Here is a 72089-nt window from a genome sequence, read left to right as displayed (position 1 = left end):
TGAGCCCCCCCGAAAAGCTCACCCTGCCCCCTCCTTCTGTGTGGCTTTTTTTTTTCTTTTTCTTCCTTTTATTTCTGCCTCCCACCTAACCCCATACAATACCCCGACTTCCCACCAGCCCCCACCACCGTAATGTAAATAGGGAACCATCGATCCATTACCATCCCAGGTCTGCCCCATTCCTACTCACTGGCTCCCGTGGCACTGCCTTTTTTTCTCTATTTTTTTTCTTTCTTTTCTTCCTCTTTCCCACATATCCCCATAAGCCATATGCCCTCCCTTCCCATTGTGCCCTGGGCCCACCCTGCCCCCACCGGTTGATTACTGTGGTGCCACTCCTCCCTCTTTTTTCTTTCTCACTCCTATCTAGCCCTGTATACCATCTCCCCCTGTTCAGCTGCTGAATGGTAGGAACATTTAGCTCCTCATCCAACACCCTGGCCATCTGGCGAGAGGCTGTGAATGCTCCCATACCACTGGACAAGCATCAGGAGGCAGACATCCCTGCTCCCTCAGCCTGCCTTCAGCCACCTCACCAAATCAGTGTACAGCAAAACAGACTTGCCCTGCCAGCTAATGCCCTGCCCATCCAGACAAAGTGGTGAGAGCTATCACGCCCACAGGGAAGCAAGCAGCAAAACACACCTGGTCCACCCACCCTGACATATCAAAACGAAATAAAAAAGCAGGATGAAACAAATGAACATACAGCCAATAAAGAAAATAATACTCTAATGTCTTGGAGACAGCAGATAATATCAAAACATACAAAAAAGCAGGACAAGATGGCTCCAGCAAGTGACCAAAATAAAAAGTCAGGTAACCTCCCAGTAGGGAAAAAGGCAGTGAAACTACTTGATGTGGAATTCAAAAGACTAATATTTAGGGCTCTCTAAGGGATTAGGAAAGAGATCAAGGAAAACACAGATAAAATGAAGGCAAAAAATAGACAAAATCATAGAAAACACAGCAAAACCAACGAAAATAGCCAAAATCAAGGAAAACACAGACAAAGCAATAGAAGAATTTAGGAAAATACTAGTACAAGAACAAAATGTCAAAATGAATAAACAATTAGAAATTGTACAAAAACAGCAACCAGAAATCTAAAAGACAACAAAATTTCAGAAATAGACAACTCAACAGAAGGTTTTAGGAGCAAATTTGAAACAATGAAGACAGAATCAGCAAGATTGAAGACAAATCCATGGTTGCTACTTTGTTTGAAGAAAAATCAGAGAAAAGAATGAAGAAAACCTAAGAATTATGTGTTACACAATCAAGAGCAAAAATTTGCCCATGATCAGAGTTTCAGAAAGGGGGAGAAAATGGAAAACACAGAGAAGAATGTTGAAGATTTGCTAGCAGAAAATTTCCCAAGTATCACGAAAGATGAAAAGCTGACTATCCAAGAAACTCAATGAACACTGTATAGGATAGACCCCAAAAGAAAGCCACCAAGACATATGATAATCACACTTGACAAAACCAAAAACAAAGGAAGGATCCTGAAAGCAGCTCTAGAAAAATGAAAAGTCACTTACAAAATGGAAACAATAACACTAAAGTCTGATTATTTGGCAGAAACTAAAGTTTTTTTTTTTATACAGGCAAGAAGGCAATGAGATGACATATTTTTTAAAAACCTGAAAGAAAAAAAAAAAAAAAACTGCCAACCAAGAATAACATATCCAGCAAAACTCTCTCTCAAATATTATGGTGAAATTAGGACATTTCCAGATAAACAGAAAGTAAGGGAATTTGTAAAAACCAAACCAAACTTATAAGACATATTAAAGGGAGTCCTTCAGCTAGAGAACTAACAACATCAAACAACAACCTGAGTCTAGGACACAGGACAGCATCACATAAAGAATTCTTAAAAATAAAGCAAAGCTATAAAAAATAAAAAAAAATTTTTTAAAAGACTTAGAACAGGGAAACAGAGACATCAATCTGTAAATGATGACAACATTAAAACAATAAAAGGGAGGAATAAACAGTGTAGCTATACAGCTTTTAAATGGAGAGGCAGTCAGGGTGATATCAAGTAATAACTTAGGAAGGGTAAATTTCAAGGTAACCACAATGAAAGTTAACAAACCTACTCATCAAAATAAAAAAGAAGAAAAATATAAAGACACAATAAACACAAAGTCTATAATAACAAAAGGAAAGAAAATCCACAAACAAAAGGAGCTCAGTCCAGGAAAGTAAGAGGAACAAAGAAAATATCAGCATCACACAAAAAAAAGCACTACACTATGATAGCAATAGACTCATAAAAAAAAAAATGACTCATACCTATCGATAATCACACTGAACGTAAATGGCTTAAATGCACCTATAAGTTCACAGAGTGGCAGAATGGATTAAAAAAAAAATGATCTATCAGTATGCCGTCTACAAGAGACATACCTTAGACACAATGATATAAATATATTAAAAATCAAAAGATGGAAAAAATATGTCAAGCAAACAATAACCAAAAAAGAGCAGGAATGGCAATACTAATATCAGAGAAAATAGGTTTTAAGGCAAAATCAACCATAAAAGACAAGGAAGGACATTATATAATGATTAAAGGGACAATCCACCCAGAAGACATAACCTTAATAAATATCTACACAGCAAATGACAGGGCTCCAAAATACATAAACACTAACAACACTGAAAAGAGAAATAGACAGTTCTACAATAAATAGGAGGTGACTTCAACACACCACTCTTGGTAAAGCACAGAATATCTAGAAAGAAACTTAACAAAGATACAAAAGATCTAAAGACCAAAATCAACAAACTTGATCTCATAGACATATATAGACTACTCCACCCAACAGCAGCAGCAAAGTATACATTCTTTTCCAATATACATGGAATATTCTCCAGAATAGGCTACATTTTAGGCCACAAAGCAACCCTCAATAAAATCCAAAATGTTGGAGTAATACAAAGCAATCTCCCTGATCGCAAGGCCGTGAAAGTAGAAATCAATAACAGGAAGAGCAAGGGAAAAAAAGAAAAAAAAAAAAAAATCAAATACATGGAAACTGAATAACACCCTTTTAGCTCACTTGTGAAGTTATTCCTGAGGTTCATCCTTCAGCCAAAGATTAGACAGGCCCATAAAACAAAACAAGTCTAAGGGAGCACACCAGCCCAGGGGCAAGGACTAGAAAGCAGGAGGAGACAGGAAGCTGGTAATAGGGAACCCAAGTTCAGGAAGGCAGAGTGTTGATGTGTCATAGGGTTGGTAAGCAGTATCACAAAACAGTAGGTGTACAAGAGAGAAAAAAATTGTATTACAACAAATTTGAGAACCTAGAAGAAATGGACAAATTTCTAGAAACAAATTACCTATCTAAACTAACACAAACAGATAGAAAATATGAACAGAACCATAACAAGAGAAGAGATTGAAGAGGTAATAAGAAAAAAAAAAAAAACTCCCAACAATAAGAAGCCCTGGCCCAGATGGCTTCACTGAAGAATTCCATTAAACATTCAGAGAAGAGCTCACACCAGTACTGCTCTATTTCACAGCATAGAAAAGGAAGGAATACCAGCAAATTCATTCTATGAAGCCAGACGAACCAAAGCCAGGTAAAGACATCACAAAAAAAGGAAATTACAGACCAATATCTCTCATGAATATAGGTACAAAAATTCTCAATAAAATTCTAGCCAATAGAATTCAGCATGACATAAAAAAAAAAAAAAAAATACACCACAGCCAAGTGGGATTCATATTAGGTACACCAGGATGGTTCAACTTTAGAAAATCAATCAACGTAATCCATCACATAAACAAAACAAAAGAAAAGAATCAGATGATCATCTCAATTGATGCAGAAAAGGCATTTGATAAAGTCCAACACCAATTTCTGATAAAAACTCCCAGTAAAATAGGAATAGAATGGAAATTCCTCAACATGATAAAGGAGATTTATACAAAACCAATAGCCGACATCATTCTCACCCGAAAGAGGCTGAAAGTATTTCCCCTGAGAATAGGAATAAGACAAGGATGCCTTTTTTCACCACTTCTATCTAACATTGTGCTGGAAGATCTAGCTAGAGCAATAAGGCAAGAAAAAGAAATAAGAGGCATCCAAATTGGAAAAGAAGTAAAACTATACCTATTCACAGATGATATAATACTATATGTAGAGAGCCCTAAAGATCTCACAACTACTGGAACTAATAGAAAGATTCATAGAGTAGCAGGATGCAAGAACACAAAAATAAGTTGGATTCCTATACACCAACAAAGAGAACTTCAAAAAAGAAAGCAGGAAAACAATACCATTTATAATACTCCCTAAAGAGATAAAATACTTAGGAATAAATCTAACCAAGGACATAAAAGACCTATACAAAGAAAACTACAAAATACTACTGCAAGAAACCAAAAGAGACCTATATAAGTGGAAAAACATACCGTGCTTATGGATAGGAAGATTCAACATTGTGAAAATGTCAATTCTACCCAAAGCGATCTACAGACATAATACAATTTCGATCCAGATACCAACAGTATTATTTAATGATATGGAAAAACTAATTACCAACTTTATATGGAAAGGAAAGAGGCCCTGGATAAGCAAAGCATTATTAAAAAAAAGAACAAAGTAGGGGGCCTCACATTTCCTGATTGCAGAACTTACTATACAGCCATGGTAGTCAAAACAGCTTGGTACTGGTACAATGACAGACACATAAACCGATAGAACTGAATCGAGAACCCAGATGTAAATCTATCCACCTGTGGTCAGCTCATCTTTGAAAAAGGACCAAAGTCCAATAAATGGGGAAAAGACAGTCTTTTTAACCAATGGTGCTGGCAAAACTGGATGTCCACCTGCAAAAAGATGAAACTGGACCATATTACACACCGTACACAAAAACTAACTCAAAATGATCAAAGATGTAAATATAAAACCTAAAAAGATAAAGATAATGGAAGAAAAATTAGGGACAATGCTGGGGCCCGAGTACACGGCATAAATGGAATACAAACTATAAGTAACAATGCACAAACACCAGAAGATAAACTAGATAACTTGGAGCTCCTGAAATTTAAACACTTCTGCTCATCAAAAGACTTCATCCAAAGACTGGGGAAAAATTTTGGCTACAACATGTCCAACAGAGGTCTAATCTCCAAAATATATACAATAGTTCAACACTTCAACAAATAACCCAATTAAAAAATGGGCAAAGGATATGAACAGACATTTCACCAAAGAAGACATTCAGCCAGCTAGCAAACACAGAAGGAAACACTCCAGATCACCAAGCCATTAGAGAAATGCAAATCAAAACTAAAATGACATACCATCTCACCCCAACATTACTGGCACTAATCAAAAAAACAGAAAATAATAAATGTTGGAGAAGTCGTGGGGAGATTGGAACTCTTGTGCGCTGCTGGTGAGAATGTAAAATGGTACAACCACTATGAAAAATGATATGGAGCCTCCTTCAAAAGCTAGAAATAGGAATACCATATGATCAAGCAATCCCACTAAGAATATACAATACGGAAATAAGAGCCATCACATGAATAGACATACGCACACCTACATTCATTGCAGCATTGTTCACAACAGCGAAAAGATGGAAACAACCTAAGTGCCCACCAACAGATGAATGGACGAACAAATTATGGTACACGCACACAATGGAATACTATGAAACAATAAAGAACAAGGAAGAATCTGTGAAACATCTCACAACATAGATGGATCTGAAGGGCATTATGCTAAGTGAAATAAGTCAATCACAAACGGACAAATATTGTATGAGACCACTATTATAAAAACCCAAGAAAAAGTTCACCCATAGAAAAAGACAATCTTTGACAGTTACGAGGAGGTGAGGGGTGGTGGGGGGAAGTCACTAACTAGACAGTAGGTAAGCATTAACTTGGTGAAGGAAATGACAACATATAATACACGGGAATCGGCACAACTTGACCAAGGCAATGTCATAGAAGCTTCTGGAGACATCCAAATACCTTAAGGGAACAAGTTACTGTGGCTGAGGGCTGGGGACCATGGTCTTGGGGGACATTTAGATCAATTGGCATAACATAGTTCATAGAGAGGATGTTCTACATCTGACTTTGGTGAGTAGCGTCTGGGGTCTTAAAAGCCTGTGAGCGACCATCTAATATACATCTATTGGTCCTATCCCATCCACAGCAAAGGAGGATGTAGAAAACCAAAGGAGAAGATTACTCCAAAAGACTAATGGGCCACATGAACCACAGCCTCCACCAGCCTCAGCCCTGAGGAACTAGATGGTGCCTGGCTGCTACCACCTTCTGCTCTGACAGGGATCACAATAGAGCATCCTGGACAGGGCAGGTGAAAATGTAGAACAAAATTCAATTTCACAGAAAAAGAACAGACTTACTGTCCTGACAGAGACTGGAGGAACCCCTAAGACTATTATCCCCAGACACCTTGCTAACTTGGAACTGAAGCCACTCCCAAATTCCACCTTTCAGCCAAAAATTAGACAGGCCTACAAAACAATATCACAAGCAAGGAATGTGCTTATTAGTTCAATCAAGTATACGAGCCAAATGGGCAAAGCCTTTCCAAAAGCAAAGACAAGAAGGCAGGAAGGGACAGGAAAACTGGGCAAGTGGACAGGTAGAACCCAGGGTGGAAAGGGGGAGTATGCTGACCCATTGCAGGGATTGCAACCAATGTCACAAAACAATACATATATAGATTTTTGAATGAGAAACTAATTTGTACCATAAACTTGCACCTAACACAATAAAAAAAAGTGCAAAATTTATACTCTGAAAATGACAAATTATTGTTGAAAGAAATTAAAGAAGATCTAAGTGGATCACCACCTGTTTGTCAGTTTGTCATACTGTGGTGCCTTGCATTTTGCTAGGGTGCTGGAAGCTATGCCACCAGCATTTCAAATACCAGCAGCATCACCCATGGTAGACAGGTTTCAGTGGAGCTTACAGGTTAAGAGTCTAGGAAGAAAGGTCTGGTGATCCGTGTCTGAAAATTAGCCAGCAAAAACTCTGGATCACAACTGAATATTGGCTAATATACTGCCGGAAGATGAGCATTAGGTTGGAAGTCACTCGAAATACACAATGGCTGCAACAATGTATTCAAACATACCAATAGTTTGCTGTGCATGGAGTTGTCATGAGTCAGAACTGAGTCAACAGCAATTAACAACAACAGATAATGGAGAGGCATCCCATGTTCAGGGATTGGAAGACTTAATATTGTTAAGATGATGATACCAAACTGATCTACAGATTGAACACAGTTTCTATCAGAATCCCAACTGGCTTTGTGGAAATTTATAAGCTAATTCTAAAATTCATATTGAATAGCAAGGCACTTAGAATACCCAAACGGTCTTGAAAAAGGAGAACAAAGTTGGAGGATTCACACTTGCCAATTTCAAAAATTACTACAAAGCAAAGGTAATCAAGTTAGAGTGGTGCTGACACAAGGATATGCATATAGTTCAGTGGAATAGAGTTGAGGGTCCAGAAATAGAACCTTTTGTCTACAGTCAGCAGATTTTTAACAAATGTGCCAAGACCACTCAGTGGGGAAAGAATCGTCTTTTTAACAAATGGTACTGGGACAACTGGATGTCTATATGGAAAAGGATGAAGTTGGACCCTCATTTCAAACCTTATACAAATATTAACTAAAAATGGATCAAAGACCATTTTTTGTTATTTATTTCTGATGTTAAAATGTAAGAATTAAAATTACTCTTAGTCTCAGACAGAGCTGGAGAAAAATGTAGAACAAAATTCTAACTCAAAAGGAAAGACCAGACTTGCAGGTCTTATAGAGCTTGGAGAAACCCCGAGAGTATGGCCCCTGGACACCCTTTCAGCTACTGAGATTACTCCTGAGGTTCACCCTTCAGCCAAAGATTAGACAAGCCCGTAAAACAAAATGAGGCTAAAGGAGCATACCAGCCCTGGGGCAAGGACTAAAAGGCAGGAGGGGACAGGAAAGCTGGCTATAGGGAACTGAAGGTTGAGAAGGACGAGTGTTAACATGTCCTGGGGTTGTTAAGCAACGTCATAAAACAATATGTGTACTAACTGTTTAATGAGAAGTCAGTTTGTTCTGTAAACCTTCATCTAAAGTACAAGAAGAAAAAAAGAAGAAAAATTACTCTTAGAAGAAAACACAGGGGTAAATCTTCATGACCTCGGATTTGCCAAAAAACAAAAGAATAGAAAAAATGAGGTGCATTCATTAAAAAAGGGGGGGCATCAAAGGACGTTTATCAAAAAAGTGAAAAGACAGCACACATAATGGGAGAAAATACTTGCAATTCATATATCTGGTAAGAGTTTAGTATCCAGAAAATATAAAGAACTCTCAAAATTCAATAATAAAAAGACAAATAATCTTTTTAAAAAACGAAAAATGGGCAAAGGATATGAATAGACATTTCTGAAAGGAAGATATGTAAATAGTAAATTAGCTCATGAAAAGATGTTCAACATCATTAGTCAACATGGAAATGCAAATCAAAACCACAATAAGATACCACTTCTCACCCATTATCCATTGCTGTTGAGTCAATTCCAACTCACAGTGACCCTACAGGACAGAGTAGAACTGCCCCATAAAGTTTCCAAGAAGCAGCTGGTAGATTCGAACTGCTGACCTTTTGATTGGCAGTCTGAGCTCTTAACCATTGCACCACCAGAGCTCCTCACACCCATTAGGATGGCTATAATTAAAACAAAAGTCATAACAAGTGTTGGTGCGGGTGTGGAGAAACTGCAACCCTCATCCATTGCTGGAAGGAATATAAAATGGCTCACCCACTGTAGAAAACATTTTGGTGGTTCATCAGTAAGTTAAACAAAAAACTACCATGTTGTTGTTAAGTGACATCGAGTTGGTTCTGACTCATAGTGGCACTATATACAACAGAATGAAACACTGCCCAGTTCTGTGTCATCATCACAATCATTGCTATGTTTGAGCCCATTGTTGCAGCCACCGTGTAAATCCATCTCCTTGAGTGTCTTTCTCCTTTTCCCTGACGGTCTACTTTACCAAGCGTAATGTCCTTCTCTGGGGACTGGTCCCTCCTGATAACATGTCCAAACTATGTGACATGAAGTTTCGCCAGCCTTGCTTCTAAGGAGCATTTGGGCTGTACTTCTTCCAAAACAGATTTGGTCATTCTTCCGGCAGTCCATGGTATATTCAATCTTCTTGGCCAACACCATAATTCAAAGGCATCAATTCTTCTTTGTCTTCCTTATTCATTGTCCAGCTTTCACATACATATGAGGCAATTGAAAATACTATGGTTTGGGTCAGGCACACGTTAGTCCTTAAGTTAATATCGTTGCTTTTTAACACTTTAAAGAGGTCTTTTGCAGCAGATTTGTCCAATGCAATATGTCATTTGATTTCTTGACTGCTACTTCCATCGGTGTTGGCTGTGGATCCAAGTAAAATGAAATCCTTGACAACTTCAATATTTTCTCCGTTTGTTGTGATGTTGCTTGTTGGTCCACTTGTGAGAATTTTTGTTTTCTTTATATTGAGGTGCAATCCATACTGAAGGTTGTGGTCATTGATCTTTATTAGAAAATGCTTCTAGTCCTCTTCACTTTCAGCAAGCAAGGTTGTATCATCTGCATATCACAGAGCGTTCATGAGTCTTCCTCCAATCCTGACACTGTGTTCTTCTTCACATAATCCAGCTTCTTGGATTATTTGCTCAGCATACTGATTGAATAAGTATGATGTAAGAATATAACACGGATACATACTTTTCTGATTTTAAATCACTTTGTATCTCCTTGTACTGTTCCAATGACTGCCTCTTGGTCTATGTACAGGTTCTGCATGAACACAATTAAGTGTTGTAGAATTCCCATTCTTTGCAATGTTATCTGTAATTTGTGATGAGCCACACAGTTGAATGCCTTTGTGTACTCAATAAAACACAGGTAAACATCCCTCCGATAGTCTCTGCTTTCAGCCAAGATCCACCTGACATCAGCAATGATATCCCAGCTTTCCCCGAAGGGATTGTCTTAGTTACCTAACACTGCTATAACAGGAATAGCACAAGTAGGTGGCTTTAACAAAGAGAATTTATTCTCTCACAGTTTAGGAAGCTAAAAGTTCGAATTCAGGGCACCAGCTCCGGGGGAAGACTTTCTCTCTCTGTTGGCTCTGGGGGAAAGTCCTTATCATCAAACTTTCCTTTGTCTAGGAGCTTCTCAGTTCAGGGACCCTGGGTCCAAAGGACATACTCTTCTACAAGCTCTGCTTTCTTGGTAGTTGGAGGTCCCCCTGTCTCTTTTGCTCACTTCTCTCTTTTATATTTCAAAAGAGGTTGACTTAAAACACAACCTAATCTTGTAGATTGAGCACTGTCTCATTAAAATAACTGCCTCTAATCCTACTTTATTAACATCATAGAGGTAGGATCTACAACATATAGGAAAACGAGATTGGACAGCAAACTGGTAGACAATCACACAATACTGGGAATCAAAGCCTAGCAAGTTAACATACATTTTTGTGGTACACTATTCAATTTGGGACTACAGCCTTTTACAAGAGTGGCTATTTATTGGGGAAAAGGAAATAATCAGACTTTTCTGGGATTACTGGACACTGGCTCTGAACTGACAATAATTCCAGGAGACCCAAAACATCACTGTGGCCCACCATTCAAAGTGTGGGAGCATATGCAGGTCAGGTTATTAATGGAGTCTTGGCTCATGTCTGTCTCACGGTGCTTCCAGTGGGTCCCTGAACCCATCATGTAGTGATTTTCCCAGTTTCAGAATGCATAACTGGAATAGGCACACTGAGTAACTGGCAGATCCCTCACATTTGATCCCTGACTTATGAAATAAGGGCTATTATGGTAGAAAAGGCCACATGGAAGCCATTAGAATTGCCTCTGCCTATGAAAATAGTAAACCAAAAGCAATACCATACTCTTGTAGAAATTGCAGACATTATTGACACCATCAAAGACTTGAAGGATGCAGGGGTGGTGATTCCTACTATATTCTCATTCAACTTACCTGTCTGGCCTGTGCAAAAAACAGATGGACCTTGGAGAATGACAGTGGATTATCATAAACTTAACCAGGTGGTGACTCCAATTTCAACTGATGTTCCAGACGTGGCTTCATTGCTTGAGCAAGTTAATTCATCTCCTGGTACCTGGTATGGAGTTACTGGTCTGGCATGTGCCTTTTTCTTGATTCCGGTTTAGAAGAATCACCAGAATCAGTTTGACTTCAGCTGCCAAGGCCAACGATCACCTTCACTGTCCTACCTCAGAGGTTTATCAACTTTCCAGGCCTATGTCATAATTTAGTCTGCAGGGATCTCGATCACCTTTCCCTTCCACAAGATGTCACACTGGTCCATTACATTGATGACATTATGCAGATTGGACCTAGTAAGGAAGAAATATCAATGACTCTAGACTTATTAAGTAAAAATTTTATTAATAACACATTTGCATGCTAGAGGGTGGGAAACTAACCCAACAAAAATTCAGGTGGTTTCCACTTCAGTGAAATTTCTAGGGGTCCAGTGGTGTGGAGTATGTCAAGATAGTCTTTCTAAAGTGAAGGATAAGTTATTGCATCTGACCCCTCCCACAACTAAACAGGAGGCACAATGCCTGGTGAGCCTCTTTGGATTTTGGAGGCAATATATCCCTCATTTGGGTGTGCTACTCCAGCCTATTTATCGAGTGACTCAAAATACTGCTAGCCTTGAGTGGGACCCAGAAGAAGAGAAGGCTGTGCAACAGGTTCAGGTTGCCATGCAACCTGCTCTGCCACTTGGGTTATATGATCTGGCTGATTCAATGATACTTGAAGTGTCAGTAGCAGAGGGAGATGCTGTTTGGAGACTTTGGCAAGCCGCTATCGGTGAATCGTAGGGCAGACCCTTAGGATTTTGAAGCAAAGCCCTGCCATCCTCTGAAGATAACCACTTTCCTTTTGAGAAGCAGCTTTTGGCTTGTTACTTGGCCTTAGTAGAGACTGAACATCTAACCATGGGCCACTAAGTCACCGTGCAGCCTGAGCTGCCTATCATAAACTGGGTGTTGTCTGACCCACAGAGTCATAAAGTCAGACGTGCACAACAGTTCTCCATCATTAAATGGAAGTGGTATATATAAGATCAGTCTTGAGCAGGACTTTTAGGCACAAGTAAGTTGCATGAGGAAGTGGCTCAAATGTTCATGGTCTCCACTCTTGTCACAGTAACTTCCCCCACCTAGACTGCATCTATGGCTTCATGAGGAGTTCCTTATGATCAGTTGACTGAGGAAGAGAAAACTCATGCCTAGTTTACACATGGTTCTGCATGATATGTAGGCACCACTGGAAAGTGGACAGCAGCAACACTGCAACCCCTTCCTGGGATCTCCCTGAAGGATGGTGGTGAAGGGAAATCCTCCCAATGGGCAGAACTTCAAGCAGTGTTCCGGTTGTTCACTTTGCTTGGAAGGAGAAATGGCCAGATGTGCAGCTGTATACTGACTGCTGGGCTGTGGACAATGGTTTGGCTGGATGGTCAGGGATTTTGAAGGAACATGATTGGAAAATTGGTGACAAGGAGGTATGGGGAAGAGGTATGTGGATAGACCTCTCTGAATGGGCCAAAGAAGTGAAAATATTTGTGACTCATGTGAATGCTCACCAAAGGGTGACCTCAGCAGAGGAGGACTTTAACAACAATCAAGTGTATAGGACGATGAGTATTTCCGCAGTATTGGTTTTCTGTCAATTCCTGAATACCAAAGAATTGCCATATGACCTATCAATTCTACTCCTAGTGGGTATATCCACAAAAGAACTGATTACGCTTGTCTTAATTATCCAGTGCTGCCATAAAAGAAATAACAGAAATTTACGTATTTTCTCACAGTTTAGGAAGCTGAAGTTTGAATTCAGAGTGCTGGCTCTAGGGGAAGGTTTTCTGTCTCTGTCGGCTCTGGAGGAAGGTCCTTGTCTCTCCAGTTTCTGCTTCCTGGCTTCTTGGAGATCTCCATGTGTCTCGGTATGTACTATTACGGATTGAATTGTGTCCCCCCGAAATGTGTGTCAACTTCTATCTTGGCTACGGTTCCCAGTATTGTGTGATTACCCACCATTTTGTCATCTGATGTGATTTTCCTATGTGTTGTAAATTCTACCTCTATGATGTTATCGAGGCAGAATTAGAGGCAGTTACGTTAATGAGGCAGGGCTCAATCTACAAGATTAGGTTGAATCTCGAATCAATTTCTTTTGAGATATAAAAGAGAGAAGTGAACAGAGAGACAGGGGAACCTCATACCACCAAGAAACAAGAGCCAGGAGAATAGCATATCCTTTGGACCCAGGATCCCTGTGCTGAGAAGCTCCTCAACTGGGGAAGATTGATGACAAGGACCTTCCCAGAGAGCTGACACAGAGAGAAGGCTTTCTCCTGGAGCTGGCACCCTGAGTTTGAACTTCTAGCCTCCTAGGCTGTGAGAGAATAAATTTCTCTTTGTTAAAGCCATCCACTTGTGTTATTTCTGTTATAGCAGCACTAGATGACTAAGACATCTATCTTACCCCATCTCCGTTTCTTTCCCTTGTTTTATCTCTTTTATATCTCAGAAGAGATTGGCTCAAGATACATGCTATACTAATCCTGCCTAATTAACATAAAAAAGACAACCCATTCTCAAATGAGATTATAACCAGAGGCATAGAGGTTAGAATTTACAATGCATATTTTGCGGGGACACAATTCAATCCATAACATTTCACCTTTTGGCCCCCAAAATTCATTGCCGTGCTACATGTAAAATACATTCACCCCATCACAGCATTCCAAAAGCCTGAAATAAATTCCAGGTACCAAATTTCATCTTTTGAATCATCTAAATCAAATATGGGTGAGGCTTTAGGCATAGTCCATCCTGTGGCAAAATTTCTCTTCATCTGTGAACTTGCAAAATCTAGACCAAAAGTTACCTGTTTCCAAAGTACAATGGTGGAACAGGCACAAATTAGACATTTCCATTATAAACAGGGGAAATTGGAGGGAAAGAAGGGATAATGGCACCCAGCAAGCCCAGAACCCAGCAGAACAATTTACATTGGCTCTCAAGGATTGAGAATAAACCTCTGTCCTTTGGAACCATATGAGCAATGGCCCTGCCTTCCAGAATATGGGTGTTGGCCATACCCTCTGGGTTCTGGGTGGAGGATGCTTGGCTCTGGGCTTCAGCTCTGCCTTCCAGGCCCTCTGGATGGCAACTCTGCTCCCTCAGTTTTGGGTGGCCTTGTTCTCGCAGTCCATCTGAGTGGCATCCCCACCCCCTCAACACTGGCAGGCCCTGTTCTTTCAACCTTTGGGCATGGCATCTCTGCTCCCTTAGCTTTGGGTGGTGGCCCCATCCCCTTGGCACACCTTAATGTCAGCCCCACACTCCAGAACTGAGCTGATGAAGATCTGACTCTTTGAAACGTAGGAGGCTGCGGCCCCACCCTTTGAGAGCCAGGATATCATGGCCCTACCCTTTGAAATCAAGAAGACCCTGCTTCTCGAGCTCCTTCCAACAGTTTTGCTGATCTCTGAGCTGCTCCAGGGATGGTCCTTTTCTTTTCTTGGAGGACAACAGATGTAACTCCTTTGGCCTGTTTCCTGCCTGTAGAATTCCAAGAGGCAGACAGCATTCTTTTCTTTCATCCTTTCTCTGTCCACTTCAGTCTAAGCTGATGGGTTTTCTGCTGGTAGTTGGTTAGATCCATCGGTCACAGGCTTAATTTCTTTAACAAAAGACTGTGCAGCCATGTCCTTGGTGAACATTCTAGGACACATGTCCTTAGTTTGTACAACAGAATTTTTCAAATCTTTAAGTTGTTTTCATTTTGCACAGTTCGTTTTTAAGTTCATCTCTTTCCTCTTGCATTTCACTATAAGCAGCAAGGAGAAACTATGTAGCCCCTTTAAGATCTTGCTTAGAAATTTCATCAGCCACATGTCCAGGTTCATCATTTACAAGTTTTAACTTCTACCACACATTTGAACACAATTCAGAAACGTTCTTTGCCACGGCATAAAGAGCATCACCCCTCCTCCATTGTCAGTCATATGATCATCATTTCCTTTTAAAGCCACACCAGAAGCACATTTAATGTTTACATTTCTAGCAACATTCTGTTACTGGCACCATATGTATTCTCTTTGACAATAGAGACTTTCTCTATAGCTCTCCTTGCTTCCTTCTGAGCCCTTGTCAGAATTGCCTTTGATGTCCATGATTCTACCAACAGTCTCTTCAAGGCAATCTAAGCTTTTACTAGTAGACACCTTTAAACTCTTCCAGCCTATACCCATTACCCGATTCCAAAACCACGTTCACATTGCAGGTATTTGTTAGAGCAGCACTCCAACTTCTCAGTACCAAATTCTGTCTTAGTTATCTAGTGCTGCTGTAACAGAAATACTACAGGTGGATGGCTTTAACAAACAGAGATTTATTTTCTCACAGTTTAGGAAGCTAGAAGTTCAAATTCAGAGCACTGGCTCTATGGGAAGCCTTTCTCTGTCTGCTGAATTTGGAATAAGATCCTTGTCTCTTCAGCTTCTGTTTTCTGGTTCCTTGAAGATCTCCATGTGTTTTGGCATCTAACTTAACACCATTTCTGCCTGCTTGCTTAATTTCTTTTATATCTCAAAAGTGATTGACTCAAGATACACACTACACTAATCCTGTCTTATTAGCATAACAACGACAACCTTTTCCTAAGTGAAATTATAATCACAAGCATAGAGGTTAGGATTTACAACACATATTTCAGGGGAAACACATTTAATCCGTAACAATAGGCACTCAAAAATATATGTGAACATTAAGTATTCACGGCAGCACTCTATATAATAGCCAAAAGATGGAAACAAGCCAATTTTCAAGTAAATAATATATTGATAAAAAAAAAAATGTGGTATATCCATGCAAAGGAATATTACTTGACTAAAAAAAGGAATGAAGTACTGATAGATGCTACGACATGGATGAATCTTAAAAACATTACGGTAAGGGTAAGAAGCCAGTTACAGAAGACCACATATTACACGATTCCATTCATATGTAATGCCCAGAGTAGGGAAATAATTGATAGAGACAGTGTCTTAGTCATCTAGTGGTGTTATAACAAAAATACCACAGTGGATGCCTTTAACAAAGAGAAATTTATTCTCTCACAGTCTAGTAGGCTACAAGTCCAAATCTGGGGCATTAGCTCCAGGGGAAGGCTTTCTTTCTCTGTTGACTCTGGAGGAAGGTCCTTATCATCAATCTTTCCCTGGTCAAGGAGCTTTTTAGCACAGGGACCCTGGGTCCAAAGTATGTGCTATTCTCCCGGCTCTTGCTTTGTGGCGGTATGAGGTCCCCTGTCTCTCTGCTTACTTCTCTTTTTTATATCTCAAAAGAGATTGATTTAAGATACAACCTAATCTCGTAGATTGAGTCCTACCTCATTAACATAACTGCCTCTAATCCTGCCTCATTAACATCATAAGGGTAGGATTTACAACACATAGGAAAATCACTTCAGATAACAAACAAAATGGTAGATAAACACACAATACTGGGAATCATGACCTAGCCAATTTGACACATGTTTTGGGGGGACACAATTCAATCCATGACAGAAGGAAAGTAGATTAGAGGATACGTAGGACAGAAGGAGATGGGGCAGGTTAGGGGTAGCTAAAAGCCTAAGTTGTTTAGGTATCTTCTCCTCTAATAAAGGACTGTCCTGAAAAGAAGAGGGCAGGGAAGGAAGAAGAGAGGATGGAAAGAAGGAAGGACTGAGGAGTGAGGCACAGTGATTAAGCTTGCAGGTGACTAACCTAGCCTTTGGAAATTGGTAGAACTTGCACAGTATCAACAACCCTCCCGCCACACACCTATCATTCCCTCCATGTTCCAGGACAGACTGAACTATGGTAGATTCCCTGATAACTCACATCTCTTAATTTCAGGTTTCTTCAAATATTGTCACTCAGCTTTAAATACCACCCCTTTCCTTTTACCTGGCCGCCATTATCCACCACGAGGTCCCTCTGAACCCCAGGTCTGAGTGGAGTGCCTGTCCCATATCCTTCTCCAGAATTCTACTCCTACCCCCATTATTATTTAACTCCCTATTTAATCACTTCTCTTCCCCAATAGGCTATGGGCTCCATAAGATAAGAGCTTTGATTGTTTTATAGTTGTATCCCCAGTGTATACCAAGTGCCCAACATATGATAGATATAAAGTATACTTTTTAATGAATGCACGAAAAACCAGCTGAAAATGGAATACATAGGACATGCAGCACTGCATATCCAAGAATAGGGGAGTGGTCTACTGACCCTTTTGTGGGAATTATACAAAAGGTGACTCTTGTTGAGGACAGAAGTTACTTTCAAACTAGGGCACACGTGTTGGTGAACAGAGCATGGTCTGAATTTCAGTCCTTACTGGTCCCTTCAGTCAGGTGTCTTCTGCAGCGAACAACATGCCCAACCATATGCAGCAGACCTGGGAGGATCTTTTATGCCAGTGGTTCTCAACTCTTTTCTGTATTTTGGAAAAACTGGGGGAGCTTTTTTAAAATACTCATGTCCAGGCCCCAATCTCAGAGCTTTGGATTTAATTGGTCTTGCAGTATTGGTTTGTTTTTAAAACTCCCCAGGTATTTCAATGTGCAGCCTGGATTAACAACTGCAGCCATAGACCTACTGTTGTGAAATCTTAAAGTAGGTTCTATTACAGTAGTGTGTTTTCATCACATAGGCATGCACTGACATGCTGACAGGGATTCATGTCACAGATGAAATGCTAACACCAATGCCAACCACTGGCACTTCTAGATTTACTGCCAGGAGACTTCTCCTTTAGCACACATCCTCAGATGTCCAGGCATGTCCCCCTACCTATCCCACATTGAGGAGGGAACTAAGGGCCAACTCAACCACTATCCTGGAACTGCAACTCAAGATGTGGGGGCAGGAGTCCCGAAGTAAAGTCCTTGCTCAGCACAAACCTGGTTGCGTGACCCTGGGAAAGTTACTTATCAATTCCCGGCTTCAGTTACTTGGCTATAAAATTAAACTAATGGTGTGGACCTGATTCAGAAATATGATGAAATTATATGAACAACAACAAAAAAGTGCTCCATAAATGTAGATGGTTGTGAAATTGTTAAATAATTTTATTGTATAAAACTCCATAAAAATCTAAATAAATAAAGCACCCTGACGATTCTCAGAAACCCTGGTGGCATGGTGGTTAAGAGCTACTACGGCTGCTAACCAAAATGTTGGCAGTTCGAATATACCAGTCGCTCCTTGGAAACTCCATGGGGCAGGTCTACCCTGTCCTATAGGGTCGCTTTGAGTCGGAATCCACTTGATGGCAATGGGTTTGGGTTTTTCTTGGTTTTGATGATTCTGAGATAGATGGTTAGGAAGCAGCTTTGATAGATCTGCTCCTGCAGTTCACAGAGTCTTTCCTGAGTTTTGTTTGTTCAAGTCTTGAGTTTCTGTGAGACAATAAATTTATTCTTTCAATAAATTACTCTTTTTCTCCCCCCTCTTAAACCAGCCATTGCTGGTTTCTATTACTTGTAAACAGAAAGGATTTTAAGTAATACAATAAACCCGTGTAGCATGTCCTAAACTGTATTCTGTGGAGTATTATGCTCTAAAATGTTAATATGTGTTTTGTACATCAACAATTTCTTAACATATTTTTATTTTAAATCCTAAAATAGGATTCATATTAAGAACTATATTAAACATGTATAAAGTTATTCTGATTATACTCAATAATCTGCCTTTATAAAAATATTCTATGCCCAAGAAAGTAGCCCCTGGGTGGTGCGAATGGTTAGGTGCTGGACTTCTAACTGAAAGGTTAACACTTTAAACCCACTCAGAGGTGCTGTGGAAGAAAGGCCTGGTGATTTGCTTCCAAAAGGTCACAGCCTTGAAAACTGTATGGAGTGCAATTCTACTCTGCTCACTTCGGGTCTTCATGAGTCAGAATCGACTTGATGGGAACTGATTTTGTCTTTTCGTATGCCCAAGAATGCCAACAAATTCTACGAGAAACTACCTGTAGTTTCACCTGGAGGGCTTGTTAAAACAGATGGCTGGGTCCCAACCCTGGTTTCAGCTGGTCTGCCCTGGGCCCTGAAAATCTGTATTTCTATCAAGTTCCTGGAATCCCTGGGTAATGCAACCATTAATAAACTCAGCTGCTAACCAAAAGGTGGAAGGTTCGAACCCACCCAGAGAGGCCCTGGAAGAATGGCCTGGTGATCTATGTCCAAACAATCAGCCACTGAAAACCCTGTGGAGCACAGTTCTACTCTGACACACATGGGGTTGCCATGAGTTGGAACTGACTCTATGGCAACTATTTTTTTTTTTTTTAATCATTGTTAAAGTTCTCAGGTGATGCTGATGCTGCTGGCTTGTAGACTTTGACAATCACTGCTGTAGTATTTTCCAAATTCGCCTAGTTCTAAGGACCACCTGGGGTGCTTCTGGGTGCTAGGTGAATCTTATGACTTGGGCTATTGGTCTGATGGTCACTGGTTCGCATGACATAAATGATGTTAGGATTTTAACATGTACTTTGATATTACTCAATATCTTGCTTTTATTGCAGCATGATAGAAAATGTAATCACAGGTATGTTGTAGCAAAAGACCATGAACTACCATTTTCACAAACTCAGTTATTCTTAAATTAAACCAAGCCTGTTGCCATACAGTCAATTTCGACTCATAGTGACCTAGAGGAGGACAGAGTAGAACTGCCCCATAGGGCTTCCAAGGAGGGGCTGGTGGATTCGAACTGCCGGTTAGCAGCTGTGGCACCTAACTACTACACCACCAGGGTTTCACTGTTTAATTAGGCTGGTCCAAAAATTATGCATTTAATCCTTTTAAGAACTCAAGCTTATAATTCTTCCTCTTCACTTTAACTATAGTTTCAACTTTTTGCTTGCTTTATTCAATCATCATTAGACTGATTTTTATTTAAAATAAAGTAGAAGACTAGATTTTACATCCCTATTGCGGAATTACCTCAGGAAGATCACTCCTAATAAGACAAGTGTCGATTATAAGAAGTCACAAAAACACTATTATCTACAAACTTAAGGAATTAAAAAAACATTATGATGAAATCTATAAAACATTTGTCTTTTCAACCATTTTTACATATACAATTCAGTGACATCTGTTACGCTCCACTAAACTTAGGGGATTTTGTATGTCTTTTTTTTGGAGGGGAGGCGGGTTACAAAAATGCAAAATGGAAGATATGCTACAACTTATCCCTAAACTAATTTTTAAGCTTTAAAAATTTTGTACTGTTGTAAAAAAAAAAAAAAAAGGATCATTTCTTGCCCTTCATCTTTGAGGTCATTCTGTCCCTGGTCACTTGAATCCTAGCACATACACCTCAAAAAACACCTCAGGAGCTATATAAACCTTCCATCAGCAGCACTGTAATTCAAAGTGTCTTGTTTCAGGGGAACACTTGTGTTTTGTAAACAGCCATTTATTGTCTTGAGTATATGGGCAGGGTGGATGTTTTCTCCAAGCTTTTATCACTCAATAGACCTAAAGAACTTTGTGATACAGGGTCTTGAAACAAATAGCTAGGAGCCCTGGTGGTGCAATGGTTAAGTACTAGGCTGCTAACCCAAAGGTTGGCGGTCTGAACCCACCATCAGTTCTGTGGGAGAAAAGACCTGGCAATCTGCTCCTGGGGAAAAAAAAAAAAAAAACAGCCTAGACGTACATAAAAAATAATTTGTATTCCCTGTTATTAACAGACTTGGATTAGGAGTCAGAAAACTTGGATACAAGGCTCAGCTTCAACATACTGAGTGACCGTAGGCAATACATTATTTCTAATTTCAGTTCTTTCAACCTGCAAAATTATAATAACATGGTCACCTAATAATTCATAAGATCATATGAAGAGTTCTCTAAATAATTTTATAATTGTAAAAATGGTGCCTTGAATTGCATCTTTTTAAGCAATCGTCTCTCTCTATCCTCCAGGCAGTTCCTGACCTCTATGCCTTGTATTCGGGTTTATCCTTCAAGCTTTCTTTAAACACCTCGGGATGGATTGGGCAGGGGCAAGGTTGTGTCACCACCGCCCCCCCCCCACATACGTACTGACAGTTGTTTACCAGTCCTTTAATTGTCTGTGAGCTCCCTGCTGCAGGGACCCTGTCCACTCATTTTAGCAGCCCAGCAGTGACTGTCCTCCTACAGTTCTCCAGATAGTCAGAGGCATCAAACACAGTTCACTGATGACAATTTATTATAATTTGTTGGCAGCACACAGACCAATATTAAAGCAGAACTGTGTCCACTAGACGTGGATGATGATTATGTAGCCATTCTCTGGGAAACAGTGTGCACTTAATCATCATGTTTTAGTTTCTTTATCTTCTGCTTGTGCCGCTCAATTTCGTTCTGCAGACGCTCTATCTCCTTCTTAGTATGAGTAATCTCTTCTTCATGGTATTTCTTCAAGGCTGCCAGTTGTTCTTTAGCCTGTGCTCTATAAAACACAGCGCCTCTGGGTTTAATCCCAATCCTTTACCCCCAAGAGATCTCTGAGCATAACCCAAAATAACTATGGCAAAAAAACATGAGTCCCTGGGAATCTGTCTGGTCATCCTCCTCTTCCCCCTCCCCACTAGCGGAAGAATACTCCGTCTTAAGGGAATGACCAAAATGATTCCACTTTCTTGGTGCTAATGCCTGAAATCCCACCATTAGAAAGCTATTTCTTTCAAATTCTTCTTTAGAGTAGAAAACTCCAGAGAGATGTAATGTAAGTCCCCAATACCTTATCAGTGAAACAGTCCCTTTCTGGAAAAAAAAGGAGAAGGGGGGGAGGGGAGGAGTGGGCAGGCAAAGGAATATGGTTAAAGGACAACTATCCATGTATACCAATTTCATTTAGGGCTCTCTTTGTCTTGAGAAATGCATGGCACATTGTAAAGGCCAAAAAGAAAGAAAAAAGAAGCCTAGGGGTCTCTTACATGGGCAGTCCTGGACAGTCCAATCTAGGTCTCAATGTTGGTTGGGTCACTTTTAGGCTTTAGTTTTCCTTAAGTGTAAAAATTAATATAGAGGCCCAAGTAAACGATCTCTAAGGGCAGTATGCAACAATGGGCTCAAACATATAAAAGATCATGGAGACCGCGCAGGTCCGGAAATGTTTCCTTCTGTTATAAAGACACCAGGGGTCGACTCAAGGGCATCTGATAATAACAAGGGCAGTATGTTAGCCTGCTGGTATGGCAGGCGCCATGGTGATAATTCTTAACACTGAGCAAGAGAGGGCAGAAGTGGACAGGCCAAAGGACAGGTAGCAGCATGATTAGTTCCGTGCTCCTCCCCAGCATGGATGTCAGTTAAAGATAACGTGGGGTTGGGAGAGGGATAGACCCAGCCCACTTCCTACTCCTAAACGGAAGAGGGAAATCTACAGCCTAGAGTGTAGTTTGGGCAGGGCTACACAAAGGGCTCCAGAAGAGGGTGGAGTCCAACTATGTGCAGGTGCCCGCAGCCCCTATGACCCACAGTGTCTGGTCGAGTTGGAGAGGCGTGGGGGTCTAGAGAGGGTTGAGAGAGTCTAAGGAGCCGGAATCCACACGGGGCTTGCAAAGCTAAAGCGTGTGCGGAGAAAGTGGAGAGAGTGATAGGTGGGCAAGGGACATGGGAATCAGGCTTAAAGGGTCAGCAAGTATTGGACGGTCAGAACTGGACACTGCGAATAAATCTGGAGGGCGCTTCATAAGACTCAGTGAGAACTCCACGGCTGGAGATGGCAAAGGATACAGGGGGAGTTCTGCCGTGGGTGGAGTTCTGGAGGCCTGCCGGTGGAAATGACTTGGGTTGGGGGCCCTGGGACTGTACAGTAGGGGCTGGGGGCGCCCTATAGGTGGCAACGATCGAGACCTCAGGTGCTGGGGTGTAATGGGTTCAGGGGACCGGTAGTTCCGTTGGGGACTGGGACGCCCCAAGGCACCAGGGAGGGGTGGGTGAGGCAGCTGAAAGTTTAAGACGAATTAAAAGGCCCTGGGAGGTCTAGGGCTGGACTTGGAACCCCGTGGGCCTCACCGGAAATATCGCTCCTCTTCAGCCGCCTCTCTCTTTGCAAAGGCCCCACCGGCCTCCCGGATCGCGCCTGCGCCCCTGTCGAGATCGTGCGGCTGTGTGGAGAGACAGAGGCAATGGTGAAGATGCCGAGAGGGAGACGGGGGCCGCGCTCAGGGCTGGGGCAGCGGACACTGCCGTCGGCGCACCTGGTCCGAGCTAAAGCCTTGGGCTTGCACGGTCCTCACTCCCAACGCGCAGAGCCGCACCCGCGCCGCCAACGCAGTGGTTGCCATCGCTGCTAGTGCTGCCCCTCGCTCGACCCTGACACTGCGGCGGCTCTGCAGACGCTAACGCCGCAGATGGCCGAGCAGCCAATGTTTTCGGTGGAGAGGCGGGATAAGCATAAGGATAGCGAATCGTGAGAGGGAGGAGGCGGGGTTTCTGGAATTAGCAGCGAATCTCGAGCGAGAGGCGGGCCTATTCTTAGCCAACCCTTACTAAGGGCTCTGCGGATCGAAGGCCGGAATAATAAACATGGGGGAGGATGGAAAGCGGGGAGAGGGTCAGAAGCCAATTTTGGCTCTTGGATTAATCAGAACTTCACGATTCCATTCCTAAAGTTATCATTATTAAAAACTTAAAAGACACCTGCCTGGCCTACTAACATCAATAAGATGGGTAAGCCTTCTCTTTCCTGGCCTACTAGCATCCATAGGGTTTGGAGAGCTACGTCCAGGATGCTGATGCCTAGGATGACCAGATCTAGATGATTAGGGCTGGAAAGGACACACGCATGCACGCGCGGGCGCGCGCGCACACAGACACACACACATCACGTTCATCTCATAAGAAGTGTTGATGCTGTTTTGTTGCTTAAACGTCACCTCAGAAAAGCTTTGCCTGTCCACCTTACCTGAAGGAGCTCCCATCCCTAGTAACCAAAAAAAAAACCCAAACCCTTTGCCATTGGGTGGATTCCGACTCATAGCGAGTCTATAGGAAGAGTAGAATTGCCCCACGGGGTTACTAAGGCTGTAATCTTTCAGGAAGCAGACTGCCACATCTTTCTGCGCAGAGCAGCTAGTGGGTTGAAACGTTTAGGTTAGCAGCTAAGCGCTTAACCACTGCACCACCATTCCTAGTAATTCTGTCATATCTCTGTTTTTTTTCTCACTGTTAATCTCTCCCTTTACACTTTTTGCGTTCTGTACTTATCAGGGCCTAGTTCAAGTAGGCACCGAGTTAGTATTTGTGGAATGTATTAATATGTTGTTGAATGGACTTGATAACCGGGCTTTTGACAAGGTGGTGCCATTAAGTGGAAAGAGCGTACATAGGAGTCTAAGGAAGGTTTCGCCTTGACCCTCCTTCATCCAACCAACAAATGTGAACAAGGTAATTGTAGTCTCTACTTTCATGAAGTTTATAGCCCTTTCCCAAGTCATTTTTTCTCTCTGGACCCAGTTTCTTCTCCTTTAGGTGAAAGGGTTTGGTCATGATTATAAAAATACTTTCTTTGCTTTCTGTGAAATAATAGCAGAACTGGTTTTATTGATCATCATGGAAAAATACCAATGCTGGTTTGTATGACTTAAATGGGAGGAAATGCCTGTGAAGCATATTTTCAAATACTCCTTTAAGAAAACATGGAGGAACATAAAAGCAGAAGAATGGAAGTAATACAGTAACCACTTGTAAGCCCACTACCTAGTGATAATAGTTTGGTGTGTTTCTAGATAATCCTTAAGTACCATTCCATTTTCAGAAACTGTTTCTAGTTCTTAGATACTGCTGTTTCTTTCTCTCTTTCTCCTTGCTTTTTTTAAAAATTGTGCATTAGGTGAAAGTTTCCAGAACAAATTGATTTCCCATTTGATAGTTTGTACATAGTGTTTAATGATCTTAGTTTCACTCCCCACAATGTGTCAGCACTCTCCCCATTTCCACCCTGGATTCCACATTTCCTTTCATCCTGATTTTCTACCCCTTCCTGCCTTCTCAGAAACTCTGGTAGCATAGTGGTTAAGTGCTACAGCTACTAATCAAAAGGTTGGCAGTTTGAATCCACCAGGTGCTCCTTGGAAACTCTATGGGGCAGTTCTACTCTGTCCTATAGGGTCGCTATGAGTCCGAATTGACTCGACGGCAGTGGGTTTGGTTTTGGTTTTGGTTTTTCCTGCCTTCCCATCTTTGCTTTTGGGCAGATACTGCCCTTTTGATCTTGTATAATTGCTTGTTTTAGGGAGTACATTCTCTCAGGGATGTTATTGTTTATTTTATGCGCTTGTCTATTGCTTGTCTGGGAGGTGGTCTCTGGGAATGGCTTCAGTTCCTGGTCGGAAGGGTGTCTTAGGAACATAGTCTCAGGGATTCCTCCAGTGTCCATCAGATCAGCAAGCCTGGTTCTTTTTGTGAATTTGATTTTTTATTCTACGATTTTCTCACACTTGGTTGTAATCCCAGTGAGAGCAGTTGGTAGTTGTAGCTGGGCACTATCTAATTCCTCTGGTCTTGGGGCTGTGGCTCATGTCATCCAATAGTCCTTTGGACTTATTGCTCCCTTGGGTGCTTGGATTTCTTCACTCTCCGTTGCTCCAAATGGGAGAAGACCAATAGCTATATCTTAGATGGCTGCTAGCAAGCTTTTAAGACCCCAGACGTTACTCACCAAGTAGGATGCAGAACATTGTCTTTATGAACTATACTGTGCCGAATAATGTAGATGTCCCCTAAGTCTATGGTCCTATGTCTTCTAGCCTAGGAACTTTATCCTGCGAGGTGTTTGGTTATGTATAAGAGGTTTCCCTGAATATAATACCCGTTGTGTGCTCTATATGAGCCACACTTACTGTCACGTATGTGGAAATATCCACCACCAAACCTATATCTGTCAGTGGGTGTGCTCCCTTTTGTCCTCCCACATCTCTTGGCATATCTATCTACCTATCTATCCATTCATAAATTATTGCTTGTTAATACCATTGTTAAGAAGCCTTGGTGGCACACTGGTTAAAGCAATCGACTGCCAACTGAAAGGTTGGTGGTTCAAAACCACCAGTGGCTCTGTGGGAGAAAGATGTAGCATTCTGCTTCTGTAGAGATTTACAGCCTTGGAAACCCTATGGCATTGCTGTGATTTGGAATCAACTCGACAGCAGTGGGAGTACTATTGTTGCAAGATTGTCTAAGCTATAGTAGTTACTCAACCTGCGTTATGCAGATGACACAACCTTGCTTGCTGAAAGTGAAGAGGACTTGAAGCACTTACTAATGAAGATCAAAGACCACAGCCTTCAGTATGGATTACACCTCAACATAAAGAAAACAAAAATCCTCACAACTGGACCGATGAGCAACATCACCATAAACGGAGAAAAGATTGAAGTTGTCAAGGATTTCATTTTACCTGGATCCACAATCAAGAGCCATGGAAGCAGCAGTCAAGAAATCAAAAGATGCATCGCATTGGGCAAATCTGCTGCAAAGGACCTCTTCAAAGTGTTGAAGAGAAAAGATGTCACCCTGAAGACTAAGGTGCGCCTGACCCAAGCCATGGTATTTTCAATCGCATCATATGCATGTGAAAGCTGGACAATGAATAAGGAAGACCGAAGAAGAGCTGATGCCTTTGAATTGTGGTGTTGGCGAAGAATGTTGAGTATACCACGGACTGCCAAAAGAACGAACAAATCTGTCTTGGAAGAAGTGTGGCCAGAATGCTCCTTAGAAGCAAGGATGGCGAGAGTGCGTCTTACATACTTTGGACATGTTGTCAGGAGGGATGAGTCCCTGGAGAAGGATATCATGCTTGGCGGAGTACAGGGTCAGCGGAAAAGAGGAAGACCCTCAACGAGGTGGATTGACACAGTGGCTGCAACAATGAGCTCAGGCATAACAACGATTGTAAGGATGGTGCAGGACCGGACAGTGTTTCGTTCTGGTGTGCGTGGGGTCGCTATGAGTCGGAACCAACTCGACGGCACCTACCAACAATAACAACAATAGTAGTTACCGTAGTTGCCCTTTATTCTTGCATTCCTCTCAGTGTCCTCTCTTGCCTTTGTCATGCTGTGCTGACATCCCCCCCCCCCATATTATGTATTGCCTTTCCCTTCACCAGTATTAACGTGTGTCTTCTATCTAACTGGTAATTTTCCCTTCCTCCCCCTCCCATGATACTGTTGTTTCTTGATCATGTCCTAGGCTGGGTGTCCAGTGGAGGATCTTGCTGAGCTATACAAGTCCACCTAGGCTCTAGGACATTAAATAACAACAACAATGAAAAATAACATGTGTTGTTGAGGGTATGAATAAATCAGAACACTCATTCATTGTTGGTAGAAATGTAAAATGATTTGGGCACTGTGGAAAACAGTTTTGGTGTTCCTCAAAAAGTTAAACATAGACGTACCACATGACTCAGCGATTCCATTCCTAGGTGGAATTATCAAAAGAATTGAAAACAGGGACTCAAACAAACACATGTACGTGCATGTTCATCGCAGCACTATTTCACAAGAGCCAAAAGTTAGAAACAACCCATATGTCCGTGAATGGATGAATGGATAAACAAATTGGGGTATATGCATATAATGGAATATTACTCATCAATAAAAAGTAACGAAGTACTAATACATTCTATAACTTGGATGAATCTCGAAAACACTATGCTAAGTGAAAGCAGCCAGACACAAAAGGTCACATAATACATGATCCATTTAAATGAAATATCCAGAAAAGGAAAGGCAAATGTATAGAGGCTAAAGTTCATTGGTGGTTACCAGGAGTGGGAGGTGGGTGAATGAAGAATCATTATTTAGGAAGCATTGGGTGGCTGTTAATAGCGATGGAAAATTTGGCAGTGTTATGGTGATAGCTGCACATCATGTTGAATGTGTTCTTGCTGCTGTTAGTTGCTTTCTAGTGGTTCCCTCCCCACTCATGGGGATGCTGTGCACAGTAGAAGGAAATGCTGCCTTGTCCTGCACCATTCCCTTGATTGGTTGCAGATTAGACCATTGTGATCCATAGGGTTTTCATCGACTGATTTTCAGAAGTAGATCACCAGGCCTTTCCTCCTAGTCCCTCTTAGTCTGGAAGCTCCGCCGAAACTTGTTAGTCATCATAGCAACACACAAGTCTCCAGGAAGGGACAGGTGGTGGCTGCACACACATGAGGTGCGTTGGCCAGGAACAACACCTTTACGGAAGGTGAGAATTGTACCACTGAGCCACCAATGCTATGATTAATGTAATCAATGTCAAAAAAACTGAAAAGAAAAAAGTTTTGAAAGTAGAGAGTGGTGACGATTACACAATATTGTGAATGTCACTAATGCCACTGAATTCTGAACTGTACACTTAAAAGTAGTTAAAATGGCAAATTTTATCACAATAAGTTATAAAAAAAAATGTGAAGAGAGAAAGTAAATAAAAGACAAAACAAAAAACAAATAACCAGAATAGGCAAATCCATAGAGACAGAAAGCATATTGGCAGTGGCCAGGGGCTGGAGAGAAGGCAGAGAAACGGTTACACTGTCTCCTTTGGGAGTGAGGGTTGCATAATATTGTGAATGTACTAAAGTCCACCGAATTCTTTAATTTAAAATGGTTATTTTATTTTTTAAATTTCACCTCAAAAACAAAAACAAACGAACAAACAAAAAAACCCCAAAACGAGGTTAGCGGCGCCCGGCTGGGGTGCGAGCCCTTTAAGGGTCGCTTCAGAGCGGGGCGGAGCTAGCGGGTCAGACCTGTGGGAACCACGTGAGGCAGCGGCTGGGCAGGGAAAATGGCGGCTTCAGGCGAGAGCGGGACTTCGGGCGGCGGAGGCGGCACGGAGGAAGCGTTTATGACCTTCTATAGTGAGGTGAGTTCCGGGCAGAGGAATAGTGGCATCGCGTCGACTTCGCCCGGGCTTACTCTCGCCGCGGGCGAAAGCAGTGGGCCGCCTGGCCTGGACCGTTGGGCGGCTCCTCCTGCCCGGCCTTCGCGGCGGCAGGCGACCGAGGTGTATTTTTCCCCTCTTCGCTGCTAGGGGATCCCGGAGCAACGGAAGAGGGGCCGGGGGCTGACGTGAGGAGGGGCCGGCGAAGCACCTGGGCGCGCTCCGAGCACCCCAAGTACGCGAAGTCGGGGGCGGCAGAGCCTGGGCCTTCCTGGGGGTGACTTAGCTGTCTTGGCCCCATTTTTATTCTAAACACAAGTGATTTTTTCTCTCAGTCTTCTGGCATGAATTGTATTAGTGGTTATTCCTATCGTTCACGAATGCCGGGCACTGTGCATCGTGCCAGGTAGGCTTTATCTCCCTTTTTCAGATGACGAATCTGAGGTTTAGGGTGGCGAAGTTTTTAGTTTGGAGTCTTAAAACAGATAACAGCTTGGTATCATGTGAAGACAGGAGTAAGTTTGGTCTTAGTCACGTTTATTATCGCATCCCCGGCTCCTAGTACATAGTAGATGCACAGTAAGTATTTGTTGAGTGAATGAATGAATAAAAGAAAACCATGCCATTTGGAGTCAGAAGACCCTAGGCAGTTAACTTGACTAAGATTTAGTTCTTTCAAGGCATTAATTTTCAGGTCCCCAGTTCCCACATCTGTAAAACGAGAGAATTCATATTAAAACAGGAGCTTTTGCGATGATTGATGGAGTTAATGATAAAAAAAAAAAGCTTCATAAAATATGAAGTGTAAACACCTTTCTCAGAGTTGAAACAGGACTGAAGATGAGACCTCTTTTAAGTTGGAATGAATTTGAGTAATGGAGTTGCTTGCCATCAGCTGTGAGCTACTGAAAGTTACAACCACGTCACATTCATCTTTATTTCTAGCTTTTAGTGGGTTCTTCAAAGGTTTACTAGATTTTAAAATGAGAAGTAACACATTCTCTACAGTCTTTTTTAAAATATTTAATTCACCTGAAAGTGTTAATGCTTTGGTATCAAAGTTTATTAGTCTCAAGTGACCCAAAAGACTTCTTTAAATGTTAAAAAAGCAAAGCTGTAACTTTGAGGACTAAGGTGCTCCTGACCTAAGCCGTGGTATTTTCAGTTGCCTTATATGCATGTGAAAGCTGCCCAGTGAATAAGAAAGACCAAAGAAGAGTTGATGCCTTTGAATTGCGATGTTGGCAGAGAATATCACGGACTGCCAGAAGAGTGAACAAATCTGTCGTGCAAGAAGTACAGCCAGAATGGTCCTAGAAGGGAGGATGATGAGACTTTGTCTCATGTATTTTGGACATATTATCAGGAGGGACCAGTCGAAGGACATCATGCTTAAGAAAGCAGAGGATCAGGGAAAAAGAGGAAGACCCTCATCGAGATGGATTGGCACATGGTTGTAACAATGGGCTCAAACATAGCAACCATTGCGAGGATGGCACAGGTCTAGGCAGTGTTTTCCTTTTGTTGTGTGTGGGTCACCATGAGGTCAAACCTACTCACAGCGCTTAACGCTTAACGACAAGAACGACAGTGACTAGACGACGACTACAGTGACTACTCGGCAATTATAGGGCACTTGTTTCACTTACCATCTTAGTTAAGCCAAATAAAATAAAATAAAAAATTGCAACCCTGGTTTGTGTGAAGGGAACCCTGATGATGCATCGGTTAAATGCTCTGCCGCTAACTGAAATGTCTCCAGTTTGAACCCATCAGCTGCTCCTTGGGATGAAGATGTAGCAGTCTGCTTCTGTAAAGATTATAGCTTTGGTTCCTATGGGGCAGTTCTGCTCTGTCCTGTAGGGCCACTATGAGTTGGAATCGAATCTGGCACTGCGTTTGGTTTTGGGGTTTTTTTGTAAATTGGATGGAAGAAAGTACCTAAGGGAGGACACTTTGATTATCATTCAACCAATGTTTATTGCATACCTGGCATATACTAGGTCCTGTTTGGGTGCCGGGGATATGGTAGTAAACAACAGAGAAAAATGTTTGGCTTCACAGAGCTTGTATTCTGTAGAAGAGGATAAATAGTAAAGCAACAGATATACAATATAGTGTAAGGTAGTGATAAGTGCTATGAGGAAAAATAAACCCAGGGGGAGTGGTTCTGCTATTTTAGAAAGAATGAAGATGCTGAGAAGGAATGGCTTACTTTTTATGTTACTAAATTTCTTTCCAACCTCGTTTTGGCCATAGGAATAAAGATGGTATGTATACCAGAGATTCGTTTCAAGTAGCATTCAACTCTGACAGTGGCACCAAGGATGTTTTCTTGGAACTACCTGGTGTTTGTTCTCCTTAGCATTGTCTTCAGGTCAGGGATTTTTCCAGTTCTCATAAAGTTATTAGGTAGGCAGAGTTCATTGCTCCCTCCCATGGCATTTTTTATATGTTGCTCTTTAGAACATAGTTTAGTGTAATTATATTTTCCTTAAAACAAAATGTTGTAAATTAAGTATAACCACATACAAGTACATCTTCCATCATTAGATTGGAAACTGGAGGGCTGTGAGTTATTTATATTTGAATCCTTTTGATGCCTGCTCGGGAATCAGACTGCTTAGGTTAAAATTCTGGCTCACAAGTTGGGTAATTGGGAGCAAGTCGCTCAACCTCTCTAACCCTGTTTTCTTATCTGCAAAATGGGAATAATAGTAACAGCTACCTTAGAGGATTATTGAGAAGAATAGGTACATGTACAGTTTTTACATCACTGAAATTTAATAAATAGTAGCTGTCGTAATTATTCTCCAAAGTGGTTAGCAAAATATCTTGCACATTGTAAACACAGAAATAAACGTTTGCTGAACATGTGAATGAATAATGTGTTAAAGTAGATAATTCAGACTTTACTAATAAAATTTTTATTCCCTTTATTTTAGGTGAAACAAATAGAGAAGAGAGATTCGGTTCTAACATCCAAAAATCAGATTGAGAGATTGACCCGTCCTGGCTCCTCCTACTTCAATTTGAACCCATTTGAGGTTAGTCGACTGATGTTGCTGTGTCCTCTGTAATGGGGAGCTCTGAATGTCTGCAGGCAGACTTACATCAGACATCTAATTTGTATCATAGTTGAAACTGAGGAAAGTGGTAGAGTAAAGCGATGGAATCTATAGAGTATGGAGGTTGGCTTTGAATGTGGGTGGTTTTATTGTGAGCAGAACTTGAGAGAGACAGTATGCTAAAAAGATGAGATAGCTTTTGCTCTGTCATGTGTTCTCTGTCTTTTAGCAACCCAAATATACATGGATTTATTTTCATGTGAAAAGTTAGCTAAACCAAAACCAAACCTGTTGCCACCGAGTTGATATAGGACAGAGTAGAACTGCCCCATAGTGTTTCTAAGGCGGTAATCTTTACGGAAGAGGTCAGCCACATCCTTCTCCCTCAGAGCTGCTGGTGGGTTTGAACTGCTAACCTTTCAGTTAGCAGCCAAGCACTTAACCACTGCCCCACCAGGGCTCCTTGAAGAGGTGGCTAGCCCCTGATAAATTTAGGGTGTTTGGTTTAAACCACTTGTAAAAGCTTTTACTTTTGTTTCTGTTTTTTGAAGGCTAATTTTTCAATAATTTTTTCATTTTGAAACAACTTAGATTTATAGAAAAGTTGCAAGTGCAATATGAAGACTTCTTTTCTCCTGAACTCTTTGAGAGTAAGTTGTGAACATGATGACCCATCACCCTGAAATACTTTAGTATGTTTTTACTACAAACAACATTCACCTACAGAACCACAATATAACCATCAAAACCAGGAACCAAACCTTGATACATTGTTACTGTGTAATTCAGAGAACCCATTCAAAGTTTGCTGATTGTCACCATGATGTCTTTCTACCAAAAGCATCCAGTCCAGAATCTCCTGTTGCATTTAGTTACGTGTCTTTAGTCTCCTTCAGTTTGGAACAGTTTCTTGATCTTTTCTTGACTTTCATGACCTTAACACTCTGAAGATTACAAATTAGTTATTTTCAGTACATGTCTCAACATTCTGGCTTTGTCTGAATGCTTCCTGATATTAGATTCAGTTTATGCATTGTTGGCAGGAAGATCACAGAAGTGATGCTGCATTCTTCTTTTTGCAGTGTATAAGGTAGTACATGATTTTGATTTATATTATTACTGATGATGTTGATCACATAGAGATGTCTGCTAGATTTCTCTATAAAGCTACCTCTCCCCTTTTATAATTCATAAGTTCCTAATTAGACTTTCAAATTCCTCAATTATTTGTCGGTATTAATATGTGATTTCCTGTTTTATTTAACCCACCACTCACCTGTCACTTTTTTGTACTGTGGTGGCTTGCACATTGCTGTGTTGCTGGAAGCTATGCCACGAGTATTTCAAATGCCAGCGGGATCACCCATGGTAGACAGGTTTCAGCAGAACTTCCACACTAAGACAGACTAGGAAGAAGGACCTGACAATATACTTCTGAAAAAAATTGGCCAGTGAAAACCTTATGAATAGCAGCAGAACATTGTCTGATGTCGTGCCGGAAGATGAGCCCCTCAAGTTGAAAGGCTCTCAAAATACGACTGGGGAAGAGATGCCTCCTCAAAGTAGAGCCGACCCTAATGATGTGGATGAACTAAAACTTTCAGAACCTTTATTCGCCAGTGGGGCACAACTCAAAATGAGAAGAAACAGCCGCAAACACCCATTAGTAATCAGAACATGGGAAGTACGAAGTATGAGTCTAGGAATATTGAAGGTCATCAAAAAGGAAATGGAACACATAAAGATCGACATCCTAGGCATTACTGAGCTGAAATGGACTGGTATTGGCCATTGTGAATCAGATAGTCAAATGGTCTGCCATGCCAGGAATGACAAATTGAAGAGAAACGGTGTTGCAGTTATCGTCAAAAAGAACATTTCAAGATTTATCCTGAAGTACAATGCTGTCAGTGATAGGATAATATCCATATTCCTACAAGGAAGACCATATAATTCAAAATGGTCAGTACCAGTCCATTTCAGCTCACTAATGCCTAGGATGTCAATCTTTGTGTTCCATTTCATTTTTGATGATTTCCAATTTTCCTAGATTCATACTTCGTACATCCCATGTTCCAATTATTAATGGGTATTTGCAGCTGTTTCTTCTCTTTTTGAGTTGTGCCCCATCAGCAAATGAAGGTCTTGAAAACTTGACTCCGTCTACATTATTAAGGTCGACTCTACTTTCAGGAGGCATCTTTTCCTCAGTCGTACTTGAGTGCCTTCCAGCCTGAGGGGCTCATCTTCTGGTACTATATCAGACAATGTTTTGCTGCTATTCATAAGGTTTTCACTGGCTAGTTCTTTTAAGAAGTAGACCCCTGGGTCATTCTTCCTAGTCTGTCTTAGCGTGGAAGCTCCGCTGAAAACTCTACACCGTGGGTGACCCTGCTGGTATTTGAATACCGGTGACATAGCTTTAAGCATCACAGCAACATGCAAACCCCTACAGTATGACAAACTGACAGGTGTGTGGGGTCTACTATGCCAGGAATGACAAATCGAAGAGGAATGGTATTGCATTCATCATCAAAAAGAACATTTCAAGATCTATCCTGAAGCACAACACTGTCCGTGATAGGGTTATATCCATGTGCCTACAAAGAAGACCAGTTAATATGAACATTATTCAAATTTATACACTGACCACTAAGGCCAAAAAAAAAAAAAAAAAAAAGGCCAAAGATGAAGAAATTGGAGATTTTTACCAGCTTCTGCAGTCTGAAATTGAACGTGCAATCAGGATGCATTGGTAATTATTAGTAATTGTAATGCAAAAGTTGGAAACAAGAAGGAACAGTAGTTGGAAAATACGGCCTTGGTCATAGAAACGATGCCAGAGATTGCGTGATTGAATTTTTCAAGGTGAATGAGTTCTTCATTGCAAATGCTTCTTTTCAACAACATAAACAGTGACTCTACATGTGGTCTTTGCTGGATGGAATACATAGGAATCAAATAGACTATGTCTGTGGAAACAGACAATGGAAAAGCTCAATATCATCAGTCAGAACAAGGCCGGGGCAGACTGTGGGACACACCAACTTTGCTCGTATGCAAGTTCAAGCTGAAGCTGAAGAAAATTAGAACAAGTCCGTGGGAGCCAAAGTACGACCGTAAGTATATCCCATCTGAATTTAAAGACCATCACAAGAATAGATTTGATGCATTGAACACTAATCCCTGAAGACCAGACGAGTTGTGGAGTAATATCAAGGACAATGTACATGAAGAAAGCAAGATAACACCAAAATTGATGTCAAAAGAGAATCTGAAACTTGCTCTTCAGTGTCCGGTAGCTGAAGTGAAACGGGAGAAATCATGAAGTAAAGGAGCTGAACAGCAGATTTCAAAGGGCAGTTCAAGAAGACAGAGTAAAGTATTACAATGACGTGTGAAGAGCTGGAGTTAGAACACCAAAAGGGAAGAATATGCTCAGTATTTCTCAAGCTGAAAGTACTGAAGAAAAAATTCAAGGCCTAAGTTGCAATTTTGAAGGATTCTGTAGGCAAAATAATGCAGGAAACATTGAAAGAAGATGGAGGGAATACAGAGTCACTGTACCAAAAAGAATTGGTCAGTGTTCAGTCATTTCAGGAAGTAACATATGATCAAGAATCAGTGGTACTGAAGGAAGAAGTCTAAGCTGCACTGAGACGCTGGTGAAAAACAAGGCTCCAGGAATTGATGAAATACAATTAAGATGTTTTGACAAATGAATGCAGTGCTGGAAATACTCATTCGTCTATGCCAAGAAGTTTGGAATTAGCTACCTGGCCAACTGACTGGAAGAGATCCATATTTTTGCCTTTTCCAAAGAAAGGTGATCCAACTGAATGTGGAAATTATCAACAATATCATTAATATCACACATACAAGTAAAATTTTGCTGAAATTTATTCAAAAACAGTTGCAGCAGTACATCGACAGAGAACTGCCAGAAATTCAAGCCAGGTCCAGAAGAGGACATTGCTGATGTCAGATGGATCTTGACTGAAGGCAGAGAATAACAGGAGGATGTTGACCTGTGTTTTACTGACTGTGCAAAGGCTTTGACTTCATGGGTCATACCAAATTATGGATAACATTGTGAAGAGTAGGAATTCCAGAACATTTAATTGTGCTCATGAGGAACCTGTACTTAGACCAAGAGGCAGTCATTTGAACAGAACAAGGGGATATTGCATGGTTTAAAGTCAGGAAAGGTGTGCGTCAGGGTTGTATCCTTTCACCACACCTATTCAATCTGTATCTTGAGCAAATAATCTGAGAACCTGGACTACATGAAGAAGAATATGGCATTAGGGTTGGATTGGAGATTGGAGAAAGGATTGGAGAAAGACTCATTAACCCGCGATATGGAGATGATACAACCTCGCTTGCTGAAAGTAAAGAGGACTTGAAGCACTTACTAATGAAGATCAAAGACCACATTCGGTAGAAATTACACCTCAACATAAAGAAAACAAAAATATTCACTACTGGACTAAAAAGCACCATTATAAATGGAGAAATGATTGAAGTTGTCAAGGATTTCATGGTTTTGGATCAACAATGGATGCCCATGGAAGCAGCAATTGGGAAATCAAACAACAGTAGATTGGGCCAATCCGTTGTAAAAGACACCTTTAAAGTGTTAAAAAGCAAAGGTGTCACTTTAAAGACAAAGGTACCCTTGACCCAAGCCTTGGTGTTTCCAGTCACCTCATATGGATGCAAAAGCTGGACGTTTAATAGGAAAGACTGAAGAACAGTTGACGCCTTTGAGTTATGGTGTTGGCAAACAATATTGAATATACCATGGACTGCCGAAAGAATGAACAAATGTGTCTTGAAAGAAGTGCAGCCAGAGTACTCCTTAGAAGTGAGAATGGGGAGTCTTTGTCTCACATACTTTGGACATGTTATCAGGAGGGATCAGTCCCTGGAGAAGGACAACGTGCTTGGTAGTGTAGAGGGTCATGAAAAAGGAAGATCCTCAAGATACATTGACACAAGTGCCTGCGATAGTGGGCTCAAGCATAACAACCATGATGAGGATGGGACAGGACCAGGCAGCGTTATGTTCTGTTGTACATAGTGTCACTATAAGTCAGAGCTGACTCGACAGTACCCTACAACAACAACAGCAACAATAAGAAGACCAGTTAATACAATTATTATTCAAATTTATGCACCAACCACTAAGGACAAAGATGAAGAAATTGAAGATTTTTACCAACTTGTGCAGTCCGAAATTGATCAAACATGCAGCGAAGATGCATTGATAATTATTAAAGATTGGAATGTAAAAGTTGGAAACGAAGTATCAGTAGTTGGAAGATAGAGCCTTGGTGATAGAAACGATGTTGGAGATTGCATGGTAGAATTTTGGAAGTCCAACGACTTACTCATTGCAGATACCTTTTTCATCAACATAATTGGTGATTATACACGTGGACCTTGCCGGATGGAATACTCAGAAATCAAATTGACGACATCTGCGGAAAGAGATGATGGAGAAGCTCACCGTCATCAGTCGGAACAAGGCCAGGGGCTGTCTGCGAAACAGACCATCAGTTGCTCATATGCAAGTTCAAGTTGAAGCTGGAAAAAAAAAACAAATCCATGAGAGCAAAAATAGAACCTTGAGTATATCTCTCCTGAATTTAGAGACAGTCTCAAGAATACATTTGACACATTGAACACTAATAACCAAAGACCAGACAAGTTGTGAGATGGCATCAAGGACATCATGCATGAAGGAAGCAAGCCCACCCCCCAAGCCCATTGCCCCGTTGAGTTAATTCCGACTCATAGCAGCCATATAGGATACAGTAGAACTGCCCCATGGAGTTTCTAAGGCTGTAAATCTTTATGGAAGAAGCCTGCTACATCTTTCTCCCGTGGAGCCACTGGTGGATTCAAACAGCTGATCTTGTGGTTAGCAGCCAAGGGCTTTATCCACTGCACCAGAGGGCTCCTTGAAGAAAGCAAAAGGTCATTAAAAAGACAGGAAAGAAAGAAAAGACCAAAATGAATGTCAGAAGAGACTCTGTTACTTGCTCTTGAACATAGAGCAGGTAAAGCGAATGGAAGAAATGATGAAATAAAAGCTGAGCAGACGATTTCAAAGGGTGGCTTAAGAAGACAAAGTAAGGTATTATAATGAAATGTGAAAGACTTAGAGTTAGAAAATGAAAAGGGAAGAACATGCTCGGTGTTTCTCAAACTGAAAGAACTGAAGAAAAAAATTCAAGCCTCGAGTTGCAATTTTGAAGGATTTTGTGGGCAAAATACTGAGTGACCCAGGAAGCATCAAAAGAAGATGGAAGAAATACAGAGTCACTGTACAGAAAAGAAAAGGTTGACAATTTCAGGGGTTAGCATATGATCAAGAACCGGTGGTACTGAAGCAAGAAGCCCAAGCTGCACTGAAGATGTTGGTGAAAAACAAGGTTCCAGGAATTGATGGAGTACCAGTTGAGATGTTTCAGCAACTGGATGCAGTGCTGGAAGTGCTCACTTGTCTGTGCCAAGAAATTTGGAAGACAGCTACCTTGCCAACCAACAGGAGGAGATCCATATTTGTACCCATTGCAACGAAAGCTGATATAACAATGTGGAAATTATGCAACAACAAACATTAGTATCACACACAGGTAAAATTTTGCTGAAGATAATTCAAAAGTGGTTGCAGCAGTGCATCTTCTGGTAACTGCCTGAAATTTAAGCCAGATTCATAAGAGGACATGGAATGAGGGATATCATTGCTGACATCAGATGGGTCTTGTCTGAAAGCAGAGAATACCAGAAAGATGGTCACCTGTGTTTTATTCACTATGCAAAGGCATTACACTGTTTGGATCATAATAAATTATGGATAACAGTTTGAAGAATGGGAATTTCAAAACACTTAATCGAACTCATGAGGAACTTGTACATAGACCAAGAGGCAGTCATTTGAACAGAACAAGGGGATACTGTGTGGTTTAAAATCAGGAAATGTGTGTGTTGGGGTTGTATCCTTTCACTATACTTATTCAGTCTTTGTGCTGAGGAAATAATCCAAGAAGCCAGACTATATGAAGAAGAATGCAGCATCAGGATTGGAGGAAGATTCATTAACCACCTGCAGTATGCAGATGACACAACTTTACTTGCTGAAAGTGAGGAGAACTTGAAGCACTTACTGATGAAGATCAGAGACTACACCTGAACATAAGATAAAGAAAAATCCTCACAACTGGACAAACAACATCATGATAAAGGGATAAAAGATTGAAGTTGTTAAGGATTTCATTTTACTTAGATCCACAATCAACACCCATGGAAGCAGTAGTCAGGAAATCAAAGGATATAGTGCATTGGGCAAATCTATTGCAAAAGACCTGTTTAAAGTGTTAAAAAGCAAAGATGTCACTTAAGGGCTAAGATGTGCCTGATCCAAGTCATGGTCTTTTCCATCGCCTCATATGCATGTGAAAGCTGAACAATGAATAAGGAAGACCGAAGAAGAATTGATGCCTTTGAATTATGGTTTTGGCAAAGAATATTGAACATAACATGGACTCCCAGAAGAACGAACAAATCTGCCTTGGAAGAAGTACAACCAGAATGCTGCTTAGAAGGGAGAATGGTGAAACTTCCTCTCACATACTTTGGGCATGTTATCAGGAGGGAGCAGTACCTGCAGAGGACATAATGCTTGGTAAAGCAGTGGGTCAGGGACACAGAGGAAGACCCTCAAGGAGATGGATTGCACAGTGGCTGCAACAGTGATCTTATACATAGCAATGATTTTGAGGATGGCACATGACCGGGCAAGTGGTTTGTTCTGTTCTTCGTTGAGTCACTGTGAATTGTAGCAGACTCAATGGCATGTAAAGGAAACATTTTATTCAGTAGGTTATATTTCATTATTAGTTATTTTGATGCAGACATTGTCTCACATTTGGCCAGTAGATAACCGTTCAGGCTAGTTCCTGTGTCTTTCTGACATGTCTTCATCATTCTTTGAATAATAGGCAGTTTCCTGACTCAGGCTGTCATCAGCTATTTCACCAAGGAGCTTGGTTTCTTTCAGAGAAGAATGTTGTTGTTGTTGGACACCTTTGGAGTCTGTTGGAGCCCTGGAGGCACAGTGGTTAAGAGCTATGGCTGCTCCTTGAAAGTCTTGTGGGGCAGTTCTGCAGTGTCCTGTTGGGTCGATATGAGTTGGAATTGACTGGATGGCAATGGGTTTTTTGGTTTTGGAGTTTGTTGGACTTTGGTTTGGTTCAATAGATTCCTTTTCCCCAGAACCAGTTGCTCTATGAATATTTGTATATGTATATATTTACCTCCTCTCACCTGTAAATCTTTTTTTTTTTTTAATTTTGTTGTTATTATTGAGAATATACAACAGAAAAACATATACCAATTCAACCATTTCCTTCCTGTGCAATTCAGTGACTGATCACATTTTTCCAGTGGTACAGCCATTCACTTTCTTTTTCTGATTTGTTCTTCCCCCATTAACATAAACTTACTGCCCTCTTAGAGTTTCTCATCTGTAAATCTTACATGGTTTCCCTCTTGCTCTTGAGTGACTGTTTCTCAATTCTTTTCTCCCTTGGGAGGAGGTATGAAGAGGTACACTGACTCTTGAAAATTCTTTGTTTTAAAGTGATTGTTCCTCCTCCTCCCTCACTCCTGATTGTGTGTCTAGCATTTGAGACTACCCATTCTGCTCCCATCATAATCTCTAAAAGTCTGTGGAATGCAGCAGTGGTTCTCCTTCATTGCCTACCAATTACTGCTCTAGGTGGGCTGTTTGAGTATTTTGAAATCTTGCTATAAATCTTGACAGTACTTCTTACCAGGTTTTTCCAGGACCCTATAAGCATCTGATTAAGCTGGGAGGTAAAGCTTATCAATTTTTTATTTTTCTGGTATGTACTTTTTATTGCCAGACTTATCTTTAATTTTTTTTCTCTTTACTCCCCGTAATAACTGATCCTCAGTTCTACTACCTTTAGAATGCACTTATTTTTAATCTCTGTCATCATTCCTTACTAGTGCTTCTCAAACTCTAATGTGCATACAACTCAGAATGTTGATTCTGTTTGTGTGGGACTGAAGTGGGGCCTGCTCTTCTGTAATTCCAATAAATCTTTCACCCTTTACCCTTTCAGTGCTTTACTCTGTCTTGAATTCCAAATAAATAATAGATATGTATGTTGAATCATTTGACTGCATATGGTATCATCTGCTTAATTGTTATTTCTTATAATTCTCTTCCTAAAAAAGCACTTATCATGCGTTAATTTTTAATAATAGGTTTCCCTTATTTAACTTTGCATTTCTAGTATGTAACAGTGTGTTCAGCAGGTAGTAGCTACTATATAAATGTTTAGTGAATGAATGTATTTGTGGTGATGGGGATAGAATCTGTGCTGAGGAATGTCAATACCAAGATATCCATTGTTGAAGGAGAATCATTAAATTTATTTGTTTAAAACAGAATTGCTCAAAAAAAAAAAAAAAAATACAAATGTTCCTGCCATGTGATCTGTCCTAGCTTTACGGAGTTGGAATCAGGCTTTCTTAGAGTGAGGAATTGTTCTCAGGTTTCCCCAGGTGATTATGGTGTTCACTTTGGGTTGAGTACTATTAGACCAAGTAAATTATAGATGTGAGGTGAAGCTTAGTGGGCATTTCTGGATTGAGATGAAAATCAGGTAGCTAGCCTAATTTTTTTTTCCTCTGTTAAGTTGCTGTGCTTTCTTCATATTTGCAAAGGTAAGTGGGGGAAACTTCGCTTAATTAATGAAGGAGAAATGGTTTGGAAGGTGTAAGAAAATGATTATTTTTCTTTTGGAGTGAAAATAAGCATTATATTAATTGGAAACCCTAAAATAATATAGCTAATATTTCCAGTTCACCAGTTATGGATTGCTTATTCATTTTTTTTTTTGAGTAATTTTTAGAACTGCTTGCCAGTCAGTGTTCTAGAACACTGGGTACTGTTCTAGATGCTGATTATAATATGTATGAAATTATTGGACACCTCTTAAATTTATAAGCTCTTTTTATATCTTTTACAGTTTTGATTTTGATTCTTTCAGGTTCTTCAGATAGATCCTGAAGTGACAGATGAAGAGATAAAAAAGAGGTTTCGGCAGGTATAGTATTAATTCTCTGTAATAGAGTTGAGTTTTTTGAAATATATTAAGCACATGATTCTTCTAGGACTTGATACTTTTGGGCCAAAATTTAACTTTTTTTTTTTTTTTTGGTAACTTAAAGCTTAGATAACTGTTCTTTAATAAAAACTCACAGTGATTTAAGATCTTAAATAACTTAATGACCGTAGCTTACTTGTGAACAGAATGAATTTTATATCCACATAGAATCTCTCCAGCCCCTCAAGTAAGAGGGAAAAGTACAGGGTAGAATAGTAGAGCTTGCAGGAGTCATACTTATCAAATCCCCTGGCTTCCAGGAGAGAACATGTCAAAGGATTCATGACAGTTTTTTACCTTTATCACCCCATCCCTCAATAATTTTATCTTTTGCTAACTTATATGATTATCCATGAGATATCTGGTTTAATACAGAGTATCTTTTTGAAAGTTTTCCAGGAAAGGAGATCCACAAACTTTGATTCTTATGTATTCTAATGTTTAATGACTTGAATCACAAGTTTTAAAAATCCTTCCAGTTTTGATACCTAACTAACCACTAGCCTTTTCTTCTATGAGTTGAATAGTCAAACTCCCTGTAGTCTGTTTTTGCAAATTGCATTTTTTTCACCCTCGCCAATTTCTGTGTATCTCTTTTGTACTTCGCATTTTAATAGGGCCTGACCAGTGCTGAATATAATTCTCAGCTCCTGCATGACATACTTGTTAATATCCAGTGTTATACTTGCTTTTTCAATACAGTAATTGCCCCCACATTGCTGACTCATTTTCATCTTCTGACCTACTATTAAGCTAACATGTTTTTTATCTTTGCCTACTCAGTTATTTCCCATTATATAACTTTATAGCCTTTTTTCTCCCTGAGTTCTGCTCTGCACTTATGTGCAGCTTTTTTCATTTTTTAAGAATTTCAACTTTCCTTATATAATGCCTTAGCAGTCTTTCCCAGTTTAATAGACAAGATTCAAGTCTGTAGTCAAAACAGCTTTTTATGTAGCTACATGAAGAACTCAGTAAGGGTTCTTACTGAGTCGTTAATATAGCCTAATAGTTAAGAGTGTGGGCATTGGAACTAAACCTTGGCTACACCACTTATAAGCAGTGTGAGCTTGGGTAAGTTACCTTCAACTTTTTTGTGCTTGTTTCCTCATCTGTAAAATACACATAATAACGGTGCTTACTCCATGGGGTTGTTAAAAGGATTACATGAGGTCTTATGCATAAAGCACTTAGATCTTGGCACATAGTATATCCTCAATTTATGCTATCTATTTGTCATTGTCAGACACTGGGCTAAGTTCTTCCCTTGCATTATCTCATTTAATCCTTATAGCACCCCAAGGAGATGTATTATTGTCCCATTTATAGCGAAGAAAACTGAGGCAGAGATAGGATAAGTGAGTTGCTCAAGGTCTTGCAGTTAGTAAGTAGTTGAAGTTGGAATTGGAACCCAGGATTCTGGCTCCAGTAATGCTGACCCTATCATTAGGTTCCCACCTGAGCTGTCATATGCTAACACTGTTCCCTCTGTTCCAATTTGTTGCTTTCTGTCTACCAACGACAGTAAATCAGTGGTTCCTAACCCTGACTGTGGGGAAGAAAGAATCACCTGTGAAACGGTTTTTTTTTTTTTATTATGAAAAATTTTAGTTATATTTAAAAAAAGAAAGGATAGAAAAATAAACACTTGTATTATCCACTACCTGTATGCAACGGTTTGCTTCATTAACTATATATTATTGGCTACATTATTATAAATTATGGTCTCTGTGATACTTTGCCCCTAAGTGCTTTAGCATGAAGGGGCCCTGGTGGTGCAGTGGTTAAGCACTCAGCTCCTAACCAAAAGGTTGATGGTTCGAACCTCCCAGCAGCTCAGTGGGAGAGAGACCTGGTGATCTGATCCTGTAAAGATTACAGCCTAGGTCTTGCTCAAAAACTACTGGGTTATAGAAGTAGTTAAAGAAGGAATGAAGAAATTCAGAGAATCGAATGAAAATGAAAACACATCCTACCAGAACTTTTGGGACATAGCAAAAGCAATGCTCAGAGGTCAATGTATAACAGTAAATGCACACATCGAAAAAGAAGGAAGGGCCAAAATCAAAGAATTAAGCTTACAACTCAAATAGAGAACAGCAAAAGAAAGCCTTGGGCACTAGAAGAAAGCAAAAAATAAAAATTAGAGCAGAATTAAATGAAATAGAGAATAGAAAAACAATTGAAAGAGTTAACAAGACCAAAAGCTGCTACTTAAAAAAGAAGAACAAAATCAGTAAACCATTGGCCAAACAGACAAAAACAGGAGAAGAAGCAAATCAGCTGAATAAGAAATGAGATGGGTGATATTACAACAGACCCAAATGAAATTAAAAGAATCATAGCAGAACACTGTTAAAAATTCTACTCTTAACAAATTTTAAAACCTAAAGGAAACAGACAAGCTTTTAGAAACACACTACATACCTAAACTAACACAAACAGAGGTAGAACAACTAAATAAACCTATAACAAAAGAAGAGATTGAAGGGTAATTTTAAAACTTCTAACAAAAAAAAAAGCCCTGGCCCTGACAGCTTCACTGGAGAATTCTACCAAACTTTCAAAGAAGAGTTAACACCACTGCTACTAAAGGTATTTCAGAGCATAGAAAAAGGATGGAATACTCCCAAACTCATTCTATGAAGCCAGCATAACCCTGATACCAAAACCAGGTAAAGATACCACAAAAAAAGAAAATTGCAGGCAGATATCTCTCATGAAGTTAGACACAAAAATTCTCAAGAAATTCTAGCCAATAGAATTCAACAACATATCAAAAAATAATTCACGACCAAGAGGGATTCATACCAGGTATGTAGGGATGGTTCAACATTAGGACAACAATCAATGTAATCCATCACAAATAAAAGGCACGAACCACACTATGTTATCAATTCATGCAGAAAAAGCATTTGACAAAGTCCAACACCCATTCATGATGAAAACTCAGCAAAATAGAAATAGAGGGGAAATTCCTCAACATAATAAAGGGTATTTATACAAAGCCAACAGCCAACATCATCCTAAATGGAGAGAGTCTGAAGGCGTTCCCCTTGAGAATGGGAATCAGAAAGGGGATGCCCTTTATCACCACCTTATTCAACATTGTGCTAGAGGTCCTAGCCAGAGCAATTAGGCTAGAAAAAGAAACAAAGGGGTCCAGATTGGTAAGGAAGAAGGTAAAAGTATCTCTATATTTATAGAAAACCCTAAAGAATCCACAAGAAAACTACTGGAAATAGTAGAAGTTCAGCAGAGTATCACGATACAAGATAAACATAAAAAAAATCAGTTGGATTTCTCTAAACCAACAAAGAGAACATCCAAGAGGAAATCACCAAATCAGTACCATTTACAGTAACCCCCAAGAAAATAAAATACTTAGGAATAAATCTAACCAGAGATGTAAAGGACCTGTACAAAGAAAACTACAAGACACTGTTGCAAGAAACCAAAAGAAACCTACATAAGTGGAAAAACACACCGTACTCATGATTAGGAAGACTCAGCATTGTGAAAATGTCAATTCTACCCAAAGTGATCTATAGATACAATGCCATCCCAATCCAAATTCCAATGGCATTTTTTAATAAGATGGAGAAACAAATCACCAACTTCACATAGAAAGGGAAGAGGCCCCGAATAAGTAAAGCATTACTGAAGAGGAAGAACAAAGTGAGAGGCCTCATACTACCTGATTTTAGAACCTGTCATACCGCCACAGTAGTCAAGACAGTCTGGTACTGTACAACAACAGATACACAGACCAGTGGAACAGAATTGAGAATCCAGACTTAAATTCATCGACTTATGAGCAGCTGATATTTGACAAAGGCCCAAAGTCCATTAATTGGAGAAAAGACAGTCTCCTTAATAAATGGTGCTGGCGTAACAGGATATCCATCTGAAAAAAAAAATGAAACAAGACCCATACATCACACCATGCACAAAAACTAACTCAAAATGGATCAAAGACCTAAATATATAAAATGATAAAGATCATGGAAGAAAAAATAGGGACAACTCCAGGAGCCCTAATACATGGCATAAACACTATACAAAACATTGCTAACAATGCACAAACACCAGAAGAGAAACTAGATAACTGGGAGCTCCTAAAAATTAAACACTTAGACTTATCAAAAGACTTCACCAGAATGAGCCTCTTGGATCAAGTAGACGCATGAGACTATGTTGGCATCTCCTGTCTGAAGGGGAGGTGAGAGGGTAGAGAGGGTCAGAAGCTGGCCGGATGGACACGAAGATAGTGGAGGGAAGGAGTATGCTGTCTCATTAGGGGGAGAGCAATTAGGAATATATAGGAAGGTGTTTATAAATTTTTGTGTGAGCGTCTGACTTGATTTGTACACTTTCGCTTAAAGTGTAATAAAAATTAAAAATGTACATATATTTTAAAAAAAGATTAATTGGGCACACCAGCTCAGGGACAAGGACAAGAAGGCAGAAGGGGACAGGAAAGCAGGTAATGGGGAACCCAAGGTCCAGAAGGGAAGAGTGTTGACATGTTATGGGGTTGGCAACCAGTGTCACAAAACGATATGTGTATTAATTGTTTAATAAGAAGCTAGTTTGCCCTGTAAACCTTCATCTAAAGTACAATTAAAAAAAAAGACTTCACCAAAAGAATAAAAAGACAACCTGTAGATGGGAAAAAAAATTTTGACTATGACAGATCCGATCAACATCTAATCTCTAAATCTACAAGATACTGCAAAACTCCAACAACAAAAAGACAACCCAATTAAAAAAATGGGTAAAGGATATGAACAGGCACTTCACCAGAGAAGACATTCAGGCTGCTAAAAGATACGTGAGGAAATGCTCATGATCATTAGCCCTTAGAGAATAACAAATCAAAACTAAAATGAGATACCATCTCACCTCAACAAGGCCACCATTAATCCAAAAAACACAAAATAGTAAATGTTGGAGAGGTTGTGGAGAGAATGGGAACACTTATACACTGCTGGTGGGAATGTAAAATGGTACAACTACTTTGGAAATCAATTTGGCGCTTCCTTAAAAAGCTAGAAATAGAAGTACCGTAGGATTCAGCAGTCGCACTCATTGGAATATATCCTAGAGAAATAAGAGCCCACACATGAATAGATAAATGCACAGCCATGTTCATTGCAGCAGTGTTCACAATAGCATAAAGATGGAAACAACCTAGGTGCCCATTGACGGGTGAAAGGATAAATTATGGTATATTCACACAGTGGAATACTACGCAACAATAAAGAACGATGAATCCGTGAAACGTAACATGGATGAATCTGGAAGGCATTATGCTGAATGAAATTAGTCAGTTGCAAAAGGTAAAATATTGTATGAGACCACTGTTACAAGAACTCAAGAAAAGGTTTAAACACAGAAGAAAACATTCTTTGATGGTTACGAGGGTGGGGAGGAAGGGAGAGAGGTATTCACTAGCTAGATAGTAGACAAGAATAATTTTAGGTGAAGAGAAAGACAGCGCAGAATACAGGGAAAGTCAGCACAACTGGACTAAACCAAAAGCTAAGAAGCTTCCTGAATACAACCAGACACTTTGAGGGACAGAGTAGCAGGGGTGGGAGTCAGGGCCATGGTTTCAGGGGACATCTATGTCAGTTAGCATAAGAAAGCGTATTGAAAAAATGTTCTGCATCCCACTTTTGGTGAGTGGTGTCTGGGGTTTTAAAAGCTAGCAAGCAGCCATCTAAGATGCATCAATTGGTCCCAACCCACCTGGAGCAAAGAAGAGTGAAGAACACCAAAGACACAAAGAAAATATGAGTCCAACAGACATAAAGGACCACATAAACCAGAGACTCTATTAGCCTGAGACCAAAAGAACTAGATGGTGTCCAGCTACCACCAATGACCACCCTGACAGGGAACGCAGTAGAGAGTCCCTAATGGAACAGGAGAAAAGTGGGGTGCAGAACTCAAATTCTAGTAAACAAACCAGACTTAATGGTTTGACTGAGACTGGAGGGACTGCAGAGGAATGGTCCCTGGACTCCCTGTTAGCCTAGAACTAAAACCATCCTTGAAGCCAACTCTTCAGACCAAGATTAGACTGGATTATAAGACATAAAATGATACTTGTGAGGAGTGTGCTTCTTAGCTCAAGTAGACACATGAGACTCAGCGGGCGGCTGCTGTCCAGAGGCGAGATGAGAAGGCAGAGGGGGACAGGAGCTGGTTGAATGGACATGGGAAATACAGAGTAGAGAGGTTGAGTGTGCTGTCACATTATAGGTGGAGCAAGTAGGGTCACATAAGAATGTGTGTTTAAGTTTTTGTATGAGAAACTGACTTGAATTGTAAACTTGCACTTAAAGCAACAATAAAAAATAAAAATTACAGCCTAGGAAACCCTATGTGGCAGTTCTGTTCTGTCCTATAGGGTCACTGTGAGTTGGAATAGACTCAGTGGCCCAAAACACCAACAATGCTTTAGCATGTATCCCCTCAAAAGATGTTTTCTTGCATACTGATTTCTATCACCTAACAAAAATTAACAGTAATCTCTTACTATCATCCGATACCCAGTCTAGTAGAGTTTTAAAAAGTACAGATGCCAGAGGCTGATTCAGTTGGTCAAAGGGTGGAAAGTGGACCTGTGTTTTTTTATTGTGCTTTAGGTGAAAATTTACAGAGCAGATGAGGTTCTCATTCAGAAATATGTACACAAATTGTTTCTTGATGTTGGATGCAATCCCCACAAGGTGTCAGCACTCTCCCCTTTTCCACCCTGGGTTCTCTGTTCCAGTTTTCCTGTCCCTTTTCACCTTTGCTTTTGGACAGGTGTTGCCCATTTGGTCTCATACACTTGATTGATCTACGAAGCACATTCCTCACATGTGTTAACTGTTTGTTTTATAGGCCTGCCTAATCTTTGGGTTGCTATGAGTAAGAATCAACTCAAAGGCAACTGGTTAATCCTTGGCTGAAAGGTGTACTTGGGGAGTGGCTTCAGTTCTGAGTTAAAACAGTGTCTGGGGGCCCTGGTCTCAGGGGTTCTTCTAGTCTCTGTCAGACCAGTAAGTCTGGTCTTTTTTGTGAAATGAATTTTGTTCTACATTTTTCTCCTGCTCTGTCCAGGACCCTCTATTGTGATCCCAGTCATAGCGATTGGTGGTGGTAGCCGGGCACAATCTAAATCTTCTGGCTCAGACTGGTGGAGGTGATGGTTCTTGTGACCTGTTAGTCCTTCAGACTAATATTTTCCTGTGTCTTTGGTTTTCTTCATTCTCCTTTGCTCCGAATGGAATGAGACCAATAGATGTATCTTAGATGGCCACTTGCAAGCTTTAGGACACCAGGCACTACTCATCAAAGTAGGATGTAGAAAATTTTGTTTTTGAACCGTGTTATGCCAACTGACCTAGATACCCCCTGAGACCATGGTTCCCAATCCTCAGCCTCAGTAACTCAGTCCCTCAAGGCGTTTGGATGTGTCTAGGAAGTTTCTATGACTGCGCCCCCTGTGTGTTCTTACATATATATGAATATACATGCTGTACATACAAATATGTATGTGAAAACATCCACAGTCTAACCCGTGTATGTATATGGGTATACCCCATATGCCCTGCGTCCCCTGTTCAGCATATGTATCTGCCTATGTATCTGATTCTAAGTTATTGTTTTTTTTTTTTTTTTTTTACTGTTGTTGTGTTATATAGTATTTACTGTGATTGCTTTTTTTTTTTTTTTTTTCCTCCTCCTCTTCCTCTAAGTGTCTTTCTTGGTCAAGTTATGCTGACTTCCCCCATATGGTGTATTGCCTTTATCTTCACCAGAGTTAACACTTGTTTACCATCTAGTCAGTGATTTTCCCTTCCCAGCCTTCCCCTCCCTGATAATCATCAAAGATTGTTTCTTTCTGGGTCTCAACCTTTTCTTGACTTTTTATAATAGTGGTCTTCTACAATATTTGTCCTTTTGTGATTGACTTATTTCACTCAACATAATATCCTTCAGGTTCGTCCACGTTGTTAGATGTTCTGTGGATTCATCATTCCTCTTTATCATTGCGTGACCTCTGTGTTTTTGAAAAGCTTTACGGGGTTGGAGAACAGCCAGAACCACTGCTTTATTTTAGAAGTTCTTCTAGGAAAGAAATGATGTCTCACACCTGCTTTATACCCTTTAGTGCTTAGAATAAAGACCAGTAGGAAAGCAGTGCTTCTCAACCCTTCCTCCGCCAAATTGTCAGAACATCTTCTTAATGTTAGGCTTCTGTTTGTTCTTAGCTTTGTGATTGAAACCCTCAGTGTTGTCCAATTTTACATTTACCTTTTGGAGCTTGAATTTTGTTAAAATCCAGTATTTTTGTGCATAAGATTTACTAATTTTTTAAAAAAATTCTTCTAGTTAAGACAGTCTTTTTTGCCCAGAGTACTTGGTCGTAAATAGACACAGTGTAAGTCAAGTGTTACTAAATGTTCCTCTTACTGACAAACCTAACTTCTTTCTTATTGTAGTTATCGATATTGGTGCATCCTGATAAAAATCAAGATGATGCTGACAGAGCACAAAAGGCTTTTGAAGGTATTTGTACATTTACCTGCTTCTGAGTAATGTGTTCTTCATGCTAGAGGCTGACTGTCCCTTGGCTGGATCAAGAAAGGAATGTTCTAGTTTTGACTTCTGGACATAAAGAAGCTGTGGTTTTCAGTAGAACAGTTGTCATTCCAAAGCAGAATGTTGTTGTTTAAGAAGTAGATGTTAACTTTGCTCTGTAAAACTTCTGTATGTCAACAAAGACTGTTATTGCATTGGATCGTTTTTTTCTTTTTAACATAAAACATACTGGAAATATTTTATCACTGAGTTAAATCCAGGGGTGGTATATTTAGTCTTGTGTGTAGATTTAATTTTCTCCAAGGCTCTTAAGGAATTCATTGCTATAGTCGTATGTTTTTAAATTCGTTAAACAACAGTAAATAACCAAGTAGGGAATGCTTTTAGACGGCTCAAGCCCATTTGCACTATCTGAGTATAGTTCAGTTCTACTCTGTCCTTTAGGGTTGCTGTGAGTCGGAATCGACTCAACAGCAGTGGGTTTGGTTTTGGGTTTTTTTGAGTATAGTTCAGACTTTCAGAGGGTATTTGCAGAAACAGTTAATTTCAATGTTTTGCATTAGCTGTGGACAAAGCTTACAAGTTGCTACTGGATCAGGAACAAAAGAAGAGGGCCCTGGATGTAATTCAGGCAGGAAAAGAATACGTGGAACACACTGTAAGTATTTATAGTGCTGCTGTGTTTACAGGACGTACCAGCAATTTTTGGGCAACTTGTAGGAGGGTAAATGTTAGCATAGCAGTGCCTACTGGCTTAACTGGTGGCCACTTACGTGGTCTCCACCACTTTGCTATGGTGGTCAAGATTAGTGTATGCCTACAGCATAATTCACTCTGAGAGCTCAGGGAGAGGAACGGGTAGGACATTGCTCCCACTTCTTTCCCTCCGGGCCCTGTGATTTGGAGAGAGGGCTTTTCTTGCCCTCTTGTTACATGTTGCCGTGTTACCCTATTCTGAGAGTGGAAGAGTGGAGCAGCACAGTGCCATTTGACCCTTGATTTTTATCCTTGTCCCCATGAAGTGGTTGGAATATGGGCTTGAGGAAGGCTGGCAAGGGGATATGAGTAATATTTAAAAAAATGTTAATTATCAGGGCTGGGAAGGACATTAGAAATTGCAAAAGAAATTCAGTTACCTGATACTACTTTTTGCTCTTGGAGGCATTACCTAAGTCTCCTGTGTGATGGGAAATGTTAAGGTGGCTTGCTGGAGGTAAGAAAGGCCTTTAATTTTTAACTTATTGGGGCGAGAATCTTGAGGCCATTCGTAAGAGCTATTTCAGAGTCAATGCTATAAATAAACCTGTTGGAAGTGAGTATGGATGTGACCTTTGAAGAGCATTAGAATCTGAAACAGTTTTATAACCAATAATGATGAGTCTAGTTTAGATGAGGAAAATGGGTAAAAAAGAGGAGACAAGGGCCACAATAATGTCTTGCTGGTTGTGCGTTGGAAATGATGGCACCTGTAGGTTCATTTCCCATAGAAATCAGAAAAGTCCTGACAGTTTCTCTTCAGATCATTGTGGTAGAAATACCCTTTTGTATTTTGCCTGTAACAGAGCCATCTTTAGACATCCTGACCACAAGGTGGCAGTAGGGCCTTTCTGAGGTTGGAAGGCACCTGTTGGCTTTTTGCTGGTGTGATAGAATGAATGGCTCTTTAATGGAGTAGTGTCATTCTTGTGTGAATGGGTATATTTAATCTTTTTTTTTTTCAATCTCAGTGGTGGCCAAAGTGGTAGAAACATTAGTAATGTGATACGAAAATTATTAGTTTAAGGGGGTTTCACAGTTAAAATTGTCAAGAATACAGTTGTAGAAATGCTAAAAGCAAACAAAAAAATACAACTTAAACTTAATGCCACAGATTTTCTGTAGCTTCTTCTAAAACTTGACAGAATATATTGACTTTGCTATAAACTCATAACCCCAAGTTGCAGAAGGTAAATGGTTAATGCATTCAGTGTACCAAAGGCTCTTTGGATCTGGCATAGGATCTGAGGAGTTGGGGATAAACCCTAGCTGATCTCCTTTCACCTTCTTGGTAGATTGGCTTTTAGATGAGGTTAGAGAAAGGACCCATGGTTCCTAGTTTTTCTTGATTACATTGGTGTTTTTAGGGTGGGAGATGAGGGGCTCATGTTTTTTTTTTAATGTCAACTTTTTGTTAAATGTCTAATATGTCTTCAGAGAAGTGTATATATTGTATGTGTAGAGCTGGATGTATATTCTCAAAGTGTGGGTGCTGATGTTTTGATGAAAAAAATTTTTTTTTAGGTGAAAGAGCGAAAAAAGCAATTAAAGAAGGAAGGGAAATCTACAAATGTGGAGGAGGATGACCCTGAGCTGGTGAGTTCAATATGAGAAAAGCCCCCTGATCTGGTGTGATTGAGTTTCCTGATGGGTGGGTTAAACAGAGAGACGCCTAAGGCATGATAGGTATGTGCCTCCAACATTTTATTTTAATATAAAACATTTTTTAATGTATAATTATTTATCCTTTTTTTGATGTAGGCTGTGGCCTTTTCTTTGAGTGCAGGTCTACTGATGGGAGTTCCCTGTTGATTTTATTCTGTAAATCACACATACAAAGCGTTATCTATAATTTCTATTTTTAATTTCTTTTCAAGTATATTGAAAATTTAGGTGCTTGTAAAGCAGACTAAGGACAAAATTATAGATAGTTATGTTTCTTTTTCCAGTCTTTTCCAGGTATTTCGCTTGTACCTAATCCAACAATTTTTAGGGGCTCATGTTTCTTGAATCTTGCAAAAGCATTCAACTTAGTTTTCAAATAAACAAGTTTTTGTAACCACATTTATTAGTTTCTGTGATATTTAAATTACAAACTACAATAATAATTAGAAATGGCATAAACAGCTTTGGGAACAACCACAACTGACTCTTGGTAAACAGACAGCTGTCAATTAGCCACAACATTCTTTGTGCTCCAGTTAATGTTTTCCAGAGAAGGGGAGAGGATTGGTTAATCTAGTGAGTTATTTATGGAGATTGGTTAAGTGAGATTCTACTTAAATACCCAAAAACCAAACCCACTGCCATTGAGTTGATTCTGACTCCTAGCGACCCTATAGGACAGAGTAGAACTGCCCCATAGAGTTTCCAAGGAGCACCTGGTGGATTCGAACTGCCGAGCTCTTAGTTAGCAGCCATAGTACTTAACCACTACACCACCAGGTTTCCTCTACTTAAATATAAATATTTAATTGCCTCACCTGAAAAATTTAAAGTCATCTTAACCATGTCACAGTCTAGATCATATGTAACTTATCCCAGGTACTTATCCTGTTTTTTAGGATTTATACAGGACAGGCTGTCTTCTAGGGAAACTTCCTTCTTGCAACTTCTTGGTTCAGTGATTTTGTGAACACTGAGTGGTCCCATCTTTTATGTGGTCACACTGTTTGAAAATGCTTGGGTCTTCCTCCCTAGCCACTTCTTTTGAGATTTACTCTGTTATAATGTTTTAGTATTTCCTCAGTCCTATTTCCCTTCCATTTAATTGCCCTCTTTAGTCTTTTCTGAAGACTCTCACAAATACTCCTTGGTTCTCCCAAGTTGATAATTATCCTACTTTTTTTGGCTGTCTTTTTTTTTTTTTTTTCCTGATTATACAGGAACACATGTTAATGATAAAAAATTTTGAAAAAGCATAAAGATTAAAGATCTCTTGTAACCATGCATTCAGGAGAGCCTGAAGCTTGTAGAGATAGTCAAATATTCTTTACAGATACCTTCACCCCTTTGGTGTTTGTCCTTATTAGGGACTGGGGTTTGTCAGCATTGCTTTCACTGAGCAGTGCCTGAAAGGGAACTGCATTGAAGAGAAGTGACAGAAACGTTTTGTGTGTGTATGTGTGTGTTTGTGTTTTAGTGAAAGTTTACACAGCAAATTAGGTTCCCATTTAACAATTTTTATAGGTATTGTTTCGTGACATTGGTTACAATTTTCACAATGTGTTAGCATTCTCATTATTTCCATTCTGTTTGTTTTGTTTCCATTGATCTAGCTTCCCTTTCCATCCTTGCCTTCTCATCTCTGCTTTTGGGTAAATGTTGACCGTTTAGTCTCATATAATTGATTGTTTAAGGGAGCATGTTACTCATGGGTGATATTGTTTGGTTTATAAGCCAGTCTGTTATTTGGCTGAAAGGTGACCTCTGGGAGTGTCTTCAGTTCCAAGTTCAGAGGGTATCTTAGAGCAATAGTCTTGGGGGTTGCTCTAGCCTCTGTTGGTCCAGTAAGTCTGGCCTTTTTAGGAATTTGAATTTTGTTCTATATTTTTCTCCCATTCTATCTGGGACCTTCTATTGTGCCCCTGGTCAGAATGGTTAGTAGTGGTAGCTGGGCACTATCTAGTTCTTCTGGTCTCAGGCTAGAAGAGGCCATGGTTCAGGTGGGCTGTTAGTCCTGTGGACTAGTTTCTTCTTTATGTCTTTTTTCTTTTTTTTTTAATTGTGCTTTAATTGAAAGTTTACAGTTCAAGTCAGTTTCTCATACAAAAACTTATACATACATTGTATGTGCCCTTAGTTGCTCTCCCCACAATGTGACAGCACATTCCTCCTCTCCACCCTATATTTCCTGTGTCTGTTCATCCAGCTCCTGTACCCTTCTGCCTCTCATCTTGCCTCCCGACAGGAGCTGCCCACATAGTCTTATGTGTCTACTTGAGCTAAGAGGCACACTCTTTACCAGTATCATTTTATGTCTTACAGTCCAGTCTAATCTTTGAAGAGTTGGCTTAGGGAATGGTTTTAGTTATGAGCTAACAGAGAGTCTGGGGGCCATGTTCTCTGGGGTCCCTGCAGTCTCAGTCAGACCATTGAGTCTGGTCTTTTTACCAGAATTTGAGTTCTGCAACCCACTTTTTTCCTGCTCCATCAGGGGCTCTCCATTGTGTTCCCTGTCAGGGCAGTCATTGGTGGTAGCCATCTTCTTTGAGTCTTTGGTGTCCTTTCTCTTTTGCTTCAGCTGAGTAGTGACCAACAGTTACATCTTAGATGGCTGCTTGGAAGCTTTTAAGACCCCAAATGCTACTCACCAAACTAGGTTGTAGAACATTGTCTTTATGAACTATGTTATGCCAGTTGGCTGAATCGTCCCATGAGACTATGGTCCTCAGCCTTTTAATCCTGTAAACCAGTCCCGTGAAGTGTTTTGATATGTCTAGGAAGACTCCATAACTGTGCTCCCTATGTGCTTTATCATATATATGAATATATATGCAGTACACTCAAACATGCATATACATATACACATGCCTACAGATAGACCTATACATGCGCGTGCATGTACTCAGATATGCCTTCCTGTCCACGTATATACATATGTATATATACGTGCATCCGTGTATACATACCTGCCTGTGTAACCACACTCATATTTTTTGGTTGTTATTACTGTTGTTGCAAAATTGTATATGTTATAGCATTTACCAAAACTCTCCCTTACTCTTGTGTACTTCTTAGTGTCTTCATTTGCCTTGGTAACGTTGTGCAGACTTCACCCATATTGAGTATTGCCAGTGACAGAACCTTTGAGACTCCTTTATTTCCCTTTTCTCCATACATCACTCTTTACTCCAGTGTCCCTGATTTTAGGAGACAGGCCCAGTTATATCTGCATGGTGGATTATTTTCTGCATTTGTTTGTACTTTATATTTGAGGGGGAAAAGTTTTAAAGCTGGGGTAAGAACATAAGCTCCGTTCTTAAGATCTCTTCTTAGTAAATGGTTAAAACTGATGGGGGAGGGGGCTGTGGTTTTATTAACTTTGTGTGTTGGGGTTGGGTCACTTATGTTTACTTCTTTACTTTTTCTGTAATCCAAATAAATTCTTAATAATTACCTCTGTTCCTACCTTTCTAAGACTATTACATAATTTTTAAAAGGCTCTTTGCCTTTCTCTTTTCAACCTAATGTTTTATTATCTGTTTCTATCAGTTAGAGTATAAGTTCAGCTTCATAAAACTGAGATCCAAAATGGTGGTGGTTTGAATCAGACATTTGTTTTCTGTCCCGTATAACAGTCTTTGAGAAGGTGGCCCTGGGCTGATATGGTGGTGCCGTACCATGTCTCATCCAAAGACTCAGTCTCCTCTTTTCTGTGGCTCTGCCAAGAGGATGTTGCCTCCATCCTTGTAGTCCAGGATATCTTATCACCTCACCATGTGCCAAACTGCAGATTAGAGGAAGGAGGGTAGAAGGGATAAACCAGCTCCCTCTGAGAACATTCCAGAAAGTTGTATACATCATTTTTACTTACGTTCCATTGGCTAAAACTTAAGTTACATGGCCACACCTAACTACCAGAAAACGTGAGAAAAATAGGCTTTATGGTGGGTGTCCATGTGCCTTAAAATAAGGGAGAACTGATAATGGCGGGAGGGGAGCAAGTGGTAGGTCCACACAGTTAGTAGACTCCCAAGACTGGACTTGTTTGATAGCAACTTTGTATCTCTAGTACCTAGCTGAGTAAAAAGAACCAATGAAATTTATTTTTTAAAAGCTCTTTTGAGGAAAGGACCTTCTAAAACTCAGGTGGTAATAAGGATATAGAACTTCTTTCTTATTGGATGCTTTTTGTCAGAACAAAATTCTGTGTATTATCTGCATGGTAAAAGTAGAAAGATCTCATAGATGGATGTGTTATTTATCTCCCGAGAGAAAGTCAACTCATAAAGTGGGTCTTTCTGAAGAATCTTTGTTCTTTGCTGGGTTCTAATCTGCTTTTGACTCTGGCTGTATTTAAAAGTACTTGATTCAAGTTGCTGGTAAAATTTTTACTTTTCTTTTGTTCTTCATTTTCTTGTAGTTCAAACAAGCAGTATACAAACAGACCATGAAACTCTTCGCTGAGCTGGAAATTAAAAGGAAAGAAAGAGAAGCCAAAGAGATGCATGAAAGGTACGTATCAGTATATTCATGTAAACCTTATCTAAACACCTAGATTGGTCTCCAGGGGATTTTCCTAATGAAAGAGGTATAGTGCATCAATCAAGAAAACCATCTAAAATTGTTACCTGAAACAGTCAGGCTTTTGAATTACCAAGGTAAGAAATTATTGCTTTAACTTTTGGGAAATATTGACTAGACCTTTCCTTAGGAAGTTTATAATTAAGAATGCTGTATGTTTTCCTCTTGATTTCCTAGAATAAAATAGGCAGAGTTATTAAGGCCGTTGGTATTGAGGCCAGAATCTTTTGTGTGACTAATGGCTGCTATAGTGAGTAGGTAATATTATACACTATAGTTACTTAAAAAATGTTGGTTATTCTAAAGTGTGATACCCTTTCTCATCAGAAATCTTGTTAATTTGGCTTATGTATTTTGTATTGTTAATTGGTGTTTGGTAATAACTAAATTTTGCTAGTTGAGGTTATTGTGTGAAATGTCCTTGTCTTGGAAAGGGTTTTGGCCAGAGAACTTCTTGAGTAAGAACCTCTGCCATTGTAATGGTCATTCTGCTTGATAACTGAAGTAAGGTGGCCTGGGGTTTTTGACATAGCTTTGTCACTCACTGAGCCCAAAAGCTCAGGTATTGTTGGCTGGGCTTTGATTACTATATCTATCTATCTGTATAACATATTTATATCCGGCCTCAGACCCCTGTCCACAGTTTCATCTGCATGTTTTAGAACAAGATACTCATGAAAGTGCTTTGAGCTCTTTCCAGACAGCCATGTGTATAGCATCCTATAAGGAGTCTATTACTTTATTTGCTTGCTTCTGTAGGAAGATCCTTAACTTGTATGGCTAACACAGCCTGTAAATATCGTAAATAGATTATGGTCTGGTTTTCCTCCTAGGAAGCGGCAAAGGGAAGAAGAGATTGAAGCTCAAGAAAAAGCCAAGCGAGAAAGGGAATGGCAGAAAAACTTTGAGGTAAGTTTTCAAGGTGGCCAGGGGTTCTTATTCCAGAATTAAAAAAAACATCCCAGCAGAAAAACTTAGTCCTTGGAGGCATCTCCACAGACAGGGAAATGAGATATGTGGGGAAGAGTGGAAAATTTGGAGAATGAGTCTGGGTCCTGGATCAGCTACCCTCAAGCTCTGTGGCCTTGGGCAAGGGCACTGAGGATCTTTGAATGGTTTTTTAGAGATTGTGGTAGGCAGAGCTGCCACCTGGGCCCAAGGAAAATGATCTGTACATTAGGAGTAAATGTAGAGTAGGGCCCTCCTTAGAGGCCAGGTAGTAGAAACTGAGGTTCTTGTGATCCCAGTGTTCACCTCACAGAAAGACTTACAGCTTTTGAACTTGACTCCTCTTTAAGACCCTGGTTATTCCTTCAGGTGCTCTGCTGATACCCTGACTTCTAGCAGCATTTATCTTCTGTAGATTTTAGGACTCAGGGTAGTGGTTGACTAACCAGAGTTGATGACTTTGTTTCTATCCCACTTCATATGTAAAAAGAGACAATGAGCAGACCCCTTGATGAGGAAGAAGATGGTAGTGAAACTCCTAGCACAGCTGGCTAGGCATCCATCCAGGTTTTACGGGATGGGAGGAAAGTGTAGTGGAAAGTGCCTGTACTGGTGCTTAGTGGTATGGCCTTGAGAAGACAATTTAACCTCTCTGAGCCTCAGTGTCATCATTTGTGAAATGTGGGTGGCAGGATACACCTTAGTCAGGTCTTTGTGAGGATTAGAAATAGCATGCTAAACATCTAGTCCAGAGGTCTCCCCAGAATGGTGATCTGATTGTTACGGTGAATATTACTTATTTACCCCCCTCTTCTTCCAACCTGGAGCTCATCCTGCCTTCTAGGGGTGATGTGACACTTCCCTGGGTCTGTAGAAGTGGGAGAAAGTTCTGCTGTGTTCTTCCCTTGGAGCTCTGGTGGCACACTGGTTAACAGTTCAGCTGCTAATTAAAAGGTTGTTAGTTGGAGCCCACCAACTGCTCCTTGGAAACCCTGTGGGGCAGTTCTGTGTCCTACAGTGTTGCTATCGGTCAAAATGGACTTGACGGCAACAGTTTGGTTTTTGGTTGGTTCTGCTCTTGGACCGTTCCAGAGGACGGTGCTGGTCTGCAGGAGGGTAGGTGGGATGGCAGAGCAGGCCCTTCCTCTTATTAACTAGCTTCCTCACTTCAAATTCCCTTTGTGCTTAGGAAAGTCGAGATGGTCGTGTGGATAGTTGGCGAAATTTCCAAGCAAATACAAAGGGGAAGAAAGAGAAGAAAAATCGAACCTTCCTGAGACCACCAAAAGTAAAAATGGAGCAGCGTGAGTGACCACCTGAGGTCACAGCCACAGAACCTTCCTCCAACTGCCTCCTCTCCTGCTTTGAAGGACTCATTCTTTCCTTCCACCCCTACCTGAACATAGAGTAGTATTTGCTTTTTAGTCCATTTTGTTTCAGTACAATTTAATATCAATCAGAGTAATTCTTTTGTACATTGAAATGAGGAGCTCGGTTTTAAAAAAAGACCTTCCCCACTCCCTACCCCCAGAGCAACCAGGATTGGAAGGTGCCACCATTGGTGCTCCTTCTGTTCCCACAGGCTGTAACTTAATGTTTTGTACTTCACTGAATTGTGATGGTTAGAAACTCCGTGTATAGTTTATGGAAATCATCCAATTAAACATGTTGCTTAAAATGGTGTTGCGGTGACTTCCGAGACAAGCCTAGACCATTTTAGGAAGCTCTTTTCCTTCAGTAGCTTGTTTCTGGGTGTGGCATCCTTTGAAGCCCCAAATTGGACAGGGAAGGCAGTGCGGGCAGGCAGAGCAGTCACTCAGTGCCCTGCTGCCCCATAGTGTTTGGCATGTGCCCTTCTCATCTGACTGCCCAGTCAACTTGGCATGAGGCTCCAAGCCACCCAAACCTACTCACTTTCCAAAGAGCTAGCTGACTCTCTCCAGTACTGTCATGTCCTAGCCTGTCTGTATTCGTTAGTAGTAAAATTCTGTATGTGTAATAAATTTTTACACCCAAACCATTGATGTACTCTTCCTCAGGCTTTATTCCAAGGGTGGGTCTCTTGTCTCACTTGGCCCAACCCCAGAATGCTTTGGGGTGTGGGCAGACCTGCCTCACTACCACATATTAGCTAAGCCTTAGTTTTTTCATCTGCAAAACTGGAATGTAAATTCGGATGACATCCTTTAGGGAGGATTAGCGATGGTGCGTATAAGGTATAGTGCCCAGTGGCTGTTGCTAATATACTATTATTTCTGTGTCAAGTGAGGTTAGTGATCATTGTGAGGATTAAATGAAATAATGTATGTAAAGTGCCCAGCTCACAGTATATGCTCAAATGGCCTGCTTTGTTTGAGGGACAAGATAAACCCTTGAGAGGAGCATAAGGTGAGAAATAGATGACAACAAAAATATGAAGATACGAGGAACCAGGTGACTTGAAAGCAGACATTTGGTTTTTGCAGTGTCTATCTTGTAGTACCAAGAAATACTTCAACTTTGATTTGCTTCTCTATGGGAGGGGACAAAAATTTGGTTGTCTTATAGGCTTTTTTTTTAAAATTGTGCTTTAGGTGAAAGTTTAGAGAGTAAATTAGTTTCTCATTCAAAAACATACACAGTTTGTTTCATGACATTGGTTGCAATCCCTGCAATGTGTCAGCACTCTCCCCTTTTCCGCTCCAGGTTACCTGTTTCCATTTGTCCAGTTTTCCTGTCCTTTCTTCTCGTCTTTGCTTTTGGGCAGGTGTTGCCCATTTGTTTCCATAAACTTGATTGATCTAAGAAGCATGTTCCTCATATATGTTATTGTTTGTTTTATAGGCCAATCTAATCTTTGGCTAAAAGGTGAACTTCGGGAGTAGCTTCAGTTTTGAGTTAGGGCGTCTGGGGACCCTAGTCTCGGGGGTTCCACCAGCCTCTGTCAGACCAGTAAGTCTGGTCTTTTTTTGTGAATTTGAATTTTGTTCTATATTTTTCCTTTCTGTCTGAGACCCTCTATTGTGATCTCTGTCAGAGCGGTTGGTGGTGGCAGCGAGGTACCACCTAGTTCTTTTGGGCTCAGGCTGGTGAAGGCTGTGGTACTTGTGATCCAATAGTCCTTTGGACTAATATTTTCCCTGTGTCTTTGGTTTTCTTCATTCTCCTTTGCTCTGGACAGGATGGGACCAATAGATGTATCTTAGATGGCCGCTTGCAAACTTTAAAGACCCCAGACGCTACTCACCAAAGTTGGATGTAGAACATTTTATTTATGAACTGTTATGTCAGTTGACCTAGGTGTCCCCCAAGATCATGGTCCTCAGCCTTCAGCCCCAGTAACTTGGTCCCTTAAGGTGTTTGGATGTGTCTAGGAAGCTTCTATGACTATGCCCCTTTTGTGCTGTATTATATATATGAATATACATGCTATACATACAAATATCTATGTAAAAATATCCACGGCCTAACCTATATGTGGGTATACTCCTATATGCCCTCCTTCCCCTATTCAGCATATGTCTTCCCAAGTGCAAATGAGCACATCTAAGCCACAGACGAATTAGCACATAGAGATAGGTGGGTGTGGCTCTGGTTAAAACTGGACAGAGGTAGAAGGAGGGAAACTTTCAGTCACTTTGCAGAGATGGTACATGCCATGAAGTATTGTGGACTGTCCCGAGCAGCGAACAGCATCTACCATAATTCTAACTGTCAAAGTGACACCCATCCCCCTCTAATATGTGTGTGTACACACCAACCCCTTAGAGGTTATGTGGTGGTCATTTAGCTCAGCTGTCTTTGCAAGTAGTGAGGGCCAGGCCCAATCTTTGCCCTCAAGGACGTTGTGCCAGCAATCAGCTACTGGCTTCCTTATTCATTCAACAAATACGCTGGTCTGGGAATAAAGTGGTGAAGGCCATGTGGCCCCTGATGCCTTCCTCACAGCCTGCTGAGGCACATGAATGAGTGAACAGGTGCAGTGGTCATGAAAGGCACAGTGTGTCCACCACCCCAAGGAGGGGGCCCTTAATCCTATTCTTAGCAGCCAGGGAATGTTTCCTGGAGGAAGTGACCTTTTTAAAGTTGGAACCTGGAGGATGAAGCATTAGTTAGTAATGCTTTCAGCTGCAAGGAATAACTGGCATAAACAAGTGGAATATTTTGTTCACATGACAAGAAGTCTAGAGGCAGGTAGCTTTATATATTGTCCATGGGCTCAGCAATACCACCAAGGAACCAGCCTTCCTATGCTTCTCATCCCTCTCAGGATGGCTTATCACCTCATAGTTGCAAGAGAGTTGTGGCAGTACCATACCTCATACCAACGCCCAAGCAGGAAAAAGTCATCTAGGAAACAGACTATTTCCCAGAAGATACCATTGGCTAGAAAAATGGGTCCCATAGTCACCTCTAACTGTAAGGGGTACTGGAAAAGTAGCAAAGGAGAATGGCAGGCCACAGACCAAACATTATTCATCCCTTGGGGATGAGCACCTGCTGTTTCCAACAAAATAAGGTTTTCTTGGCAAGGAAGAAAGGGAGAATGACTGCTGGTACAACTAACAGTGTCTGGCACAGTTGAGTGGGTGGCTCTTGAGGGGAAGATGTTTCATTCAGAGGGAACAGCATGTGCAAAGGCCCAGAGGCGAGAGCATGGCCCATTCATGGAATTGAAAGGTGTTAAGGCTACAGCATAGAAGTGGAGTGAGGTGAGACCAGGGAGATCATAAAGTCACATTAAGGATGAATTTCAGCTGTCCCATTTTCCCAGCGAGGCCAAAGTATCCTCATTTCCCTTCTGCCACATTTTAGCCACAGACCCACCTAGAAGATCAGGAGCAATCTTTGCAGTAATGACCTGGCTAGGGAGGGGTGTGGTTTGGGTATTATGTTGAGGCAGCGTTAGTCAAGATTGGCCTCTAGGTGGGGCAGAGGCTATGGCAGCTTCTGCAGCCCCTTCTGTCCATAAGTGAGTTACGAGGCGCTTTCCGGGGCAGGAAGGGCAGAGGGCCTGGAGAGGATCAAAGGCTGGGTGAGCCACTTCACTCCTCTTCCGTGGTTTGTTGAAAATAATGGAGCAGATATTGACCACTCCTACACCTCAGCTGCTGCCAGTGGGACTACTATGGGCAGAGTCCTGGCGTTTGGACAAGAGCCTTCAGCTCTGAGCCTTGGCTTCCTCACATGTAAAGTAAAAATTGTAACCAGAAGCACCAGCCCTTACCTTCGGTATTACGGTCATGCTGGGTACCACCTCCCCCATGGCCTCTCAGTGCCTTCTTGGGCAGCCACAGCCAGGCCAGACCTTCTGGCTTCTCTTGTTTTCCAGGGGCCCTAGTTGAGGCAGGAGGAGGAAGTGTGTGGGAGGCTGCAGATTGGTCTGGGCCTGTGCTGAGGGCGGAACTTCGGAGCAGCAGAATTAGCGGCCACTCCACTTCCTTTCCCCTCCCCAAAACAGCTCTCCAGCCACCAACCTCACCCTAGCTCATCTGCCCCCTTGCTGGAGGTTGTCAGTGCTTCTGACAATTGGCACAGTGCCAGGGTAGAAGGGGCAGAGCTTTGCAAGGGTGTTGTATGTTTGTCTAACCCTGGGGATTGTAGAATGAGCACTGACTGGGCATGGAGTCACCTTTCTGAGTATGTGTTCTGCCACTCACTAGCTTTGTAACCTGTTACGTCATTTCTCCTCTCTGGACCTTAGTTCCTCCTCTTTGGTAAAATGGAGTGAAAACCTGGTTTCGCTGTTGCATGAATTCTAGTGAGAGTCTCCTTATTGAGAAAAGAACAAACCTTGCAAATGGAGGCAACAAGACTGTGTTTGGCATTAGACAGACTAGAATTTGGATCCTGGCTGCACAGCGAATTGAGAGACCTTGTGCAAGTCTTGAAAATTCTGAGCCTCAGCTTCCTTATTTCTTAAATGTGTTACCTTGAGGGTTAAGGAAATACGGGAAGCCAGGCACCCCCACACAGCTGAGTGGGTGCTCCCCCATCTCCTAGTGGGGCGTTTCCTGCTCTGGGTTGTTTTTTCTTGATGAAAGAGGAGAGGATTGAGGACACCTAGGAAATGTGTTAAAAAGTCAATCTGTGGTCACCCTGAAGATTCTGATCCAGGATTCAAGGTGGAGAGAGAGAGAGTGTGTGTGTGTGGGTGCGCGCACGCGCAGGGACAGCCAGTCCTCCAATGCGGGGGTGGGCAAGAACTTGGGGTTCCTGTCAGAGGTAACAATATCCTCATCCCATATCTGGGTCAGTGGGGCTGCCATTCAAAAAAACAGGGCCAATCATTCCTAGGTCAGGGCCCATCTTCCTCTCAGAGGGCTCAGTTCCTCCTTCCTCTGGTGGTGTTGGCTGAGCTGATGTGGAGACACCCCAGGCTGGATGTGGGTATTCCGATGACCTCAGAATGGGGGAGCCTGGGCTGGGGCCCCATCTAAGGAGCTGGCTTCCTGGACTCAGGTGCCCTGCCCACCCAGCAGAACCAGCAGGCAGACTTCCCCTAATGTTTCATCCTTTCTCTGCTGTGTAGAGCCTGGAGCCTAGAGTGAGTCACACACCTAGGTCTGGGCCTGCTTTCTGCCTCCTCCCCATTCCCTGCCCTGCTTCCTGAGTTCCCAAGGAGCCATCCAGGAAACATGGTCTCAGCGGATCCAGGAAACATGCTCTCAGTGGCCGCTGCCTCCCCCTCACCACCTCTGTCACCTCCTAGACCACTGTCCCACCGTTTCTCAGGTAAGAGGTTGGTGGCCTGGGTGAGAGGGTCAGATTTGGCTGCTTTGTCTAGCTGTCCTGCAGAATCCTTTAAGTTGGTCGGACTCTGGAGGGGTCTACAGAATGTCAGGCTGAGCTGGTTACATCTTGGTTCCCTCTCTTCGGCACCCACAACTGTGTATGGACACACAACCCACCTTAATCACCCATAGACAGCACACCTCTGTTCGTTCCTGATATTTAACACACACACCAACAGACACAGCATTCCCTCAAACACATCACACAAACACACCCACATCACCCACAAACACAGTTCACAGCCCCTCACATGCACAGAGCACACAACAGATATGACCCAGGGCCCCTCACTGCACGCAATGCACAAACTATCACCAACTGACCCAGTGTCCCTTCACGTGATGCCTGTCGTTACTCAAAGCATGAAACACATCCTTACAGACACAGCACATGAACCCTTGCAGGACACAAGGAACCCAGACATGGAACACCCCTCACTCCTGTAAACATGCTTACTCCACATAGACACACACCCACCCCCCCACACACACACTCACAATCATATTCACACACACGTTCACAGATCAATGCAACCATGTACATGTGTCACAGAAGGCCCCTTCACTGCCAGACAGGTCCCCAAGATCCTCAGGTGCTACTGCTCAGCCAGGGCCAGGGATTGGGATCCAGCCTGTGACACCTCACTGTGACATCTTCACTTCTCACCTCCCCTCTCAGGAAGTGCTAGTGCATTGAGGGAGCAGCCAAGGTAGCAGAGTTGAGCAAGAGAGGCAGGAGAAGAGCCAGGGGTCCCAGATGCATTGTGGAGCACCCCAGGAGAGGCTGGCTCCCTTAGCTGTCTGAGGGCTGCTTTCCATGGACCTGGGATTCAGCACAAGTTAAAAATAAAAGGCTAGCAAGCATTTAGTGAATGCTTGCTGTGAGCCAGTTGTCCTTAGCTGCTATTGTTTTGGCCCCTGACTCATGGAGACCCCAAGCACTATAAAATGCTGCCCAGTTCTGCGCCATCCCCAAGATTGGTTATTGATTGGACTATTGTGATCCACAGGGATTTCTTTCTTTTTTTATTTTAGTTTTACTGTTGTTGAGAATATACACAGCAGAGCATAGATTGATTCAACAATTTCTATATGTATAATTCAGTGATGTTGCTTACATTTTTCAAGTTGTGTTAACTATTTTCACCCTCCCTTTCTGAATTTTTCTTGCCTCATTAACATAAACTTTCTGCTTCCTAAGTTTCCTATCTAATCTTTTAAGTTGCTGTTGTCAATTTGATTCCATATAGATAATTCTTAAAAGAGCACAACGTTTAAGGCAGACATTCTTTACTAGGTGTCATGGATTAAATTGTGTCCCCCCAAAATATGTGTATCAATTTGGCTAGGCCATGATTCCCAGTATTGTGTGATTGTCCACCATTTTGTCATCTGATGTGATTTTCCTATGTGTTGTAAATCCTATCTCTATGATGTTAATGAGATAGGATTACTGGCAGTTTGTGTTAATGAGGCAGTACTCAATCTACAAGATTAGATTGTGTTTTAAGTCAATCTCTTTTGAGATATAAAAAAAGCAAGTAGAGAGACAGGGGAACTCATACCACCAAGAAAGCAGTGCTGGGAGCAGAGCATGTCCTTTGACCCAGGGTTCCTGTGTGGAGAAGCTCCTAGTCCAAGAGATGATTGATGACGAGGACCATCCTCCAGAGCCAACAGAGAGAGAAGGCCTTCCCCTGGAGCTGATGCCCTGAATTTGGACTTCTGGCCTACTAGACTGTGAGAGAATAAATTTTGTTTGTTGAAGCCATATACTTGTGGTATTTCTGTTATAGCCGCACTAGATAACTAAGACACTAAAAAAAAAAAAAAAAAAAAATTAAGCTAAACTATTGTTTTGTTTTAAGACTTCAGGGGATATTTTTGGTTTAAGATTTAAAGATGACCTCAGGGCAGTAGTTTTGGGGGTTCATCCAGAACTTGGCTCCAGGAAGTCTGGATTCCATGAGAATTTGAAATCCTGTTTTACATTTTCCTCCTTTTGATCAGAATTCTTCTGTAAAATCTTTGCTCAAAATGAATAGGGTTCAGGATCTAGGTTCACATGGAGCTTAATTTCAAAAGTGGAAATGTGTGTCACAGTAGAACTGTGCGGCATAAGGTTCCTGATGGCTGATCTTACAGATGTAGATCACCAGGTTTTCCTTCCAGTGTGCCTCTGGGTGGACTCGAACCCCCAAACTTTCAGCTAGCAGCTGAGTACGGAGAGTGACTTGGAAAGTAGAGATGGGCGACTTTAGACAGGATAGTCAGGAGGGCCTTTCTGAGAAGATTGGCCTTTGCTCTGAAACTTGAATGGCCAGAGGTATCCAGAGCTGTAAGGATAGGAGAAAGAATGTTCCAGACAGAGGGAATGCAAGGGCAAAGGCTCAGAAGTAGGAAGGAACTCAGTGAGTGTGAAGATGAAGGGTAGGGGGAGTGGTATCAGCTGTATTGGTGCCCAGCACCTTCCCAAAGCTCGCAGTTGCTCTAGATCGGTGCTCCTCAATCCACACTGTAGGTACTCTTGGTAGATGAAATTAGGTATGAATGAAGGTAATCAAGAATTCAGCCGTCCTTAAGACCGTAGTCTTATGGGACAATTTGGTCAGTTGGCATAACATAGGTCATAAAGATAATTTTCTACCTCCTAGTTTGGTTAGTAGTGTCAGGGATCTTTTTAAGCTCGCAAGTGACCATATAAGATACAACTATTGGTCTGTAGTCTTATAAAGCAAAAGAAAAAAAAGGAAACCCAAGACTCAAAGAAGAAACTAGTCTATAGGACTAATAGCCTATGTGAACCATGGCCTCATTTATCATGAGACTAGAAGAACTACATGGTGCCTGGCTTCTACTACCAACCGTTCTGACCAGGGACCCAACAGATGGTTCCGGATAGAATGGGAGAAAAATACAGAACAAAGCTCAAATTCCTACAAAAGGCCAAACTTACTGGACTGGTAGAGACTAGAAGAATGCCCAAGACAATTGCCCTGAGATACCCTTTAAACTTGGAACTGAAGCCACTCGCTGGGTTGCCTTTCAGCCACATAACAGATTGGCTCATAAAATAAACTATTACCCATGAATACTGTGCTCCTTTAAATAATCATCTGTATGAGACCAAAGAAGACCGTGGTGGCGGCGTGGTTAAGTGCTACAGCTGCTAACCAAAAGGATAGTAGTTCAAATCCACCAGACACTCCTTGGAAACTCTGTGTGTTAGTCTACTCTGTCATACAGGGTTGGTATGAGTTGGAATTGACTTGATGGCAATGGGTATGGGTATGAGACTAAATGGTCAATATTTACCCTAAAGCAAAGATGAGTAGTGTCTTAGTCATCTAGTGCTGCTATAGGAGAAATACCACAAGTGATGGCTTTAACAAAGAGAGATTTATTTTCTCATGGTCCAGTAGGCTCAAAGTCCAAATTCAGGGTGCTGGCTACAGAAGAAAGCTTTCTCTCTCTGTCGGCTTTGGAGGAAAGCCCTTGACATCAATCTTCCCCTGGACTAGGAGCTTCTCTGCACAGGAGCCCTGGGTCCAAAGGACATGCTCTGCTCCTGGCACAGCTTTCTTGGTGGTATGAGGTCCCCAACTCTCTGCTTGCTTCCCTTTCCTTTTATTTCTTGTAAGATAAAAGGTGGTGCAGGCCACACCCCAGAGAAACTCCCTTTACATTGGATTGGGGATGTGACCTGAGCAAGGGTGTTACATCCCACCCTAATCCTCTTTAACCACAAGCAGAGATTATGATTCATAACACATAGGAAATCACAAAATAGAGGACAACCACATGCTGGAAATCATAGCCTAACCAAGTTGACACATATTTTAGGGGAACACAGCTCAATCCATAATAAGAAGGTAAGGGGCCACAGGGAAGCTAGATTAGTTGAAATTGAACAACCGGAATGGTAATAATGAGAATGCTGACACATTGTGAAAAATGTAACCAATGTCACTGAACAATATGTATAAAAACTGTTAAATAGGAACCTAATTTACTGTATAAACTTTCACCAAAAACACAACAAAATATTAAAAAACAAACAAAAAACTCAGGGTTTTCCCTGGCTGATTTTTAGAAGTAGATTGCCAGGCCTTTCTTTGTAGTCCATCTCAGTCTGAAATTTCTGCTGAAACCTGTTCAGCATCATAGCAATACACAGGCCTTCACCGAGACTGATGGTGGCTGGCCTCCTGCTTGGAAGATAAGAATCCTACCATTGAGCCACCACTGCCCTCACTGTGAGCCAGGCACCATGCTAAATGCTTTTATAAGAATTATTTATTTATGTAATGCCCTTATGAGGTAGGGGTATATGATCCACATTTTACAGCCTGGAAATAGGATCAGAGAGGTTAAGTAACTTGCTCAATGGGCCACAGCTAAGAGGAAGCGATGGGATTTAAACTTAGATGATTCTGCTATCAAACATAACTAACAATGCACAAACAGCAGAAGATAAATTAGACAACTGGGACCTCCTAAAAATTAAATATTCATGTGCATCAAAAGACTTCTTTAAAAGAGTAAAAAGAGAACCTTAGACTGGGAAAAATTTTTTGTCAACGACATATCTGAAAAGGGACTAATCTCTAAAATTTATAGAAAACTTCAACACCTCAACAACAAAAAAACAAACAATCCAAGTGAAAAGTGGACAAAGGACATGAACAGATACTTCACCAAAGAAGACATTCAAGCAGCCAACAAATACATGCAGAGATGCTCGTGATCATTAGCCTAGAGAGATGCAAATCAAAACAGCAATGAGATATCTCACCCTGGCAATAACGGCAATGATCAAAAAAACAGAAAAGAACAAATGCTGGCAAGAGTGTGGGGAGATTGGAACCCTCATACACTGCCGGTGCGATTGTAAAATGGTACAACCACTGTGGAAAATTGTATGACACTTTGTTAAAAAGTTAGAAATACAGCTACTGTATGTTTCAGCCTTCCCAGTACTAGGTATATATCCTAGAGAAATAAGGGCCTTGACATAAATAGATACATGCACACCCACGTTCATCACAGCGTTATTCACAATAGTAAAAAAATGGAAACAACCTAAATGCCCATCTGCAGATGAATGGATAAACAAACTATGGTACATGCACAGAGTGGAATACTATGCAATGTTAAAGAAAAACAGTGAATCCGTGAAACATCTCACAACATGGACGAAACTGGAGAACATTATGCTGAGTGAAATAAGCCAATCACAATAGGACAAATATTGTATAAGACCACTCATAAAGTCAACAAAAGATTTGCACACAAAAAGAAACATTCTTTGACAGTTACCAGGGATGAGAGAGGGAGGAAGAGAAAATCACCAACTAGGCAGTAGACATATGTTAACTTGGGTGAAGGGAAAGGCAATACACAATAAGGGGGCTGTCAGTACAACATGACTAAGGCAAAGGAAGACACTAGGAGGTATGTAAGAGTAGAAGGCAACAACGATAAATACTATTTCATATACAATCCTGCAATAACACTAATAACAATGACTTATGAATGGACACATAGGTAGATATGTAAACTGAAGAGGTGTGGGATGATGTATGGGAGTACACCCACGAACGTACATAGGTTTGGCAGAGGATATTTCTACATATGCATTTGTATGTTCTGCAAATATATCCATGTATATCATAGAGCACACAGGGGTCAAAGTTACGCAAACTTCTTAGTCATAACCAAACACCCTGGGGGACTAAGTCACTGGGCTTGAGGATTTAGGACTATAGTTTCAGGGGACATCTGGGTCAATTAGCATAACGTAGTCCATAAAGACCATGTTCTACGTCCTACTTTGGTGAGAAGCAACTGGAGGTCTTAAAAGCTTTCGAGTGACCATCTAAGATACAACTATTGGTCTCTTCCTATCCAGAGCAAAGAAAAATGAAGAAAATCAAAGACTCAAGGAAACAATTCGTCCAAAGGACTAATGGACCACACAAACCAAAGCCTCCACTAGCCTGAGACCAGAAGAAACTAGATGGTGCCCAGCTACCAATACTGATTATATTATTGGTATCACACTACTGTTTGGGATCACAGTAGAAGCTCCTGGACAAAGTGGGAGAAAAATGTAGAACAAAATTCAAAGTCATAAAAAAGGCTAGGCTTGTCTGATAGAGACTGGTGGAACACCTGAGACTATGGCCCTTAGACACCCTTCACACCTGGAACTGAACCCACTCCCAGGGATCACCTTTCACCCAAAGAATAGACAGGCCTATAAAATGAACAATAACACCCTTGAGGGACATGCTTCTCGGAACAATCAACCATACAAGACCAAAAGGGCAGCATTTGCTCAAAAATGGAGTTCAGAAGGCAAGAAGGGGCAGGAAAGAAGGGCAAACGG

General features: G+C 41.0%; 2 protein-coding genes across 2 annotated transcripts; one reads left to right on the top strand and one right to left on the bottom strand.

Moving 5' to 3' along the window:
• Positions 1-21393: 21393 nt before the first annotated feature.
• Positions 21394-23572, bottom strand: ATP5IF1 (ATP synthase inhibitory factor subunit 1). Its single transcript, XM_049878454.1, has 3 exons — positions 23416-23572; positions 23231-23322; positions 21394-21659 (listed from the first exon to the last, which is right to left on the bottom strand). Exons 1-3 carry the CDS (start codon positions 23500-23502, stop codon positions 21518-21520), a joined length of 321 nt encoding a protein of 106 aa, XP_049734411.1. The 5' UTR covers positions 23503-23572; the 3' UTR covers positions 21394-21517.
• Positions 23573-28972: 5400 nt separating this feature from the next.
• Positions 28973-61352, top strand: DNAJC8 (DnaJ heat shock protein family (Hsp40) member C8). Its single transcript, XM_049878453.1, has 9 exons — positions 28973-29080; positions 32044-32145; positions 42258-42314; positions 50876-50942; positions 51539-51633; positions 53256-53327; positions 57817-57908; positions 58811-58886; positions 60115-61352. The coding sequence occupies exons 1-9, from the start codon at positions 29003-29005 to the stop codon at positions 60235-60237; spliced, it is 762 nt and encodes a 253-aa protein (XP_049734410.1). The 5' UTR covers positions 28973-29002; the 3' UTR covers positions 60238-61352.
• The last annotated feature ends 10737 nt before the right edge of the window (positions 61353-72089 follow it).

This window comes from Elephas maximus, chromosome 3, assembly GCF_024166365.1.
Source record: "Elephas maximus indicus isolate mEleMax1 chromosome 3, mEleMax1 primary haplotype, whole genome shotgun sequence".
In the NCBI taxonomy this organism is placed as follows: Eukaryota; Metazoa; Chordata; class Mammalia; order Proboscidea; family Elephantidae; genus Elephas; species Elephas maximus.
The sequence above is the reverse complement of the archived record's forward strand: the minus strand, read 5'-3'. Positions and strand labels throughout refer to the sequence as shown.

Bases quoted from the DNA above. Each gene is read 5' to 3' on its own strand.
- ATP5IF1 (XM_049878454.1), bottom strand. From the start codon at position 23,502: ATGGCAACCACTGCGTTGGCGGCGCGGGTGCGGCTCTGCGCGTTGGGA. The intron at 23,323-23,415 runs GTGCGCCGACGG...CTCTCCACACAG, and splicing joins AAGGCTTTAGCTCGGACCAG to CCGCACGATCTCGACAGGGG. The intron at 21,660-23,230 runs GTGAGGCCCACG...TGTGTTTTATAG, and splicing joins GAAGAGGAGCGATATTTCCG to AGCACAGGCTAAAGAACAAC.
- DNAJC8 (XM_049878453.1), top strand. From the start codon at position 29,003: ATGGCGGCTTCAGGCGAGAGCGGGACTTCGGGCGGCGGAGGCGGCACG. The intron at 32,146-42,257 runs GTTAGTCGACTG...TGATTCTTTCAG, and splicing joins TCAATTTGAACCCATTTGAG to GTTCTTCAGATAGATCCTGA. The intron at 58,887-60,114 runs GTAAGTTTTCAA...CTTTGTGCTTAG, and splicing joins AATGGCAGAAAAACTTTGAG to GAAAGTCGAGATGGTCGTGT.